We start from the raw sequence: 71,327 nt of genomic DNA on the forward strand, positions 1-71,327 counted from the left end.
TGGGAGGCTCCAAACTAACGGCACGAGCTGCTAACTCTTGAACTGAGGAGCTCCGCTGCCCAGTTGCGCTGTGAAAGAACAAGGGGAAATGAATTCAAACTAAAAAGGGGAGATTTAGACTGGATATAAGGAAAAAGTTATTTGCAATAAGGGTGGGGAGGCAGTGGCACAGAGTGTCCAGAGAAGTGGTGGTGCCCCATCCCTGCAGACACCCCAGGTCAGGCTGGATGAGGATCTGAGCACTGATGGAGCTGTGGGTGTCCCTACTCAGTGCAGGGAGTTGAACCAGATGGCCTTTCAGGGTCCCTTTCAGCTCAGACCATTCTATGGTTCTATGATTGCATTCTTGGCAGGGTTGTTTCAGATTTGGGAAACCTGTAAGAGTGGAGAGACGTTGCTTCAAAGGCGTGGTGTCAGAAGATGCCATTGTGGTTATTTTCCTGCTTTCCCTTTTGTGAATGGTTGGAAAGTGTAAGGGCAGACGTTGAACGCTGCAGAAGGAGCCACTGGAGGAAATATGAGTTGCATTTTTAAGGCTGGGAGCGCAGCTATGAGGACCAGACATCACATTATCTGGGTCAGATACACATGTTTTCTTCAACACAAATGCACTTTTAAAAATACAGTGATGTAAAGTTCTCAGGATGTAATTAAGGAAGTGCTTGCCCCTTCCCCAAGTGTTGTACCACGTATCTGTCCTGTTGAGAGGTGTTCACGTTTCATTTCATTCCTGAAGATAGGAGCCCGGCCTGGTTTTAGCACTGCCTATGGAAAGTTAAAATGCTTTGGTGGAATTGTCCAGGATCTGTTGTATTCAGTAATACAATTTGTTTTCCCTATCCTTGTTTTATTCATTTTGAATTAAAATTATCTGGAAAGAATGATTGAGAATATATTAATCACAGATTTAGACCTTGAACAGAGATTGGAGTTAGGATATTTTTCACTTTTAGTATATATTTTGCTTTCAGATGGGTTAACGTTTGTAATAGAAAAATCTGTTGTGTTTAATTACAATCTGATAATTGTAAATGAAACTGATGTAGATGATCTGATAAATAATAAGTGAAATTGGAAATTAGATAAATTTGAATTAATTAGCATCTAGTTTTAGAATGTGATTGTAAGGAAAAATGAACGAGAAGAGGATGCAGGACGTGCATCTGTAGGGGAAAGTGATAATTAAGAAAACAAAAATAACTTAATCAAGATTTTAAGGCAAACTTAGGTGACAGTATTCTATTTTTTCCCCCCACAGTGAGATATAAAACAGCTTTAAATATTTCTCTGTTGTAAATTTGGAGTGAAACTGAGGGTCATCAAAGCTGCGATGGGACTGCGAAACGTACTGAATAAGCATAGATGAATCATTAACTTACATCTACTAAGAAATAATAAATATATCTAATTGATTCTTCTCTGGAGTTCCATCTAGGCTTTATGGGGTGGTAGCGTAGGACTGGTTGGAAAGAGATGAGGCGAATGAACTGAAAGCCACCAAAAGCTGAAGGGAAAGCTTTCCCACCCACTGCAGAAAAGCAACCTCAAAACGGAGCACTGATTTGCCTCAGCTCAGTGTATCTGGTCCAACACATGCTGCAGTCGCAGAGCTGTTTGGTATGAGCTGTTGTGAGATGGTGCTGACGCTCTTCCATATGCGGGATTTTCTTTGGCTTGTTTGTGGGCACCTGGTGGTCTGTGAAGAGCTGGCTGTTTGTGTGGCTTCTGTTCCTCACTTCTCAGCCTAAAAATACATCAAATACTTTTTTCGTCTTCTTTTTCCATGCGGCAGAATTACCCTAAGTCTAACTCTGCATCTTAGAAGTATCAGAAGGACAGGATAGATGAGACAGAGTACCTGGCAGGAGCTGGTCTGTGCTGGGGAAATGTGTGGGAGTCCCATGTGAAGCAGCAGAAGGATTCCAGTTGCTTGAGCGATTAATACAAGTTCTGGGTGCACAGAAGACTGCTGTGCCCTGAGGGAATGTTACTGCCTGCATACCAGCATCCGTGCCAGTTTGGAAGTGCACGCGGCTGTTTTTTCAGTGGCTGTTTCCCACACACTGCTGTGGAATGAGCTGCTCTCTTTTGCCTTCAAACTTCTTTCTCGTTCCTCCTTGCTGGCTGGGTCCTGAGGTGCAGTGGGAAAGCTGTGTGAATTCACTTGTTGTCTCTGGTTGGATATTAGGGAAAGCTTGTTCTCTCAAAGAGTGGTCAGGCACCAGCACAGGCTGCCAGGAGGTTGGGGGGATCACCATCCCCAGAGGTGTTCCAGGACCACAGAGATGTGGCACTGAGAGACACCATTTAATGGGCAATATTGGGGTAGGTGGGCAGTGGGACTGGATGATCTCAGATGTCTTTTCCAAGCTTGATAATTCTATGATTCTATGATCCTTTGACTTTTGGCTCTCTGCTTTACATGTAGCATGCAGTGAATGCATGCTTTCCTCTTCATCTGTAGTGAGACAGTGCACTGCCACTGCAGTGGTTCATCACCTCACTGTCATTCTGTATGCAGTATATCAACCCCAAGCCAACTTTTAGGAAATGCCCAATGTGTTTTTAATAAGTGAAAAATACTCAACAATGAACTAGCTTTTTGGGTAATTAGGAGTTGGAGTCACCATAGATAATGCATTATTGAAATGGCCAGTTCTATAAATATGTTAATAAAATTCAGAAGTGCTGAAAATCAAACTAATGAAGAATAAAGGCCCAACTGTTCAATTGGCCTCAACACAGACCCTAAATCTGTGTGAACAAATGGTTATGAGTGAAATTAGCCCATTTGGCTATACAATCTGTGCATTCTGTACTTGCTTTTCTTTGCAATAAATGTGAACAAAAAGCATGATATTCTGTAGGCAAATCCAGGCCCTAATTCTGTAGCATATTTATTGATGTATAATGGATATTGGCACGGAGGCCAAACTTTAGACCAGTCTTTGAAACAGGTGAACTATAAAACAGTGATAAATCCGTCGGTTCTGGTTTCAGAAGGTCCCAGAAAGAGACTCAGCTTTCTCTGACAGCAGTAGGACTGGAAATACTTGAAAACCCAGGGCTAAGCACTCTCATTCCCAGTTTGATTTGGGAGTAACATTTTGTTCAACTGCAAACCTGTCATCTAAATTCAGTTTTGTAGGTGTGCAAAGATCCAAAGGATTCTTGAGTATTTCTCAGCTAGAAAACTGAGAAAAAGGAGGATTTTGTGGACCCACCCTGTCTGCTTCCCTCCTATTTGAAAATCAAGACAGAGATGGAAAAGGTGTGCTTTCGAATGTCAGAATGACAGATTTGATTTATGCTGAGTGCAAGGCTAAAAGAGTTGGCCGTTTTCTAACTAGAATTGTCATTTTCTGGTAGACAGTGCTGTGGTTGATTTGCTCCACATGAAAAGAATGTCATTAGTTTTATTTTTCAGCAGCAGAAAATACTCAAGGAGTTGACCCTAGTGGGTCAGGATTTTCTGTCAGTGATTCCCATGAGTCAATCCCCTAGCTGACTATTCTTGAGAACGATCTTTCTGCAACATGGGAAGTCTCAATTATTGTTTTCAGCACAAGCTGTACAGGCTGCTGTCTGGAGCAACTTGGAAGTAATAAACTGAGCTCAGATGTATGCATAATCCTACGCAAGCCTCTGGCCTTGGATGTATGCAAACTACTTGCTGTATTGTGATGCTCTAGGGACTGTTAAGTGAAGAAACATTTCTTTTTGTACAAAACCGGTGTGAGTGATAAATGCCAGAATGACAGTAAATATATGTGGATTCACATGTATATGGATGTCACATATTTGGGCTTTTGAATGTGCCATTTTCTATGGAAAGCAGACAACACAAAGTTGGGAATGAGTGTTGTTCTGCCAGAGGATAGAAAGGCACTACAGAGAGGGACCTGCATAGACTGGATCAATAGGCCAAGGCAAAATGTATGAGTTCCAAAAGGGCCAAGTATTGGGTCCTGCATTTTGGTCACAACAACCCCAGGCAACCCTCCAGGCTTGGGGAGGAGTGGCTGAAAGCTGCCTGACGGGAAGGGACCTTGGTGTGCTGACGGACAGTCGGCTGAATTCGAGCCAGCAGTGTGCCCAGGTGGCCAAGAAGGCCAATGGCATCCTGGCTTGTATCAGGAATGGTGTGGTAAGCAGGACCAGGGAAGTCATCCTGCCGTGTACTTGGCAATGGTGAGGCCCCACCTCGAGTGCTGGGTTTAGTTTTGGGCACCTCAGTACAGAAGAGACATTGAGGTGCTGGAGCAGGTCCAAAGAAGGGCAACAAGGCTGGGGAAGGGCTTGGAGAATATGGCTTGGAGGGCTATGAAGAGTGACTGAAGGAACTGGGGCTGTTAATCTGGAGAAGAGGAGGCTGAGGAGAGACCCTATTGCTGTCCTCAAATACCTGCAAGGTGATTGCAGTGAGATTGGGTTGGTCTCTTCCCACTGCTGACAAGTGACAGGACAAGGAGATATGGCCTCAAGTTGCACCTGGGGAGGTTTAGGTTGGATATCAGGACAAACTTCTTTACAGAAAGGGTTGTTAAGCACTGGAATAGGCTCCCCAGGGAGGTGGTTGAGTCCCCATCCCTGAATGTGTTTAAAATCTTGTTTGGATGTGGTACTCAGGGACGTGATTTAGCAGAGGGTTGTTTGAGTTGGGGTGGTAGGGTTAGATTGCGGTTGGACTCGATGATCTTTGAGGTCTTTTCCAACCTGAGCAATTCTAAGATGCTATTATACACCTTGGGCAATGATGTCTGCAATCCCAGCACTGCCACAGAATCAGAAGGCAAGGCAGAAATCAATGCAAGCTAAATAAACTTTTGCAAAGTACTGAGGACTCTTCCTTAGTTGAACCATAACTAACTGCAACACATTGAAAAAAAATGATCAGGTAATTACTAGAGAAAAATAATGTTGTTAGGCTGCCTGGGCCATCCACCAAGGGGCTGTCAATCATGGTTGTCATGAAAAAGCACAGCGTTTCGATGCTGTCTGTCACAGATGCTTGTAAAAGCCAAAGGACGTTAGGAATTGTTACGCCTGAATCCACCAAATGCAGAAATAACAAAAGCTCCTGAGTCTCATGCAGACTGATATTACAGTTTATGGAAAATTTCTTGCAGGAGTTTATCCCCCTATTCATCTGAAACCGTCATATAAAACATTGGTAACTTGGGCTTATTTTTTCAGCTAGCTGCTTTTTTCTCTGTTACTTTTTTTTTTTTTTTTTTAAGGCTTCTTGAATGTGTTAAAGCTGATAACAAAAAGTTACTTGTGTTGCACTCCTTTGCTGTAAAGCAGAAATGTCAGAGTTAGCAAATAGCAGAGAGCTGGTGCTGGAGCCCTTCGGTTTTCTGGGAGTTTCACACATTTCTGCACATCCAAAACTCTGCAGCAAATACCAGCTGGAGAATGTAAAAGGACTTGGGAAATCCTCAGCGTGGAGGTACTCACCCAGAGATGCTATGAGATGTGGTCTCTAGGAGCCTGAGAAAACAGAGAATCATAGAATTGTTTTGCATTGGAAGGGACCATGAAAGGCCGTCTGGTCCAACTCTCTGCACTGAGCAGGGACACCCACAGCTCCATCAGTGCTCACAGCCCATCCAGCCTGACCTTGGGTGTCTGCAGGGGCACCCAACCCATCTCAACCTGTTTATGAAACCTTGTGTCTGTTCACTTTTAACAGAATCCTTGAACACATTAACTTTCCTAATTTATACCAAAAGAAGGAATAGTTCAATTTTGTTTATTTATTTATTTGACCAAATTGAATTGTTTTATAGAGAAAAGGGTTTTTTGATTATATCTTTCTGTGACTTCCTGGAACACAACCTGTGTTTCAAAAAAGGGAATTTCCCCGTACTCTGCAGCCACCCCATGGTTTGGCTGGAGTGTTCTGGGTTGGTTTGGACAGGGTGGGATGCAGAGCCCTATGGTACATCACGCAATGTATAACTGAAGCTAGGCAGATGCTTGTGCCTGTACACTCAGTGTTTGCAACACTGTTTGAAAACCTGTTTGTTACTGAATAAATCATGGCCTTCTGCTTTGTTGAAAGGCTCCTATCCGGGAATCAATCTCATCCAGTTTTATCCCAGAAGACTGCAGTTTTTCTAGCAGATTTCTTGCTTCTCAGGGCCCTGCAGGAGCCTTAACATTGATAACCCTGGCATTATGCCCTGCTAAGCATTGAATTTTTACATGATTTCTTATTCATACCAAGAGCTCCACTTTACCAACACAACATCAGGAGCACATTTCCCAAGAGCTGACGCCTTCACTCCCTGCCAGCTCTGCTCTTTAAGGTGTCAGCAGCTATTGCTGCAGCGATGACCTCGGTGTTCTGTTGTGATGGGCATTTTATTAAGCACTGAGGAACCGAAGGAGGAGAAATAGGAGAAGTGCTGGGCAACCTGCTCTAAATGCTCCTGCTCAAGCAAGGAGAGCTCCTTTAGAATCCCTGAATCCTTTAGGTTGGAAAATACTTCTAAGATCATCTAGTCCAACCATCCGCCTACCACCAATATTGCCCATTAAATCATCTCCACAGTTCTGGAACTCCCCTCTGGGCAGCCTGTACCAATGCCTCACCACTCTTTCAGAGGAATGTTTCGTTCAACCCAACCTGATCCTCCTCTGATGCAACTTGAGGCCATTCCCTCCCATCCTTCTGACATTAACCATTCAGTTTACTCCCTGTTCCAAACAGTTTACATTGCAAAAGGAAAATAGGTTAACTTACCCGAGGTCATCTAGTGAGCTCAGAGCCAATCCAACTCTTTGGCATTTGGATGAGGTTTGAGATGGACCTGGAACTATGCTACCTCCCACGGTGATGTGCCCACCTACCACAGCGATAAGCATCCTCTCACCAGAGCAGAAGCACTACTGGAAACTAATTCAATGATTTCTTTAAAACAAATGTTAATAATTAAACTCAAGTAGTTAATGAGTTTTTTGAGGGGGAAAAAAAAAGATCAAATTATACTCTTCAAACAGAGTTAGAATTTTGACTAATTAGAAGAAATATGTTTTTCCGTGTCGGGCAGTTGCTGAAGTGACAGTTTGGAGATTGTTGTGACAGCATTTGCAGACAAAGAGGAGAGCTTTTTTAGCATCTCTGGTAGCACAGTAGTTTCATCTGAAGGCATAACTATGGTGCATTCTTTGTGAAGTTCAATAGGAAGAGAAAAACAGAAAGTTAGTATTCCATGAGGTTGGAATTTGTATTCCATGAAGTTGCTGTTTGCACATTTTTGTCCTAGCATGGGAGAGGAAAATGTGTTGGATCCAAAGAGCAGCATGGCGTCTCTCTCTTTTGCTGCTGGCCTGAGGACATGGCCAGAGCCATTTCCAATATGTAACTATTTTTGCTTCTGCTATGATCAACAACAAAATGAAAAAAACAATCTTAAGCTTCAGGATTATTGTTGCATTCAAATAGTATGAATCAAACCTTCTGTATATTTTTGGCCAGTCCTTTCCATTGAGGAATACATCAAAATTCTTCCTCCTCCCTCCAAAAAAAAACCCACAAAAACCCACAAACATTCCTGTGTTGGTGTAACACCTTTTTTGGCATAGAAAACGTTTCGTGGAACGATTTCCAACCAACTCCAGCAATAAGCACACTTTTCATTGCATCTTAGCAGTTGCAAGCAAAACAAGTAAACAGGATTGCCAGAATTTATCAGAGGTGTCGAGATAAAGCAGATTCATTTTCTTCAAGCATAAGCAAGACAGCCTTAATGGCCAAAGAGCATATGAGAGAATAAACAATCTCTGCTCGTCGTTAAGTGGATGCAGCAGAACGGAGCCCTTTCGTATTTGCAGAAGCCAGCAATTTACTTGTTCACGTTCCTGCTTTCTCCCTTTGTGCTGTGGAGGAAGCCTGGCAAGTACACCTTGGTGTCCATAAATACAGCCCAACAGCAGTGCATCCTGTTGGACGCGTTCTGAGTGGTTTAGCTCCTGTTTCAGGTGTACTCTGAGCTGCTGCATGTTTTGTCCAAATACTTTGCAGCATCGACCTTGCAGCTGAGGGCGCTCCTCCAGCTTGCAGGAACACATGGTGAGAGCATTCTCTGGTTGTATTTTCTATCTCTAACTGTATGCTGTGGACTATGGAGGTAACACAGTGCCTGTGCAGTGTTTGCATTGGAAGAAGCCCAGTGGTACTCTGGGACAGCCAGCAAAGAGAAGGAAAAGGTGCAAAATTCTGTTTTTTCCATGTAGGAAGACAACGCTTGCCTCCGAATTCTGCCCTTAGCCCTCTTCCAGGAGCACAGTACATAATAGCAATTTGCAGCAGAGGTTTGTGGTGGCTGGAAAATAACACCAGCAGAAAGGCTGAGGGGAAAGAACATACACACAAAAAGCCATAGGAGGACTTACTCAGTCTTCTGGTGAAGTGATTTGAGGGCCCTTTGTAGGGGATCCTGATGACATAGCTGTGACAGTTCCTGCCTGCTCAGCTCAGCACTAAGGCGGAAAAGCAAAGGATCTCCCTTCCAAACTGCTGGGATATAAGGAGTGCAAACAGATGAACTTTTTACTTTCCAGCCTGAGCTGTAAACTGGGGAAAAATCTGGCTTTTCAATGACCTTGGCAGGGCCTAGGCAGTGTTTTAGTAGTTCTACATCTCAGGAAGCAGAACAGAGCTCAGTATTTGTGGAAGCTGATAAAAGCATCAAAAAATCTCCTTAAAATAAGGGATGGTCCTGGCAAGGAGCAATTCCCTGGTGGTCTGAGGCATGTTGAAACTCAGAGGAAGAGACTGAAGTGCCCAGCTGCTGTTCCTCATAAATCAGGCCATAGCTCCTAAAAATTAGCACACCTGGGGACGTATGGCTTTGTTTTTGATAACTGTGTGAAGAGCACCAGTGCAACGATGCTCCGTGCTGTCTGCATCTATAAAGAGAACTTCTAAATAAGCAAGAAAAAAGGTAGGAATGTATTTTAATAAAGGCTTTTCTTTCCTTGTCTAGGCAAATTGTTTAGGAATATAGCTTCGCTTGTGGGTAAGTTGTGTGCATTTGGTGTTTCTAAGAGCCTCTGTATTCTGTCTGTATAAAAATATGGAAATGGTGCAGTCAAGTGCCCACTGCTGGGGAAAATGTGATCAGGTGGCATAGCTTGGTGGGCTGAAATGGTGCAGTCTTGTCTGCTTGTTTATCAGCCCTTCTGTGTTATGGCAGTGTGCCTTTTTCCTAGAATCATGGAATCGTTCAGGCTGAAAAGAGTTCTGAGATCCCCAAGCCCAACCTCACCCCACCATGCCCATCCCCACATCCCTCAGTGCCACATCCTCACAGTTCTGGAGCACCTCCAGGGATGGTGACCCCATCAACCCCTCGGCAGCCCTATGCCACTGCACTGCCACTCTTTCTGGGAAGTTTTTCCTTTTCTTGATGGAACAGTAAGGCAGACTAGGATGCGTGGGGTTGTTTTGGTGCCAATAGCTTCTTTCAGCCTTCTGTTTCACACGGAATGTGTTTGGTTTATGGTTATGTGGATTATTGCTCTTTGGTTTGTGCTAAGTTCCTGCAGTGCTCTGTAGATGATAAATAAAAGCTTTCTTGTGAAAATGGAATCTCTTGGCACTAGCAAGGAGGGCTCAGATCAGGATGGCTGTGTGATCCCCAACTGGTAGGTTGATGTGAGCTGGACAACGCGATTAACACTTCTTTTCCCACTCTGAGTAACTCACACTGTTCTTACTGGACTGACTGGACTTTGCTTTTATGGTGTAGGAGAAACAAATTAAAAAGAACTCACTTAATATCGAATAGCAGCAAGTGGGAGCAAGGTGCACTGTGTTTCAATGTTTGCCAGAACTATTTATGATAGGGAATATCTCCCTGGGATATTCTCCTGGGAATAATCTGAATGATTTATTCAACTTTGTAAATTTTTGCTTTTCACAGAATCCTAGAATTTTCTGGGTTGAAAAGGACCATAATGCTCATCAGTTCCAACCCCGTGCTATGTGCAGGGTCACCAACCAGCAGACCAGGCTGCCCAGAGCCACATCCAGCCTGGCCTTGAATGCCTGCAGGGATGGAGGCATTTCTCAAGTCTTGTTTTTTTTTGTTTTGTTTTGTTTTGTTTTGGCTATATTGTGGTAACAAGCAAACCACCAAAGTATCTCCAGTTCTCAGCCCTGTTCTCCCAGCTCTCCAACCCTGCCCTCCCATTCCCATTCCTCAGTGCTGCCACTGCCGCCTCGTGGCTCGTTGGCAGCTGGCTGAGGAGCCCTGTTCTGTAAGCACTCAAAGAAAGAGATTTTATTTCATTTGCCACATGAAGTAGCAGAAGCTGCTTTGTTCTCAGTGGGCTGCAGCAGCTTGCTGAGCAGGATCAAGGGGAGAAGCGCAGCACCTTGTTTCTGAATGAATCAGCCCGTCTGATTCAGAGCTGAGTCCTGCAGTGTTGTGGAGTTTCTGCACTGCAGCATTTGATATTTTTGGGAGACTAAAGCCCTTCAACACCCGGATGACTACAACGGTACTTTTATCTAGAAAGTACAAAGTATTATGTCTTTCAGTTCTCTAAATGAATTTAATGCTGCAGAGGCCTCAGATGTGAAGAATTTGCTTGGTGCTGTTATGCCTTATGAAACCTCAATGAAGTTACAATCTCTAGATTGTGGTGGTGATGGTTGTTGTTTTTTTTTCTGCTTTCTTTCTCAGATCTTGAACAACGTCTGTCCTCCCACACAGCTTTGCTAGGGAAGTGAAAACAAGATTACTTTTTCTTCCTTCCAGAATTCTTCCCTTCTGGGCTGTGTTGCCTTCAGGCTTTGTGGGGCTTGGGCCCCATATTTGGCGAAGTTATTGAACCTTAGTAAGGCTCCTATGGCATCCTCTAACTTTAGATGATCTCTTTGTCCTCAGATGACATGCACTGGTACAGCTTGTCCAGCAATGAAACAGCTTTAGCACAATGTGCCTTACCTTGTCCTTCTCACTGGCTCAAACTTTGTGTTCAACCTATTTTTTTGTTTATAGAAAGACAAACTACTGCAAGACTTCTCTGGCTGCTTCAGTTGTACTGAAGTGAGTTTCTCCAATGTTTTAGAAGTGTTTGGTTTCTAACATTTTTGCATCTCAGCAGCTCTCCCAGCTGTATGTATGCTCTGAGACAGCAGCTATGTGCAAAATCTTCTGTTTTGCTAAGGAACTGCAAACTGGTACTTCTGTGCAGTGTGTTTAATGGCTGCTGACTGCCTTTCAGTCTCAATGGTTTGTAACTGCAGCACGGTGCTCACACTTTGGTGAACGTCTTCCTTCTGTCTCCTTCCTTCCTGCTGCAGTGCTGCTGATAGGTTTTCCCAGGTGTGTTTAGGCTTGGTCTGGAATAATGTCCAGGGACCTCCTTGGTCTGTTTTTTGTTTTATTGTTGCTTTTTTTTTCCTAAAAGTTCTTGCATAGTGTTGCCCAGCAGCACATCACCAGCATCATGCTGTCTACTGGTGGTCTTGCCCAGAATGGCTTTCTCCAGCAGAAAACACAGTCCTGTTTTGTATCAGATTCTGCACTGAACGCCTTAGTTTTCTGACAGCTCAGCCTTGCACAACAAAGAGTGTGGGTAAGGTTTGGGTTTTAATGACGCTGAGAGGTCTGTTAATTTTGGAGCAGGGCATATCTGCCTAAGGAAATCTGGAAACAAGGAATCTGCGCACAAACTTTTCCTCCTGAAGGTCCAGATGTTCGCATAGCTCTGTGTTACAAGGATGGCAGATTGTGGAAGATCATTATGCAAGGATCTTGTATCAATAGGAATGCGTTAGTTTTACTTTTGAGAATTACTGAGCGAGACTGTTAAAGCGCCTGCAAGCAGAATTGTGCTTTCAAGTCCATGAACAACTACTGAATTCCTTCCCTTTTCTTTGTGCAGTCCCCATATTAATGCTCATAGAATCGTTTGAGTTGGAAGGAACCCTTAAAGACTATCTGATCTAACTCTCTGTGCTGAACATGGACACCTACAGTTCCATCAGTGATCAGAGTCCATCCAGCCTGACTTGGGTGTCTGCAGGGATGGGGCACCACCACCTCTGTAGACAAAGCTGTGCCACTGCCTCATCCATCCCTATTGTAAAATACTTATGAAAAACTAATGCCTGTGCCACATCCCAAGTCTGAAGGTAGCAGCTTCAGCCCCACAAACTGAGTGCTGTCACACAGCAGAATCAGTGGGATGGGATGTGCTCCTCTTGACCTCTGTGGACAAAGCTGGTTTCAGCCTCGCTCAGTATCCAGTGTTTCTAATTGCTATTTCTGCTGCTTTCATGTCATAAAACTGGCAACTGAGAATTGTGTTTGTTACCACATTGGCCTTAGAGTGCAAATCTTCCTTGAGGGTCAGATGTGTATGAGAGAAAGAAGATGTCAGTGTAATTTAAAAATTATACTGTGAAATTTTTAATTCATCTGCACATGGAAGTCCATTACTGCCTCTTAATTAATGCAACTAGCATAATTGCTTCGTTTTCAAGTGCTGCCATTTATCAAAATGTGTTTGCAGTTGTTTCACTGTTGGGTGTAAAGTAACCTGAAATATTAGGCGAGCTGGCCTGATGCTGCTTTTTCTGGAATAACCTTGCAATCTTTTATTGGTTGGTGGAGGTTTTATAAAATGAAAAGAAAGTGGTAATTGAACTGTCTGAACCAGAGAGGTGTTTGTCTTGTCAAAGCACCGACATACCCAGGCTCAGTCTGTGTTCATTCCACGAGCCAGAATGGTACAGTAGGGAAGCCTTACCCAGAGCTGGTATGTGCAGGAAAAATGGTCATATAATGAGATCAGAATCCAGATTTCTAGTTTCTGCTTTATAACGTCCTTTCACTCCTTGTGAGACTGAATAAAATTCCTGCAGAACTGGGGTCAGTGGCAGAATTCCCCTTCGCTGATAAGTGCAACAGCATCCAGCGTGAGTTTGTGGTGATACTGAAGCTGTTGGAGATGAGAAGTAAGGAGTGAGGACCTGCTCTGTTATTTCGGATGGAATGTGTTCCTCTTGTGCAGGGCTTGTTCTTACCAGAGCAGCCTGGCTCCTGCTGGAATTATTCCTTTTTCAGGTGTGCTTTACCCATAGGAATAAAAAAAAGAACATGTTTTTCCTCACTTTTGACAATTGACGGATTTTAAATTCCTTCACTCTGAGCTGTTCACGTGGATATTACCTTGCTGACAAAGGGAAAGAAATTTTGTAATCGCTTTCAAGAGAAAATGACTCCATTAGAGTTCAGCTACCTTTGTTCCAGCTATTAAGATGCAGACGCTACCTGATTCGTGGATGAATTGTTTTGATAGTTTCCATTATTTTTCTCCAGTCAAGTTGATTAAAATGCATTTGACCAGCTCCCTCTGATGCTCAGACTGTGTAGGGAGAGATTGGTCTCCCTGTATCAGCTGCTGAAATCCGGATGGCTGTCTTTGGTTTTCAGCATTATTCACTGGCCCAAATGCAGCAGTCATTCACAGTCTGGCTGGAAGACCTGCTGACGTGCCTGTCAAGTGTTACCCAGATAGGAGGTAAACATACAAAAAGTATTCCTTTAAAAAAGGAAATGGCTGCTTTGAATGATGTTTGAATGATGTCACTTGCTCTTTGCAGCATCAGAAACTTGACTGCTGTCTTTGCTGCAGTCCCAGCATGTATCGTGCACCATATTGATGAGAGTATTTGAACTGCACAAAGTCCTTCTTCATCTGCAGGTTCGTAAAGAGAATCAGATCTGTACAAATTGCACTGGGTTTCACAGACCTCCCCTACCTTTCACGTCACGCTGGAAGCTGAAGTGTTTTCCATTATGTTTTGTCTCTTTTCCCTTCATTTCTCCTGACTCATTTGTTGATGTCGTAAATGACAGCTTGTGTCACTGCGATTTGCTTCCATGGAAATGACTCCTGCACACATGCACGTGGCATCCAAGTCCCCTCTCTTCAGTTCTTACATAACTCGGGAGCAGTCACAGCTCTATCCCAATGTGCCCATCTGTCTATTCTCTCAGAGTTAATGAGCCTTTCCCTTCTCGCCTCAGGCATATTACACACCCTGACTCATTCATAGATGATGTCTATTAAAACAGTCAAATGCTTTAAAAATTAAATGATTACTCTAAATGAAGAGCCTGCTTCTGATCCCATTGAAGATGTTTCAACACCGTTGGTCTTTGTCTAGTACAAGTCAAGGGAGACTATACTGATGTCTATCCGACAGATAATTAGGCCTTCTTGTTTCATCGAAGATGTTTATGATTTGCTTTAATGTAAGAGCTCAGAATCTGTCCCTGTGAGCTGTAGCAGAAGGCAGATGTTGCCCATTATTAGGGAATAAGGCATCCAGAAGTGGTCAGCATAGGGGATTGTTGGCTGTTTGCTTTCAAAGGGGGAGAATGTATGGGAGAAAAACTTGATGTTAATTAATAGATTTCTTAAAAGGATGGAAGGGAATTAAAGTGAAAGATCTACAGTTCATAATGGAGCTCCTAAATAACTCTGAAGATAATTTAATGTGAGTTACAGTGAGTATGAGATAGAAGGACATTACCTGAAGTTATAGAACAGTAAAGCAAGTAGGAAAAAAGCTCAAACTTACACAGTTGTATTCAGAAATAGAACCTTTAAATGATATTAGAACATATTTTCCCTGGCACAATTTTGGGAAAAAACAGTCATAAGATTTTAATAGTCTATTTTTTTTTTTTTTTTTAGTTAAATTAACCTAACACTGATCAAACATCCTGATTTCTTTCCACTTTTTCTTCCTCCCCACTGAGAGGGAAGAACTTAGGATAAAAGAAATGGAGCAACTAGAAAAAAAACAAGCTATCAAGATTTTGTTAAAGCCCAGCTAGTAAGATTTAGTCAAAAAGCCACAACAAATAATAATTTAACAATAATTTTAAAAAATTGTTATACTGACTACGTTCGGTGCTGACAGTGGAAAGCAGGCTTACAGGATGACTGCATATGTGTATAAGGTTGCATCTGATCAGAGGGAGAAGAAGGGGAGAATGTAAAAGGAGTGAAACGTTGGGTTTGGATCTTGGCCTGTGGGAGCAGTGCTGCTGGGTGTATCTGTGGATCAGCATCCTTGGAGCAAGGCTGGGTGAGTGCTGATGGGAGGGAAGGGCTGTGGGGTCCTCAGGTGCCACCCCGTAGTGCTGCAGGTTGGGAAGGAGCAGGACGGAAGGTGGTGGGGTGCAGCAGAGCAGGATGTTTAACGGTGTAGGAGTGAGGAAGAGTGGATGAAAGCAAATTGGCACATAGAAAACCATGCAATCACTTAGGTGCTAAAGGCTATTGGGATGATTGATGTAAGCTGAAGAAGAAAATGTTCTTTAGTGCAAACACAGAACTTACTTAGAAAGGCACAGGAATACTTGGAATTCAGGAACGCTTTATGGGAGGCATGGCTGGGCTATTGCAGCACTGTTTGTGAAATCTCTTTATTATATAGCAAGACTTGTAGATATGACCACTCCTCAACAAAGCCCATGGAAAGCAATGCAGTGGGGACACAGAAGTGGTGGAGATGATCACTCTCAGTTTGGTGGAAGCACCCTGTGTTGTCCCATTGTGCTCTTAGTCTGACCAGGTTGTACAGGCTGAGACTTTTCCTTTTTTCATCCAAGCTTACTCTCTTGTTCTCTCCCACAGACAAGTGCAGCTCAACCATGCTTGCTTTGCCCAGCCTCTGAGCTCCTGGGTGTGTGCTGATGCTGATTTGCATGCTCATCACTGTAAAGCACAGCCATCCTTGTTACTGGCACAACTAGTAGCATCTCGTTGCTGTGGTGGTTTCATAGTGATGCCCAGGTAGGCTCTGCCATCCAGCCCCCAAGCCATCCAGCTTCTCCTGGCTGATGTTCCTGCCTTTCCCAGTGTGAGTGATACCTCCCAGCTTTGAATGACGAGTACATTTAATTCCCAAAGTAAACGTTTTATCGTGATCTCATTAAAATAAAAAAAAATTAAATGACTATCAAACCTTGCCAATCTCAACAAGCAACTCGTTCCCAATCCAGGGTTCGGTTTTTCGCCCTGATCCATTTTCATCTCTATGGTGGTTTCACTACCGTGCTGTTTGTCTTTTTTTCTGGAGGACACCTGGTAATTTCCCTGGTGAAACCATATCAAGTGGTGTAATGAAGTCCATGTAAATTAGATGTGCTTGTTTTTTCTTTCTAGAAAATGGGGTATTGGAGAGCAAGCAAACAAAATCCCAAGCCATCAAACCAGACCATTACAAAGTACATTTGGGAGACTCATATTGCATTTTATGGCACTTTGTGTATATATCTTCCTATATTCAATTGAAAAGAAAAAACCTGTTCTGAAATTTTGCACTCTTTTAAGTTCAGCTTTGGAGGTTTACAGTTTGGTGGTTCATTTTTGATCTTTAATTGAAGACATCACAGAGATGAGTTCTTCCTACTATTTCTGTCTGATGTTGTTCTTTGTCTTTTTTTTCATACCTGTCATTAAGAATCATCTTTTCTTCCTACTCTTATTTTTAGGGTTTCCCTTAGTTCTCATGTACCAAAATACCCATCTGTGGTATATCTAGACCAGAGAAGTGCTGTGCTAACAGTTGTGCCCTGTCAGGTCCATATGGATCAGTTCTACTGAAAAGAATAAATATTAGAAGAGGAGGAAAAAAGCTGCATTTTTGCATTTTCTTTTGTGCGTTCTTATGTGTTTGTTTTGTTTTCTTTTATAATTTATGAAGTTATTTAAATCATTTATCAGCCTTTGTCCTCCAACATTCCTAGGATCCAGTGGATTCCTTCTATTTTAAACAGCCATGTTAGAACCTGAAGACAAAAAGAAACACAGGTTCTCCAGTTTGTTAGGGACAATCTTTGTTATAAATATCTTCTGTTTTTCTTTGCTTTTTGCCTTGCTTATCTGATACTGTGATCTCTTGAAGTTCGGGAAGTGCTGACAGCAGAAAGGATGCTCGTATGTATTAATAGTGCTGCTTTAGGTAGGAGACCTCTACTAAACAATTACTGCTTAAAATAAATACCTCTCTGAGCTTTGAATTAGAAGGTTCTGCAGGCTCGTGTGCTTTCTGAGAGAATCAATGCCAGGAGAAGCAATTTTAGGTGAGGAGCAGCGACGTGTTGGTGATTTCAGCCGGCCCACATGGGGTCTGCATGCAACAGCAAATGGAAGGTTCTCCTTGGATCATGGATGGCACGTAGAGCAGGGTGTGCCCCAAGTCACTGCATATTAAATTCCTGTTTCTTTGTTAGTAGATGAGCAATGATACAAACCTGGCATGCTTTTCTGAAGGCACAAAGATTTGGGGTGGAAAGAACGCTACAAATGCAACATCAAACCAGTTCTTGCTTGTTGAAGAAGCTGACCTTATTAACAAATAGATGAGTCACCACCATTCTCCCAAAAATGGGCACACGTTTGACTTCATGGTGTGTGCTCATTCATGGCATGACTCATGGTTCTGCCCTTGCAAACGCTCATGTGCTTCCTCTCCAAATTGAACTGCTGCTCCCTATTACTATTGCAAAATATATACAGTAATGTAAAGCTGTTGGTTTCATTTTTATTGCATATGAGATGTCCTCAAAAACATGATTGGAGACCAAATCATTTCATAGTCCTCTAAAAATACATATATTTCCTTGTGTACCTTTAGGTGTGTGCTGCCATGAGTGCATACATACAGGTAATGATTGCCTCATGTATTCGGCACAGCCTGGGGTTGATCACTCAATGCCTATAGCAAGGGTTGGCCTTTCAGTGCTGACATGCAAGGCTTTCAGTCATCTATCAATAAAGGGGGAAGCAAAATGCAAATTTTAGCTCAAGTCTATGCACAGTAGAAGATAAACATAATGCTTGGTGATATACAGAGGAGATGGAGGGGTGTGCATCTGGTCTTTTTGCAATGGTGAATTTCAGCCAATGGGGACAAACTTCCTTTTTTTAAAGAGGAAAGATTACAACAATGGGGGGGAAAAAAAAAAGGAGGAAGAAAATTTAATAGGAAAAAAAAAAAAAAAAAAAAAAAGCAGTTTGGTATTATATCTCCTTATAGAAAATGTGAACAACTACTTTGTAGTCGTTCCATGAATATATGTATATGATGAGGCTCGGATTTATTCTGCTATGGTTTTTCTGCCAGTTTATCATCACAGGGAGTGATGGAGTATCTGCACCTCCTCCTGAGTTTCTCAGGTGCTCTTCCACCAAGGGAAAATAAAAAACAAGGCTGCTAGTCTGGCTGCTGGAGGGTAGATTAAGATGTCTGCTGTGTGCTTGTATTTCCTTGAAACGTCTTTAGAAGAAATGAAGGCCTTCCTGACTCAGTATGAGAGAAGTGGAGGAAATTAATGCTATTTGGTTTTGGACAGAATGGTAGTGATTCACTATTATGGCCTTAAAGAATGTAATTACTTGAACTTGTGTCTAAGAAAATCCATTTTCCTCTTGCTGTGAAAAAACATGAAATATGCTTTTTTCAGTTTGCAAGTAATTTAGTAGTGATTTTCTATGTTGGGATTAAAAACAGTGGCAAGATCTGTGTTTGAGGAGGTTTCCCTGAGGCTTTATTAAATGTTTTGTTTTATTTTATCCCCCGTGCCTACTGGGAAAAAATCCAAAATTTCTTGTATAACAGAAGAGATGCTATCGGATATTTCTTTGGAAGGAAAGTTCCTGCCCTTGTCAGGGGTTGGTGATGCAATCTCCAGTTCAAGAGCAGCTTTGGAAAGAAATTAAGTGCCTGAGGTTTGGCATAAGCACTTCTTTGGACTGTGCCTTCAGTTAATTTTCGAGCAGGTATCTGCAAAATAATCATTAGGTGTTGATTTTCTTTTCCCACTGGAAAGATTGTGAAAGCGTATTACTTGGGCACAAACACTGCTTTCAAAAGACAGGCAGATTCCCTGTCACTGCCAAGTGCCTGCAGTGAAACAAGGCTTTCTTCCATTGCCGCTTCTCAGGAAGCTCTTGAACTGTACTTTCCCCAGACTCCTACAGGTGATCAGAGGTTCTGAGCACAGAGGGACAGGTGAGGACACAGCGTTGTTGTGTGTATCTACACCATGAGATAGGGGTGTGTGGTGCTGGAGGGCCCTCGCACCCTGTTACGGAGTTGGGAACCTCGTGATGATACTGTCACAACCTGGCCACACAGGAGATTAACAGGGAAAAGAGGTTCATGTCTTATCCTTGGCTTGAGTAGGGATCAGTGTGGGTGTATCCTGAGATAGGGGCTGAAGACACAGCTAGGTTGGACAATTTTCCTTCAGAAGGACATCCCTGATCCAACTGTAGAATTATTCAGGCTGGAAGTGATCTCTCAGAGGTCCCTAGTTCAACTCCATGCTTAAGGCAAGACTAACTTCAAAGTTGGATCAGGTGCCTCTACAGTAACCCCCAGCTGCATGTCAGCTATCTCCAAGAATGGAGATGGTAAAACTTCCCTGTGACCCGGATTGTGGCTCTAACAACATTCACCATGATTTTTTTTTTCCTTTAATCTATTTTTTTTTCTTATGTGTTGCGCATAATTTTAGATCACCCAAGGAGGCTGTGGATGCCCCATCCCTGGAGGCATTCAAGGCCAGGCTGGATGTGGCTCTGGGCAGCCTGGTCTGCTGGTTGGTGACCCTGTACATAGCAGGGGGTTGGAACTGGATGAGCATTGTGGTCCTTTTCAACCTGGGCCATTCTATGATTCTGTGATTCTGTGATCTTCTCCAGCTACAGGCAGTGAATACATCTGTTCTCTGCCTTTTCCTTGGGCTGAAGCAATCCTGATGCTGAACCAAACCCACTGTTTCAGGTGCTTCTGCCTCTGACACACTGATGGTCTCTGTCGGACTGGCTGGGCTCTCATATACCATTTATAAATAGGTCTGCACAGAAATAGTTGTGCTCATTGTGATGCGACAAAAAGGAGAAAGATTAGCTGTAGATGCCTAAAAATAGAGTTCTGTTGCAATGAGAAATGGGAATGAATTTAGCACCAGTTTAAAAAGAATAAATAGGTAAAGGCGAGAGTGATAGGGAATATGGAATTAAAGGTGAAGAGCAAAGCCTTAGATCTCCTTCCGGAGCATAAACTGTGTATCCTGTGATATCATTTAAAGTTATTTGCCATTCTGTAAGTATCTTTGTGCAGCTGTAACCATTTACACCAGCTGACTCTCTGGCTCACATAACTGTGAACTATGTGCAACTGTTTTCCTGTCAGAAATGGCAGTACTCACAGTTCAGTGTGATCAGCTTCAGATTTATTTTTAACTTGATGGAGATCTAGGAGGAAGTTTTTCACACACAGGGTGGTGAGGCATTGGAACAGGTTGCCCAAGGAGGCTGTGGATGCCCCATCCCTGCAGGCATTCAAGGCCAGGCTGGATGTGGCTCTGGGCAGCCTGGGCTGCTGGTTGGCTACCTGCACAGAGCAGGGGGTTGGAACTGGATGAGCATTGTGGTCCTTTGCAACCCAGGCCAGTGTAGGATTCTATGATCTACCATCAACGCCAAGGTTGAACAAAAAAAAAAACGTTTGGCTTAAAAATATATTTCGAGCGTTAGCAGTTTGTGGACGTTGATCTCCCTACCAATGAAGCATGGATGAGGTTCAGAGAATTCTGTGGCACTGGTAGCTGTAGGACAAATGTCCTTTGAGGCACTGGACAACGCTTATTGTCCTGGTGAGGAGGGAGCTGCTGAAATTCATCACTTTGGATCATGAGGTACTCCCGTTTCTTTTACTACAATACTCTAATAATTAATACGAGAGGGCTGCTCCGAAAGTAATGCCTCTCGTTTTATGTTGTTAGCACACAGTGTCAGGGATAGATATTGATGGGCTGGCAGCAGAGGTGGAACCTTCCCACCAATATTACGTTACGTTTTTGTTGCTGTGTGACAGATGGCAGCAGAGGGGCGGTCTGGCAAAATAGCAACAGACATGGCAGCGCAGATGAAGCAAAGGGGTGGAATTAAATTCCTCCATAATCAAAAAATTATGCCTTTTGATGTTCATCAGCGCTTGCAGAATGTTTATAAAGCCCAGTTGGTGGATGTGGGTGCTTTGTTTCAGCAGTGATGATGGTGGGGCATCTTGTTGGTGCAGATTTTTACAAGCTGCATGAAAACGCACAGCTCATGGTGATGGCAGTGTTGAAAAATAGTGCTTTATAGTTGAGAATGTGCTCTATCAAGCTGTGATATTATGCTCTTTATATCTGTTGTTGTTTCTATGGAAAAAAAATGAGGAGGCATTACTTTTGGAGCAATCTGCATATTATTCTTCTCTCAGAGTCTCTGTGAGACTGCTGGCTCTTTTTTTCTTAAGGCTAAATGGCCATTCTTGATTTCTTACCCAATTTTAAGCTCCGAGTCCCAGAGAGTTGGAGCAGAAAGGATTTATGGGAGCTCGGCAGCTCCGTGGTCTGGCTGGGGGCTGCCGAATGCCTCGAGTTGCTCAGCAGGCAGCTGATTTTCTGTAGCAAAAAGAAAAACAAAAAATTGTTCTGAGTGTTGAAGGGTAAAATAGTTAAAGATGAATGCATTTAATTCAAAGGAAAAAAAAAAAAAAAGTTTTCTTTCCAAGAAAGTTGTATTTTCTTTTCTGTTTTTCCTTTTAGCAATAGAGCAATAGCAGTACATGCTCTCCAAGGTGTGTGAACCCCCCCACTGCCCTACCAGTAGAGACTTACGAACTGCCATAGCTTTGGTTTCCCTTTGACTTCTCATTCTGGAGTATCTGGAAGTGTTGGTGTACCCAACTCCTGCTTTAAATAATGCATGTGGGTTTGATAGAAGGGAAACAAGAGCTGTTTTCTAGCTTTGGTTTATCCTAAAATGGACTTGAAGACAGAAAGGAAAAGCCCTGCCCAAATTACTTGCTTCTCACCTCCGCCAAAGATGAGGAATTCAGCTTTGGCCAATGTTTAAATTATCATCTTAAGGGCTGTCACTGGTGGATTGAATCAAAATTGATGATTGATTACAAAATTTAGCATACATGCTATCAAGTTAGCTAGCGGAAAAATGTGTGGTAGGCACAGATTTTATTTTAAAATTATGGAAATATTCCTTAAACATACCCAGAATTCATGAATAAAATGTGAATTATTTTTCTGGTACAGTAATGTGCCTAGAAGGCTGTGGCTGATGGAATTAGTCATAAAAATGTAACTTGTGCAGACTGTGATGCTGTGAAAAAGAAAGCTAATGACTTCCAGTCAGAATCCATGTAAAAAAAATAAAATTAAATGTACTAATGGAGCAATAAGGTTATTAATTCTGAAGGTGGAGCTCTGTCTTCAGCATTGGTGTTGTCAGACTCTCACGTATCATTATTCAAAACGAATATAGGCAAAATCCTTCCTCTATTGATTTAAGGATGCTTTTCTTTCTCTAAATGATAATTTATTTTTACCGTTGTAGTCTTGGATAAAACCTGTGCCTCTTCTGAATGCTCTCATTATCCTGATCGCTCTGGTTGTTCTGGCTACTAGAGAGCCTGATATTGTTCCGGGATGAATAGCAGCAATTCTACAGCCAGTAAAACTGGAGCAAGGTCAATATCTTCCATCCACATCAGCCATGGCTTGGGGGCTGTAGGGTAAGGCAGAGCTCCTGCTAGTTCACTGCTTCTTTTCCATACTTCTTTTTCTACATGTGTATACAGTTATTCATGGGATTGCACTTTGGATCTTCCGAGTGCACACGGGAAAATGTTTTCTTTCTCAGGTGTCTTCCTGTTTTCCCTCTCTTTTGCTTGCTCTCTATTGGCACATGAATGGGAATGGTTCTCTTTGAGTCACTCTGAATAGTAGACAGGTGAGTGGGCCAACTTTTAAAGTAAGTTCTAATTCCCGTTAATAGAAAGGACCAACTTTGCATTCTGAGATCCATTTCTATCCTCACAGTCCTAGCTCTGAACGTTTCATTTCTGAATGCCGTAGCATAATTCTACTCTTCCATGTAGAACACGTGCATGTCAGGAGCGTGAGGATGAGGATCACTGGGAAATGTGTTCATTGTTAGAACAGTGATTTCTTAGCATGCACCAGGCCTGCAGAACTAACTTTGTGCAGAAACCATTTCCTCGAGTTCAGACATGATCTTTCTTCTTGCCCTGCCCAAACCATTCGTGTGACATGATGGCCCAAGAGCCAGAGAGCCGAAGAGAGAGCATTTCTGGATACCAATGGGGGTTCCCATTGGGGCTGTGCTGCACAGTACAGCTCAGATGCTACAATGCTGCTCTGTGCCCCCAAATCACTGTGCCAAAGTGAAGGAAGAGTTTTTTGTTCACAGCTTTGCAGCGATGGCTGTGTTCTGAAAAAGATACACCCAAGTCTTTGGAAACTTTCTATAGGTTTGTTTTAGACTGGAGATGTTGGAAAAATAAATGGCCCAACGATTACTTGCTAATTCATCCTCATGTGCAGCTGTGAAATTATTTTCTGTGCACATAGTGCAAAAACTTCTTCCTAAATATGAGGTTTAGAGACCCTTGGGGAGTAATTAACTATAATGCAGAAGCAAATCTGGGTTCATTGTATACACTGCTCATTTAAGAAACGTTTTTCTGCATGAAGCCCATTAGTAAGTTTCCAAAACCTCCATAAATGTTAAACATTTTATTATAGGACTCTGAACACTTCTTATTTTACGTAAAATCTCATGTAATCCCATACGTTGCATTTAGCTTTTGATCCCTGAATGGCAAATTGCTGTGTAACACAATGTAATCAAGGAAAGGGCTAAAATCTGCCTTTGTGTATTTGTTTAGTAATGACAGAGTCTCTTTTCTTGTGGGTTATACAAAAAGTTCAGGGGGATATTCCATGCTATTTGATTTATTCTACCTCGTGGCCTTCTTCTATGCAGTGCACGTTTCCTTCTTGTGCTAACTGCTCTCCTTCTGTGCTTTGGGTCCTACTCTGTACACCACCAAGTCTTCCCCGTTGTTGGGATCTTGGATTCTGACGTGCTGGAAATGCACTGCTGTTTTCATCTGTTGAATGCTATTGGCAGCCAAAACAATCGTGTTTCTGAGGATGTGATTTAGCCAAGGCTGGGAACACACCCTCTTTACGTTATCTTTTTGTTTGGAGAGGTTGGCAGTGTAACCCTGTATGCTGTCACCTGATGTATATTGGATTTTCTGTACCGTTTGTTTCCAAATAAGACAAAGTATGATCTTCATTACTATGGGAGAGTTCATCTCTAACATCTGAGTGTTCTACAACAACTATGTGCTTTTTCCTCAAAATATGCAAAATATATCCAACCACTCCCAGCTTAAGATGGTTTACCCTGTGCTGTACAGTCTGGGTTGGTTGAAATTTCATGCAATTACTATTTTACACAGTGGCAGAGTATCTGTGAAGTGGCTATCAACCGCAACATATTTTGTTTTTCGCATTTGCCTTTGCAGATTTCACAAAACATTTAATTAGTGATAATCAGCTTTTAACCAGCCAGAGCACACTGATGTGATTCTCTCCTTCTCTCCCCCATGATTATAGGCATAGTCTGTACCTACAAGATAAATTACGTGCAGTCTGGAGAACGTCCTAGCCAGCAGGAAGAGAGAATAAGAATGTCACTTGCATGAGGATTTAAAAAAAAAAAAAGGTGCTGTATGCCCTGTGATTTCGGCTAAGAATGCAATTTTTCTTTCCTTTTCAGAATGGTGGACCTGGGATTCAGCTGGAGATTGCAAAGCCTGCTGCCCCTCAAGGCTGTTGGTCAGCCTTCCGCAGCTCCCAGGGGATCCAGAGGAGCTCCGTGCTGACTTCTGTAAGGTCTGATTCACCATGGGAGATCAAATGATTTCCTGGCTCAGGTTTTGTGAAGTTCGACGTCTGCTTTGGACCCATAATTTGGAAAAGGGATCGCCTCTGCGGCACGGTTAAGAGACAGATAAAGCAGTCCCAGATGATGAGCACTTTAAGTAGCACTGGAATATTGCTCAGCTTGACAACAGTGTCTGTTACGCTGGATTTTAGCTTGCATGGTGGTCTGATGGCTTGGTCTTTAAGCACCAATTTGACTCTGAATCAGAGTTTACCTACATCCGATCCTCTCAATGCCTCTGAGAAGGGTGAAGTCTCTCGGATGTCAGTGAGAGAGAAGAACTGGCCAGCCCTCTTGATCTTGGTCATCATCCTGCTTACCATCGGGGGCAACATACTGGTAATTATGGCTGTGTCCTTGGAGAAGAAGTTGCAGAACGCCACAAACTTCTTCCTGATGTCCTTGGCGGTGGCAGACATGCTGGTGGGTATCCTGGTCATGCCCGTGTCGCTCATTGCAGTGCTGTATGGTAAGTGGCTTCCCTCCTTATTGGCAATCTCTTCTTGTTTCCTTGCTGCCAGGAATGACACATGCACAGCGTCGGTGTTGGTTTTTATTGCTGAGAATGCCCTGAAAAGCTGCAGCACTGAGTCCCTTTTTTATCTTCTCGGTGGAACTGCCCCCAGATTGGCTGGGAAACCAGAGCTTTGGGAAAAGCAGGGCAGTGTGGCTGGAGCTGAGGCAGCTCTAAGTGAGGTCAGTCGGTCCTTGAGCTTGAACCCCACTGACACAAATGGGATTTGAGCACTTAGAGTTTTGCACACAGCAGTTTGGGGCACTCAGAAGAAAGTTCTTGGCATTTGTTCAGCTTGCCCTGTGCCTTTCAGGGAATCATTTTGCTTATCTGTGCCTCAGTTTCCCTATTTCTAACCCAAGAGCAACTTCCTCTGTTTAAACCACTGTGAGACCTGCACGTGTCGGTGTGAGCACTCATTACTGCTTCCCTCCCACACTGGGGTCAATGCATTTGTCCTGCTCTGTGGGAAAGTAGTGATAGGAGCCATGGTTAGCACTTCAGAGGAGTGAAATGCCCACCACATCCAACTCTTTTATCTGTTTGAGACTTCGAACCGATTTCTCAGCGCAGTGTTAGGACTCTCCATCACTGGGTATCACAAAGGGATTTGTGTTTGCTTCTCCATCTCTGATCACCACATTTGTACACGTATAAACATAATGGGTGTGCTTTTAATATGTAGTGTTTTATCTTTTTTCATGTCTGTTTTGAGACTTTCTTTGAAAACTATTTTAATATTGATATTTGTTGGAAGCAAATAATGCTGTTTACTTACTGATTTGATTAGAAATTGGTTAACTGTCCTGTAAAGTAAAACGCAGAGATATTTATGTGACTTCTTCACTTGCTCAAATGATTAAATCAGCCAGAAGTTCATTTTGAAAACGCATTGATCAAGGATACATAATTCCAAAGCGTATATAACCTGTCTACAGAGAGTTTAATCAATATGTGATTTAGATACCGACCTATCCATTGAGTTCTCATGCATAAAACCTTTTATTTTGGGCTATCATAATAGTTCCATCTCTAAATCTTCTGCAAATTACAGTGCAGGTTATTTTATTTTTAGCACTTTGCTGTGGTTCTCCAGAACTTGACAGGGAGAATATAAACACAGAATTATTTGACTGACCTGCTCTTGCATAAATTCTGAGTTACCCAGTGACTCTAAAAGGTGAATTTATGGCAGCGATCCTCAACATATATACTTTCTGAGACTTTGGAAACTAATGGAAATGGATTTTCTGTTGTTCCTAGAAATTATTTCTTAAGGTCATTTAAAGGTGTAAAGTACACTGCATATTTAAAGGCAAGTAAATATCATTGATTTGAAGAGGAACCGCAGTGATTCCTTTTTCTTCTAGCAGAACACTAATATTAGACCTTTAGGAAAATCCTTCCTTCTCCAGCAGCCTGCAAGCACTTTAGGCACCACCATGGTCAGGAGAACACTGAAATTTATCTTTTTTTTCTAAGTGCTACAAATCAAGAGAAGTTTTAAAAAATGCTTTAATAGGTTTTGCATTGTTTGCTGTGGTGGTATAGTTATATCCAACACCAGCAGTGATTAAGGGGAGGGAATATTCACACTTCACCTGAGAGTATCTGGGGTTCACGGCCAAAGACATGGCTTGGAGATGTAGCTGAGAATGAGGGGTCATTTTTATCCTGAACCATAACAAAAAATCCAGTAGATGCTCTCTCTCCACAAATGCTTCCCTTTTCTGTGTGTGCATTTGGTTTTGTTGTGTTGGTTTGTGGTTGTTTTTTTTGGTTGTTGTTGTTTGTTTTGGGTTTTTTTTTGTTCTTTTTTTTTCATTTGTTTGTTTTAAGAAGGAAAAACCAAGTTGCCAATTAATTCCAGAACTGAAGTACAAAGGAAGTAATGGCAGGAGGCATTATGCTGGGTTCTTCACCTTTTAGACAGTGCTCTGATGTATGTATCAATTAGTCTTTCTTGAATTCTTGTACTAATAGTTGAGTTGCTTTTGACAACTTAGTACATTTTCCACGGCATGTAATTCCTAAAGAATTAATGAGCTAATTAATGAGCACGCATCAGAGAGAGTAAATGAAAAATTAAAGCTGTGCTTAATCTCAGTGGAGAAACTTTGGATGTAACTAAAGATACGGGCATGACCCAGGAGGGCATCAGCTGTTCTGTACATAATGGGGCTTCTGACAAGGTACTGAGATTTTTTCCTTAGGGTGATTTGGGGAAAAGCAATGGTAGATTTGCACTGTATCTAGTGGCTATGGGCAAGAGAAAGCCCATAAAATAGTTTTTGCTTGTATTCCTTTATTGGGATGATTAAATCATTAAGGTTGGAAAGGACTGCTAAGATCATCTAGTCCAACCATCCACTAAAGACCATCAGTCTTAGACATCAGCTCTTCCAAGCAGAAAGTCTAGAAGGTACTGAACCTTTCTTTGCCCTAATGACTCCAGACCAATGGGTTAACAGCTGTCATTGAGTTGCCAGTGTGTCCAACTAGTGGCCAGCACATCTCCTGGTCTTCACATGTCCAGGCTTCAGGCTTCTGCCTGAGATTCAAACAGCAGCATGAAGCTGGTGGCCCAACACAGCTTCCAGCAAGGCTGCTATTAGAAGCAGCTTCCATTAGCACCAAGTGCTGGAGCAGCTTTACATCCAGATTATTGTTATTACTGCTAATTATCATCATTGTTATGCAGTGACAGAGATGTGCTGAGTGCTTGCAGCAGCCTCCTGTAGAGGAAGGGTGGGGGGGAGCAGGAGGAGCTGTCAGTCCAACAGCTGCCTCTGCCATCTCCTTTCACCCGATCCAGCTCTGCCTTTCTGCAGCGGTGCTCCCCACAAACAGCAAGCAGCTTGCAGGGAGAGCTGATGAAGGAAGGCAAGGACAAGGCGTTGCTGAGTAAGTTACTGCTCAAGTGAGAATCAAGTTTGGAGAGCTGAAACCAGCATATGAGCTGAGGGCTGCAAATGATGGCATCTGGCAGGAGGAGGGAGTGATGCTACGTGTCCTTCCTCAGCAGCAATCGAATTTGGTCATTTGTATTAGCATCAGTCTGTTCCCAAACCATTTCCAGAAGGAGCCTTTATCTTTTAATCATTATATTGAGGGCTGGCCTTGCTCCATTCACATAGATTTCTTCTTCATTTCATTTCTGATCTCATCAAAGATTATCCATGCCTTATTTTTACCTTTTTATCCCGTTCTTAGTTTTTCTTAAAACTTTTGTTTTGGATGTTGCACAATGAAGACTGGAAGCCTGGCTGGTGGGGAAAGTGCCATCATCTGAGCAAGGTGCAGCACTTGGAAATAGAGACCACAATGCTCTAAAGTATTTTTGTAGTCTTCTTGCTGCCTTTTTAATGCTTTTATTAATTTGACTGATTCTAGTCATTTGTTATTCCTTCCCATTACTTTGACATTTTTATATTTATATTTTGGCTGAAAACCTCAAGACTTTTAAATTCTTTTGTAATGAGAGATGTGAAATCAAATCTGATTCTTGCAAATATGGGCTGGATCCGTTCAGTTGGGGTATTTTTTGTTTGTTTAACTGATGAATTGGAAACATTGGGTGGACCAGGAACGAAGAGGAAATGATAATAAAGCATTACTTTGGGTTTACTGGACTTGTGAATTAAATCTCAGCTGAAAGTTGGGGAGAGCAAATATTGCTACTGAATGCACCCAGCTCCCTGGGGAGGTCTTGTATCATTTCTAAGCAACATCTGCAGGATATATCTTTCTTCTAGGAGAGAAAATTATAACAGCTTTCAATGTCTGACCTGCTCTCAGTGGTTTGGGCAGATGGTAATGTCCTTTAGTGGCAACTGAGCTGTTTTTATGTGTGTGCTGCAGCTTCGCAGGCAGATTTAGAAAGCCTGTCACTTTTAATATAATAGGAAGCAGCCCCATAAAAATTCAGATTTTAGTAAAACCTTGGCTTGCGTTGTAAATTTTTCCTAAATAATTTTGTGGGACCCACTCTAAATCTTTGGTGTGGAAGCTCTTTTCTCTCCCTTGGGATGAATCTGTCCCTTCCTCAGCTGAACTGTGAGCACGCAGAGCAACAGCAGCTGCTAAATTTGCAATGAGAAGCAGTATTATCATGGCAAGTGGGCTGTGACTGACACAGAGATATTTCAGAATAAGAGGAGGGAGCGGAGCTGGCAGAGCTTGCTGTAAGCACATCCCAAGCACTGGTCTGAATGGCTCCCTCAGAAATCCTGTGCCCCACAAGGAAGGTGGGAACAAAGCCTCTTGGTCAGTTCTTTGGCCCTGTACTGAATGAGACTTGTGATGGATCCGGGCTGCTCCTTGTGTCTGAATTCCTGCTGTGTTTGTCTGGAAGGAAGATTTGAGTCTTTCCCCAAACCCCCAACCAGGCTGTGCTCTGCTGAGTGCAACATGTAGGGGCCAAAGCCACAATGAGTTCTGTGGGACAACGATGCCAAGGAGCAGCCAACCATCACTATCACCCAGCCCCCGTGATATCCTGACGTCCATCTTGCCTGAGCTGCCATCTGTTTCCCAAGGTAGGACAAGTGAACTAGGTGTTAATAACCAACGTAACAAATGCACAAGTGTCCCTCCTCTGCTCTCAGCAAAGCTTCATTAACTCCAGTTGCAGGAATGAAGGTTACATGGCACAAGGTGTGCTTGCATGCTCTTTCTGTTTGAAAACACGTGCTGTTACTCGTTACGTGCTCTGGAAGCGAATGCTTCCATCTGCAAAGCTGCTTCTCCTCTTCCTGCTCTGCTGTAGCCCATGGAAATCTTGTCTCCATTGTGCTGTGTACCCAAATGTCTTTGCCATCCACCTGCCAAACCCAGTACTCAGGAGTCCAGTCAGCTCCGCACATGCACAACTCCCCATGATGACATATCATGGCAGCTAGAGATGCTTCAAATCCTTCTGTGTAAATATAGTTTTTAAACTAAAATATGGTGTGTTTCCGAAACTGAGAACTCTGCAGAAGTGTATTCATTTCTACAGCATTCCTCCCATGGAAAGCTCGAAGAGGATCAGGATTACCCTCATTGCTGGTGGACTATTTGTGTAGTACGAGGGAGTTAGTGTCCCCATTCTGCGTGCTCTGCAGTGACCTGTTGTGCTAATCGTAATGGATTGGTAGTTGGGCTTGATCTTAGAGGTCTTTTCCGACCTTAATGATTCTATGAAATATCAAAAATGTAGCCACTACCGTAATCACCAGGGCCTTTCAACTGTATTTCAGCCCCATAAATGCTGCTGAGAAACTTGCATGGGAAGTGGCCAAAGCTGTGGGACCAGAAGCAGATCTCTGTGCTCGGCTGTCAATCAATGCCAGCTTTATGAGAGCTTGAATTTCTCTTCTCTCCCCTGCTATGCATACAGCCCGGCGGTTTTGTGTCAGGTCCTTATTACTAATTTAAGCTCACCTATAATCCACATTGTGGAGCAGCGGTTTGTGGGGCTCTGAAGACCAATTTCTGCTGTCAGATACAGGGGCAGAATGATCACCAGTAAATTTTTTACTGCTCGCCTCTTTCATATTATTTCCCTTCTCTGTGCTGCCTGTGTATCGCTCAGCGTTGGCTTCATCCTTCTTCTTTGTGTAGGCAGCAATATTTATTATTATCCTTCCCGTGCTCGTTTCCATTGACAAGAGGATCCTGCCCACATGCCAGCTTTAGGAGAAAACACCAGAGAATAATATTTTCTTCCTATTTGTAAACATGCTCTTTTGCTTCTCCTCACCTCTTGCTGCTAAGCAGCGGGCTGTGTTCTCTGCTGTGGGTTAATGGAGCCTTCGGCCCCCAATCTGCTGCTGTGCATGAACTCAGCACAAGGGAAAACAGCACCAAACCACCCACAGCTGCTGTTTGTGTTGGGTTGGGTTGAGAGGCCTGATCACACAAAGGGTTACATGGCTGCTTTGAGGCAGATGTATGCAATCCGTGCTTGCACCACCCAATAACCTCAAGGCATTGCTGAGCTCATCCTGGACCTGATTTCCCTAGGCTCTGAGGGATGCTGCACACTCATTTGCCCTGAGGGTTTGGCAGGCTCTTTGGAGGATGGTAGCTCCTGCAGGAGGGCCTGAACAAAGCTGGTTGTGTTCATCTGGTAAATGCTGCAAGGAAGCATGAATTCATGTATCTTAGATTAAAGGTGAGCTGTCAAGTAGAAATCAGAAGAGCTGTTCCTCCCCTTTCCCTTCCCTTTATCCCTCTTTTCCCCTCTAAATGTAGAAAAGTGAAACAGGAATGCTGAAGAACACCATGGATCTTGTTCTCTAAATGTTATTTTACTGCCTCCTTTATTGTGATCAGCGACAGCAGCCTGCAGGTTGGTGACACTGTGTGATTTTCCCCATGCTTATGGGTGGATCTGGGGAATGGCTTCTTGCAGAATGCACCAGATCCTGAACACAATAAGGTCAGGGGAAATATTGGCAGCTTGTTCAGACAGGCTGGAGCTTTTGCCAGAGTTACTCTCTGCTTCCTCAGTCCTCTTTACACTCCTCCTGCCCGGTGACAGCTGTACCTCTTGGCACAACTACAGCAGCATCCTTCATGTAGAAGGCTCCCAGAGGTTTTGCTGGTCTCCTCTGAGTATAAGAAAATCTCTACCACTACAATGCACATAAAGCATGGGTGACTCTCCCATTAAAAGTTTGTGATGTATGTAGGTAAAGAGCAATGAGCTGGCACTTGTGGCAGTAAAACAGCCTAACACACTCAGTGCCCTGGAATGTTTCTCAGACTGCAGGTCCTGATCATAGAATCATGGAATAGCTCAGGTTGGAAAAGACCTTCATGACCACCAAGTCCAACCACAACCTAACCATACTGCCCTATCAATTCACTGCCAAATCATGTTCCAGAGCACCACAGCCGAATGGTTTTTAAACGCATTCAGGGGTGGTGACTCAACCACCTCCCTGGGGAGCCTATTCGTAAAGGAACAGAATAGGAAGGAATGTTTCCAGTTTCAGTGGACATTCACTTTCTTTTGCATTCGGGAAGGTGCTTCCTTGGCAGTCCAAGTGTAGACAATGGAGTCCAGCTTCAGCCTCTCCCCAGATTCCTAAAATGAATGGAAAAGGTAAACCTACTCTCAATGATCTCGATGGAGCAATTCCTACTTGCACCAGTTGAATTTATGGCCTTACAGTTTTCTATTCTACCCACAACACATAAGCTGTATCCAACCAGGGAGCTATTAGTTATATTTTAGACTCTATATTTGACAGGCAGGTCTTGTCTGCCCAGTGAAGTTTTAGAGTTGCCCATCCAAAAGAAAACCTGTGTGTTCAAGTGTGGCTCATTAGAATGTGTCTGAATATGCACCTTGAAGTTCTGTTATGTAACACAAGTAAGGATTTCGATCTAATTCTATTTTTAATTTCATCCTTTTGCTACAAAACGTTTGGAAAATGCAAAGGATTTTAAAAACAGCAGCACTCTAAGGGCTTGATAAGGTAAGTGGAGCCCCAAAACCCAGAGTGAGTATAGTTACATCTTTGTTTTACAGGAGAACTGATGGCAGTTTAAATACAGCAGCAGTTTTAACGCTGTCAGTGCAATCATCTCATGCCCAATTTGCTTCTAAATCAGTGAAGCTAAATGTGCTTTAAAATGCATGAATTTTTTGTTTACTTTTTATGACAGTAGCCTGTTAGCTCCAGTAGTAGCTCAGTAAGTGCGTTGCCTCATTGTAATTAACTTTTACGAGTTGAAGAGAAATATAAAGTTACATGTTTTGTAGCAAACCAGAAATTGATAGAAGACGGTGAGAGAAAGCAGAATCGTTATATAGGAGCAGAAAGACCCTGTGACAATAAACAGCTCCGGAGATGAATTTGCTGCTTTGTAAAGGTGCCAGGCAGTTTGCCAGGCTCACCAGTCAAACCAAGACAGCTGACGTGTTTCCCATGGGCAGATGGAGCCTCATCTGGGAGGGAGAGAGCAGCACTGCTCTTGGGTGAGGCACGGCCACCCCTGGGTGTGTTGAAGCACACGTCTCAAAATGAAGGGAAATGATTTAATGAGAATTCCAGGCGTTTTGCAAAGGCTGAGTTCATTTTATCGTACGGCACCACATCTGTCTGTATATCTTAACCTGAGATAACTTCTTGCAAAGACTTTCTTGGCAACGAAAGCTCACCCCAATCCTGGTGGCCCTTTGCAAACCTCAGCTGCAGCTCAGGCCTCCCTCGTTTTCCAAATCTGTTGGCCATCTGGAGAGCAGCTTAGTTAATGTGTTCCCTGCCTCTCTAACTGCACGGCAAAGCGTGCAGCTCCAGCAGCAGCTGCTCAGCAAGGAAGGGAGCTGCCTGCGGACTGACATTTGCTTCTATTGATTTCTGCAAACAGAGGGATTCCAAGAGAGAATAAATTCCATAGAATAGCAAGGAGAAATAGATAGTCACTTTTCCTGACTTTTTTCCAAACATTAAGTTAATTTAGAGATGTGGGAAATGCAACGTCCTGCATTTACGTACAGTGAATATGTGAGCTGGCATTTAAAACACAGGGATGACCACGCTAGGCTGGCTGGTGCATCTCAGTGGTTTCACCAGGAATACCCCACATCAGTTAGTACAACCACTCCTATTTTCTGTTGCCATAAAGGCCCTTGTTTCCCCCAGCAGCACTTTCACACACTAAATATTGTGGACGTTTTATCTCATGCTGAGCTCTTGCTCCCTCCTCTCACTAACCCCAGCAGAACGATACTGGGCTGAGGAGCAAGTTAGCTGTGTGCCTTGCACTTGCCAACAAGCAGTTACATTTCCAGGAATGGTCCTACTTGCCCTCTGTTGTGAAGATTAACATATGGCTCATTTTCCTGTGCTGGCTGCAGATATTGGAGAGCTTTAGGGGCAAGGCTGAACCACTCCAGGCTTGGTCAACTGCATTTTTGTACTCGGTCCTGACTTGACGGGTGACTGATAGAACTGTTTCATCCTTGTTCTGTGTGGGAATTACACCCTGCATTCACTGGGGAAGACTGTTGTTGCATGTAGATATGTGCTTCCTGCCACCATGTTGTTGTTTTGGGGTACATCCTATGATATTTGTTGCTTCCACGGTGCTGTGTTACAGGCAGGGGTTTGTGAAAGTTGGTATGGTTTCTTTTCAGCATGTGGTGTCCTTAATGCTCTTTGTGTGGTAGATGTAGTAGTATGAAAATTTCTTGCCTTATGGCTCCACCTGAGTGATGGTGATATGCCAAGACCCCAGTGAAACGTTGTCAGTGGAAGTGTATGAAATGGATCAACAAATCTTTTGAGCTTAAAAGCATGGAAAAATCACTGCCATTGTTCAGGAGGCTACATATATAGATGGTATAGACCTCTGCTGTACAAAGGAAAGGAATCATGAGAAAAGCAAGGCGAAACCTCTGAACAGCACTTAGATCTGCTGTAAGATAAATATACCCATCTCATACGTTTTTTGAATTATGAACTTTTCCAGGATAGCATGAATTAACTCAGAATTAACTCAATTTTTTCTACTTCCTTTTGCATCTGTCTGCTGAATTGATATCGTTAAATTCATCAGAGCAAATGATTTTTTTTATGTCTCTAATTCATGTGGCATATCCCTGGAAGTTCTGACTCTACAGTTCCCTAATAATCATTAAAATAAGCACAGATACCCTTGTAGGGTAGTTCACCTCCCTGAGACATAGTAGTAACAGTAGCATTAAGTTCCCACTTCTTGTTTTATCAGCACATGCTGGGAAAGAGGCTCTGATGTGATTCATCTGCTTGCGCAGTAATTAAATGGAAATTACATTGATGGAAAAAGGGCCACATGCCAATTTCTCTGCCTTGCACTAATTTGCACACAGCCTTATTGACGCAATACAATCCTTTTCTGAATGGGCAACTCACAAGAGAGACAAAATATAATCCTCTCTTTCTTTTCTGCCAAATTGTCATTAAAGATGCTAATGAGATGAGGGGAATTTGTGCATGAACTTGTCATGGAGCCTAGGCTGTGATTAGCAATATGTGCTGTATCAACACTTTGGATTCATGTATTAGTTTCAAACATATAGTCCACTTCTTCCAGTCTCTTCTGTGTTTTCACTTTTTAATAATCCTATCATGGAATCATAGAATGGCTTAGGTTGGAAGGAACCTCAAAGATCATCCAGCTCCATACCCCCTGGCTGGCTGTTCCCCACCAGTCCATGGCCTCGAGCACCTTCAGAGATGGGGCACCCACAGCTCTGGGCAGCAGAGCAGGGCCTCACCACTTCTCTGTGAAAAATTTCCCCAACATTTAACCTTCATCTCCCATCTTTTAGTTGAAACAAGGGGAATGGCTTTAATCACCCTTCTAGTCATGTAAAAGGCGCAGTATTTTGTGGGCAAGACAGAATTGTTGGTAGAATTCGTCTGATTCTCAGTTGTTTCTTGGGTGGTTTGATTTCTGTTCCTGTTGACGTGCTGGCTGCAGGCTCTCTTGTCTGACTGTGTTGGAGATATCGGAATAGACCAGTTGTTACCCTGACCAATTCATTTCCACCTTCTGATGACGTATACTCTTTTGTGATGTGTTTATTTTAGGTAAGTTTTAGGTGTTTTTGTTTGTTTTTATAGAAGTCTACTTGCACCCACAATCAGACGCGACAGCTGTAGGAAAAGGTCTTGGTGTTGCTGAGATATGGAAATTGTATGACAGGCTTTTACCATACCTATTTGGCACCCACTGGGATGCAGAAAACAGTAAATGCATATCTGACAACTATTAATATTGATGACTGGTTTTAAGAGGCAGCGGAGCTGTGTCCTCGTGTTTGTTCTGAAAGGTGACTGCTTCTCTTTCTACTGTGTAAATGTTGAGTTTGTTAGGTAAAATTCTGAACCTTTTGTTTATCCCTTTTGATCAACTTGTCAAAAATGAGTGCAAAGAGAGATTGCTTATCAACACAGCAGCAGATGAAAGTTGTGAGTATGCTTTTACTGTTAAAATCTAAATAGCGGCCTTCATCCCAGCTGCACAAATATGGAACAGGGTTATTTTTTGTGCATAACATGGCAAGTTGATGTTGAAAAGCACAAACATGAGAAAAACAGCTTCCAAGATGAAGCTTTTTAAATAAACCCATTCCACCTTACTTTATCTTCTTTCCATATAGATTCTTTTTCAAGTGTTTCCTAGACCACACTGTGTTAAATATCTTGGAAGTAACTATTCTACTAGGGTACCCATATCACTCTCTTACATCTGCTGAATCTATGGCAACACTTCATTACGTTTTGCTAGATTATTATGTTAACATGTTATTTTATTATCATAGTTATCACTGGCTTTGATTTGTAATCAACTGCAAGTACATTGTAATAACAGTATAACGATGATAATAGAATAATGTCGCACTTGATTGCAAAGCAAAAACAAGTCTATAAAGAAAAAAAAACACCCAATCATACAACTTCACTAAATATCATTTCTTTAGTTTCCTTTTCTACCTCATGAGACCACTATAATTTTCTGGCTAATAGCATTGTTTCTAATATATCAGTACGCCCACACCTCATTTACCCATATTAAATTAAACTTCAACTTCATGTAATAGAACTTACAATGGGCCTTACAATTTCTGCAAATCCCAAAAATGAAGGAGTTCAGTTGTTCCCAAATGGTGGTCATATGTTAAGTTTCGCCTTGTTTCTGATGTTGCCTGTGTGCAGTGTGTTCTAACATGCTGAGATGTTGTTATGTGAAACAGGATCACGTCCTGCAGTACTGCTGTCTTTAATCCTTCTCAGGATTGCAAGCAATGTGCCTACGTTGAGTCTTAGGGAGGGACGTGAAGTCAGGATTAATTGATCATAGAATCATGGAGCCGTTTGAGTTGGAAGGGACCCTGAAAGGCCATCTGGTCCAACTCCCTGCACTGAGCAGGGACACCCACAGCTCCATCAGTGCTCAGAGCCCATCCAGCCTGACCTTGGGTATCTGCAGGGATGGGGTATCATCAGCTCTCTAGACAACCTGTGCCACTGCCGCCCCACCCTTATTGCAAATAACTTTTTCCTTCTATCCAATCTAAATCTCCCCTTACGTAGAAATTATTTACAGTAATAGTAATCTTTAGCATTCTATTTTGTGGTTGCAAGTTGGGCTGTCAAACCCAACGACTGGGTAGTTGCTTGGACTGAAGGGCTGACTCCAGCTTGTGCCGTGTCAGAAATCCTACAGGAGTGGCAGAAGTTCAGTCTGTTGTCAATATCCTGCTCCTGGGCTGAGGAGAGAATCAGTCTGCAGGCTTGTGAATATGAGAAAGGAAGAAACATTGCAACACGCCAACATGAAGCCTGCAAGCTGTCTTCTCTCCGAGATTTAACGTAAGGATGTCTTCAATGTGGTTCTGTTTGTAGCTCAATGCAGGCAGGCTCGATTAGATGAGAGCTTTTAAGTTGGAACTTTCTTGTGCTTACGGAAGTGGAGCAGATCACACCAGGGGGTCTCCTCTTGCACGTCTGTGTCCTGCAGGTGTCTGGGCTGTCTAGGAAAGCTGCTGTGCTGCTGGCAGAGAAATGTGCTTTCCAGCAAGCACCACGTTGCTAATATTGCTTCCAGACCTTGTCCTGCTGTGGAAAATGATTTTCCAGGCCTGTAAAAGGAGCCTTCAGTGTTCCTGTGTGCTCACAAAATGGAGAAGCACCAAATTGCTGGTGTCACTGAGCTCTCTGGGTTATACACTTCCAAATCTGGATGTGTAGTTTCTTCAGGCTACTTCAGCCTGCACTTTCAAGGGAGGTGCCTTCATTCCCTCCTATGGTTACAGAGCTCGAGCATCCTGCATGGGCAGCTATCAACAAGCTGTGTCCAAGTTAAACTGCTCCTCTGCTCTGCCATGGTGATGGTTCTGGGACTGGAATAAGTGAGTAGTACAAAAATCATTGGGCTAGCAAATTATTTCAGCATGAAAGCCACCAAAGATGTTCTATCACTATTCAGGTTCCTACAGCAGAAGTTCTGAAGGGGTGAACTCCAAACTGGTACTTCTCCCACAGTGAAAGGTACATCTGTTCTCATTCAGAAGCAGCCAAGGTGTGGTAGTCAAAAAGGCATTTAGTGATCAGAGGACAGCAGGTGGCACTCATGGATTTGGAGCAGAACTTTTGGGTTTCCTAGAAAACCCTAGAAATAGTATTGTGCAGTTGTTTCTTTGGAGCATTCCCAAAGCTGCCATTTCTGTCTGTGCAAGAGTAAAGAATCAGACATGGCAATGGGCTTGGAGGAAATTAAAAAGGGAATGCATTTTGCAAGTCCTCCTGAGATTTTATTTATTTATTTATTTATTGGTGGGGAATCAACCACTACTCTAAGAAGCCCAACAGTAAAGAAATGTTTCCTACTGACTGGTCTGAACTTCCCCTGATGCAGCTCTGTGCCATTCCTGATCGTCCTGTCATTGGTTCCCAGGTAAACACAGCACCTTCCTCTGCACTTCCCTCTTCAGGGAGAAGAATCAGACATGGCAATGGGCTTGGAGGAAGTTAAAAAGGGAATGCATTTTGCAAGTCCTCCTGAGATATTTGGAATTGGAAACAGACATCTCTGAGCATGACCAAAATACAGCTTATCTCTTTTGCTTGAAGTGATTTCTTGGCTTTGTCAGTTTTACTGAGCACACTTTACCAAAGACTGCTCGTGCTGGCTTTTAACCTCATCAGGCAAGAAGAATGTGACTCACACTGGCAAGCAGCTCAGCCAGATAATTAACCCACTGTTCCTAATAGCTGTCTTGTGGTTGAGGAAGGTGTGCTGCACAGTAAGAAGCAGAGCTGATTCACTGGACAGCTTTGATGTTCCTAAATCCGTCAAAGCACTTAAGCGCATGCTGAACATTGCATTGGGACTGGAGTGCTGTTAGCATGCCACCACACTCAGCATAGCCAAAGTGGTGGCCGTGTCCTGTTCCCATTCTGTAAGCAAACAGGAGGCAAAGCCAGTGGCTGCTTTTGAAATTACACATCTCTCTTTGGCCTCATGTTATGCTCTGTTCCTTGAGATGTGTTTCTTTTCTTCCTTATAAGTAACTCAGTATTGAGGATACGGGGAAAAATACTGACCATAATGCAAGGTGTGCCAGATTGAGAAAATACCTGAAAACACCTTATCTGGATAAATTTGTGTCCTTTCACCAGCACCAGAGCTAGTCCAGGTTCCCAAAGTGGGACAGTCTCAACTTATTTTGGGGGGAAGCATTTCATTTCAGAAAGAGTGATGAGGCACTGGCACGAGTGGAATCACCATCCATGGAGGCGTTCAAGAACAGCAGAGATGTGCCACCGATGAACCTGGTTAGAGGGCATGGTGGGGAAGGTTGGGGTTGGACTTGGTGATCTTAGTGGTCTTTTACAACCTTAATGATTCTATGACTTGGATGTGGGCTGGAGCACAGACACAAGTAAATTCCTTTGTGTAATGTGGCACCATAGCAAAATATCATCTTCTAGGTGCAGATGTTCAAGCGGTGGTCACAAACGTTGTGTCACCCTCCTTCTCTTTCTTGGTCAATTCTTTTACCTTCCACCCCCTTAGTGATCATATTATCCGAGAGCCCACCCTCTGCTGAGCATCTGCTGGGACACTTGGGGGCTCACAGTATTGGAATATAGAGCCTGCTCAGAATATCTGTGACTGCAGCTGGAGTTTCTCTGTGTGGACACTGTGTCCTTGTGTTTGGCTCTGACCAAATACATGTTTGTTAAGGGACTTAAATAGCTTTCTCCAGATAAACACAAACTAAAAGCTTAAGCTCTGATGTAACCCAACATCCAATAGTTCAATATGTCAGAGAAACATCCAATTCCACTCTGTTGGAGATGAAATCAGAAGTATTGGCACTGCTGCCCTTGAGATCAGCTATTCGTACAGCCAGGAATCTGGGTTGCATGAGTGTGGTCTGTTCTGTGGACGTGGTGATAATCTCTGAGAACTGTATGGGTTGAGCAGGACGTTCTGTACTTCTCAGGAACGTGGAGGTTTTCGACACGGCTGGTTGTGTGACTCTCAAGATGATACGAACGTCTCTCAATCATTTCTCTACATAAATTTGAGGGAAATAAATTAGCAAAAAGGAGATATGTAGCTTTACACTTGCTGATATGCTATTTTGGTCTAAGGAATACTTCACTTCCTAGATAAGAGAGAGAAGACTAAAATCATTTAAATTCTTTAGTCCCTTGGGAATAATGCAATGCAATAAAATTAAAGCCCTAGCTTTCTATTTTTGTGAAGCCTGTGGCTTCCATGAAACTTTGTAGTGAATACTGGAAAGTCTGCTTGCATAAAATGCTTCAGTAGCAACAAGTTAGTGGTGACTATGGGATAAAGCAACCTTCAGCATACAATCGTTAAGGTTGGAAGAGACCACTAAGGTCATCAAGCCAATCATCAACCCATCTCCACCATATACCGCATCACTTGGCCATAGGGCAAAGGTTGTTTTTTTCCACAGCCCACAGTAGTGTATTTCCCTGCAGTGGGTAAGAGAATCTTGAAAAGATGCAGAATCTACCAGAAAGTGTCATCTTTTGGCCATGCCTTCCGGGCTGCTCCTCTCAGATACACCAAGGTAGCCTCAATGAACACATTATAAAGAGCCCATGTTTTGTTGCCATTTTAACAGCTGGGAGTGATGCACGGTGCTGGGATTGAGTTTAGTTCAAACATAATGACTTCTTTCCATTTTTAATTCACTTACTTTGAGGCTACCAGTAGTTAAAATGAGGCAGTACATGCCAGAACCCCAATGTAAGAAATAATTCTGTGATTTTTAAGTTTTGATGAAGCCACCAAACAGGGTTAAGAGGGGGTGTATCTGAACTGATAAGCATCTTTAGTTCTTATTCTGCACCTCTTGGTTTTGTGTTTTTCTCAATGTGTGCTTTATATACGTTTATGTATATATATGTAATGCAAATAGATCTATACGTGAACTATATGTACATACTTATATAAAATGTAATCAGGAGCCTTACTCTTCTTCTTCTGTGATTTTGAAGGGTATTTTCCCCTTTGTATCTGTCACAACAGTTACAGAGCGCTAGCCTAACACAATAAATTTCTTCTGAAACCTTTTCCAAACTCCTGTTTATGGCTGGAAAAGAAATGACTGCTGCAGCTCGCTGTGTTTGCCATGAACAATTTTTGAAGTGACAGTGATGAATTTTACATAACTCTTTGCTTTTTTGTGATGTAAGCAGGTGTTTTGTCACCCAGCATCATACCAGCTCTGCCCTGAGCATTGCATTGCATATTCCCTGGAGGTATCCTGGGGCAGATTGTGCTATAAAGCAGTCAGTATGTACAAACAGTAGCAACTTTTCTAAATGTAAATAGAGTGGGCAAGACCATTTGTAGCGTGGGGTGTGTTTGTGTGTGTTTGCCAAATGGTATCTACTCCAGCTGAGCACAGAGAGCTGTGGAAAGCTCATGAGATCGTTTTGGAGCCTTTGGGGAGGAGGAAGAAGGGGCTCTTGTATCAGCTTCAGTCTATTCTGCAATCCCACAGCCATTTCATCCACAGGTTCAAATGCTTTTTTCCAGTTCAGCTGTTCTCCTACAGCCTGGATTAATTGTTTTACCACTGCACGTATTTAATGTTGCTCTCATGTGCTGTGTTTTGGATTGTTCAGCTCCCCTCCTGCTCCTAATTTTGACTCTCGTGCACAATGACCACGACAACGATGTTATGCAACGCTTTTAACCCATATATATAAAACCTCTGTCAAAAGCAATTAAATTTAATTGCTGCCATCTTTCTTGATGGAAAGCACAAAAAAAAAAAATTAAGGGCACTCTCATCTGACGGCAAATTATCTGCAGACAGAGATGGTCTACAACTTTGCCAAAATGCTTTTGATTTTCTGTACTGCCAATGTTTAGTGCCATCTCAGCTGTTCGTTGACACACGGGAACTGCATTTTGCTTGTTCAGCTCATTGAAGTGTGGGAGGTAAATAAAAAAACCCACACCATGGGTTTTTACCATGACTCCTGCTTCAGTATGAATCTTTTGACCCATGTTTCCCATGAGATGAGGAACCTTGGCCACTTGGGTTCCGTGAGATGCTCTTCAGCACTGGAAGCTGAAAATAGGATATGTAGGATGGGATAATAGGTTTCCACGCATTGGTTTTTTATCCTAATCAGAGCCAGAACCTCTGATCTAGAAATAATATCACTGCAATAGACTTCTATATACTTTTCTCTATGAATTTGTCCAGTGGAAACTTCTAGCATCCATAAAATGTCTGGAGGCAGAAAAATCTGCAGTTGGTTCATGCAGTAGGTGAAGAAATATCTCCCTTTGTTCTGGCCTGCTAATTTCCTTCCATCAGGTTTACCAGCCAATGCATTTAATGTTAGACTGATTTCAATGGCAAAGATTAATTCAAAGCACAAAACTTTTCTTCCAAAGAATTCGGGTGTTGCTATCCAGGTGCTTAGCACCGTTTCATTCTTTCCAGAGGCAAATTTAGACTGAGATGCATGCTTTCAATTGGAGATGCATTTACTAAAGCTTAGAAGAGCTGTGGTCCAAGAATTCATTGCACTCAGTGCTCTGCAATTCTAATTATATGGTAATTTCTATCATTTGTGTATGAAATTCTGTGAAATGAGAGAAAATAGAACTAATTAGAGAAATGTTACCTTCTGTAGATAGAGCCGTTTCGAGGATAAGATTGTTTTAAATGTACAACATTGCTTTTTTCAGTCTTTGCATCTTAACTCAGTCACAGGATACTTTCCCTATGTTTTGTAGGTTTATTTCAACAGAAATAGCATCAACTTTTTTTTTCCCTTGGCTCAGATCGCTGGCTTCATGCGCTGTGTAGGTGTTTTTCAAACACACACACCGTGCTTGGAAGCAACTGTGTTCTGAGATAGGATATTATGTCCTGCCCTTCACATCAAGGTGTAATCATGCATGACAAGCTGCCATTCTACACATTTCCAGACATTTTATTATCGCAGATCATTTTAAGAAACTTCCTGGGAAGGTAAAACATCTCCTCACTTATCTGCCTTTTCAGCCAGAAGCGCAACGGAGTGGCTTGGGATGCAGACTGAAAGGGTCAGCCATTAGGAAGGCTCTCAGATCACCTTTGTCTTTACACACATCCTGACAGCTTATCTGGGTGCTAACTCTGGGCACCACTGCTCTCATCTGTTTGCAGCTATGTGTGAGAAAGGACTTTGCTCCAGGGCAGGTGGTGGTTCATGCTGTGCCAGAGCTGACAGCAGAGCACCTCAGCTCTCCCCATGAGTATAAACACGGCTGCTTTTATTCCTCTAAATTCTTTGGGTATAGTGCCATTGCTCAGTCTGCAGCAACAGCAGAAGTAGTTCCAGTGGGAATCAGCTCTGGGAAGTGTTCAGCTAGCTGAAAGGAAGGAACAGAGGCTATTCATCATCCAGCAGCGATGGAAAAGTGGTTGCTGTAGAAACCTTTTCCAGATCTGGTAACTGTCAGGAATCAGAAGGTGCCTGCTGCCGTGGCAGAGCTCCCACACACAGGGCAGCTTGCAGCCTGCTGGGGACATCTGAGGTGTTCTGGCTGCCTGCCTGGAGGGGAGACCCAGCCATCCCATTGGCATCCCTCTGGGCAGAGAGTGCTGCACAGCCACGGTCGCCCCAGATGTGTTTCCCAGTACTGCTCCATCCATCACAGCACATTCCCCAGTGCTTTTCTTCAACTCAGATGCAAAAGCAGCAAGGGGACTGAATGGATTTTAGATTGGGCGGGCAGCAAAAGCTGTGCAAGAGCACCTGTACCACCTGCAGGGGATGAGGCTTGCTCTCCCCTGGAGCATTCATTGAAGTGTGCAGCAGTGCGAGCCTCCTGCTGCTGACAGGGAGCAGAACTGGAATTCAAAGGACATCATTGATAAAACAGCAAATCAGACGTGTATTTACCTAAAGTTCTGAAAATTGCAGATTAATGGCAATGATGTCCTAAGCTCATTGCAACAGAGAGCAGGAGGCTTGGAGTGCGATCATAGCTTCATGAAGTCACAATTTAACCAAGCTCAATGGGTGTTTAGAGCAGAGGTGCTTTTTGAAGTGGAGAGGCTCCATCTGCACAGCACTTAGTTTCCTTTGGTAAGGATCTCTTAAATGCTTGCTGCTTTCATATCCATCCAGTGTCAGTTTCCTATCCATCCAACGTCAGTCCCTCTGGCAGTCATGGTGCAGAATTGCTGGAAGAGCAAGCGTATCTCCCCAGGCCTGAGCTCTTCTGCTGTGGGTTTTGTGAGTTACTCAGAAGTTCTGTGGATTTCCCAGTGCTAAATGAGCTCTTGTGTTTGAGCTGTTCTGCTCTGCTCCCTGAGAAGTGTTCATTGGCTCCATCAGGACAATTCTTAATCATTTCCTCTGCTTCCATTCATCTTATGTTTTTGCATGTAAGGTAATACGGGTCTTTCTTTGTCTGAGTCATTTGTTTCAAAATGTGCTTTCTGAGCCTGATATTTCCCTCTTTCCATTTGGGGTTGATAACATGAAGTAGCAATTTTCTTACTGTAACAGTGGTTCTGTAGTGTGACGTCGCTGGTCCTTGGGGTAGACTTCAAGATTGCTTTAGATATCTGTGCTCTGAATGAAGATACAAGAATATCTCATTATGCAACTATTATGAAATCTCTCATGTTTCCAGCTGCTGTAGATACTGTTGATTTATTTTGCTATGTGTGCTAGAAGCCCAGTGCTTGGCAAGGACGCACCACTGATCTCACGCAATCCATTCTGGGCATTAGCGCACAGGAGTATCATCCAAAAATCAATTTTCTCTGAGCTTTAATTGAAATTCCGGTGCCTCCTGAGGATCTCTCTGGGTCACTTTTATTCTCAAGCCGTGCTTCAGCCCTGAGTAAACTAATTCACAAACACAGGCTCCCAAATCAGCTGTGTGCCAGCTGCTGTCAGACGTGGCTGTCAGTGCTCTCTATTGGTCTGCTTGTTCCTCCAAACAGTACCGCTCAGTTCTACCCCCAAAGCAATTTTTTAGCTTTAGCCACTCAATCCCAGCTGCTACGTGAGGTGGCAAGTATTGCTCTGTTTTTAAGGGAAACCAGCTGGGGAGAATGTTTAAGAGAAGTAGCAAATGTTGGCTGGTGGTTGGACTGTCAGTAGGAGAGCTGTTGGCTACCTGTCTCCTGGGAAGACAGAAATTAAGGAGTAGAATCGATCTGATTAAAGCTCGTATCACCCAGCACTATGTAATCCATTGAAAAACTGTGATTAACCAATGATAATTAAATGGAGTATTGGTAGAACGTGTGGGGAAAAGTGCAAAAGGGGACAGCAATGGGAATGGTCACCTGGAGGCGTTGCCCAATTAATGTCTCTTCATGTTTAACTACTGCCACAATGAGTCTTCGAAAACAGCTGTGTGAAACTGGCTGTGGGTTTGTGGAGCTGGCAGGATACCCCCAGTGGGGTTTCCTTGTCTGCTCCTTGTGCACATACCTCTTTCTGGTACGGTAGAGTGAAAATACCCAAAAGCTCTCGGAAATGATGGCCTAGCTTCCCAAATTATTTCCTTTTCTTTTTTTCCTTTCATTTCTTTTCTCTCTATGTTTCAGATTATGCTTGGCCTTTGCCTAAACAGTTGTGCCCTATATGGATTTCCCTAGATGTGCTCTTTTCAACTGCATCTATAATGCATCTCTGTGCCATCTCTCTTGATCGGTATGTAGCAATACGCAATCCCATTGAGCACAGCCGCTTCAATTCCCGCACCAAGGCTATTATGAAAATTGCTGCAGTTTGGACCATATCCATAGGTAAGCAATGCGGCTCACGATCTTAACTGTGTCTTAATGAATAACAGTCGTCCTCCGATTTTCCTTTAGGATTTTTAAGGGGGTACTCAAATTAATTTACCTGGCCTGCATGACTGAATATAACAGATGATGACTGGGAAATAGAAATCTTTCGTTGTGGTTGGTGGGTGCCAAAAGTGGTCGTTTTCCAGAATCCCACCACTTCCCATGCAGAAGCATTGCTGCTGTGTGCATATCAATATGCCAATAACAAGGGTAATGCAGACGAAAGGAACTGTAATACTGCAGTGTAAACAAAGCAGAAAATAGCATTAGCAAAGAATCTGAACATAAAACCCGGCCAACACAAATGAGGTCTGCGCTGCTGTTGCCGCAGTTAAACTTCTTGCAGTTTAAGTAAGGCAGTGTGGACCTGAAGGCAGCTAACTGCCAGGTATTTATTGCCTCTGGTGCAGGCTTTATAGCCTGTATTACATTCCACTGCATCCAGATTGTTGCTGGGGCTGAGCTAGAGAGTTGGAAGTCGTAGTGAATGAGGAGCAGGCATAAAAGATGACAATTTTGTGTTACCTTGATAAGAAAAAAAAAGAAGTGGTAAATAAAGCAGCAGTAAAATAGATAAGAAAAGGAAAAATGATAGCAAGATGATGGTAGTATTTTTTATTATGCGAAGAAAAACATTTGGGGTAGAATTATTTTCATGCGGTCTAGAAAAGAGACATTTGGGGCAAGGTGAGAAAGGTTGGATGACCTCTTCCTTCTGTTGCATTGCCTTTTTTTTTTTTTTTTTTTTTTTTTTTTGCTTGAATAAAAAGCAGCCTGACAAGTATTTAATGTTTACCTTTCCTTTCGTAAAGCAGTTGTCAGTTCCTGAGTGGTATTTCGAGGAAAACAATGCTTCAGGTGCTTGAACTTCTCCTGGTTTTTGCTTTCCAGTTGTAGTGTGATCCTTGATGTCTGGGTGCTGCAGGGCCTGCTTCTGAAGAAGCTTGTCAAGGAAAATGCTGACGGAAACAAGGAAAAAAAGAGAGGAAATACGCCTTCTCTCTTCATGAGTGTAACAGGAACATGTTGGGAACACATTTTCATGTGGTACAGGCCTGCTGTATGTGTAACGTAACCCGCAGCAAAATTGCATTGGATTTAATAAATTCATTCTGGGATAGGAAAGAAAGGTGCTGAATTCAGTGCATGAGCGTTTGCATGCAGACAGCCTCCCCTGCAGGACCCTCAGGCAAAGCCAGCTCTGAGCTCATGCAGCATTTTGCACTGGAGCTCCAAGAGAGCAGCCAGCAGCCAGCAGGGCCCTTCATCTGTCAGCAGCATCAAGCAGCACATTGCAGAAGCCCACGGATGGGACCATTCTGCTCCCACTACTGGAGCAAACTTGCACATTTTTGCCTGCATGCTGCAGATGTATCCTTGGATAAGCTTGCTGCTGAACGTGGGCGCCTGCACAAGGCATTTTGAGGGCTGAGCTGTGGTTTGGATGGTGGGTCCAAATGAAATCAGATGAAGAATACTTCATGTGTAGCTCACTGAGTAAGCAGACTGGCACACAGCTCTGGGGCCTGAGCAAATAGATGGAAAGCAGGTGTAGGGCTGCTTCTTCCTGGAGTTACTGAGGGTGGGGATGGCTCAGGATGATGGAAATCAGGAGCACTGCAGGCTCTACTGTTCTCTGAGCGCAAAAGTACTGAACTGGGAAAGGTAAGGTGATTTTGTTCTGTTGCGGTGTTGAATTGCTTCACTGCTGCCTAGATGTCTTGTGTGGTGTTGAGCACTCTGCATTCACAATAGGGTGTGAAAAGAGCTTGGAAAGGAGCTGGAAGGGCACTTTTCTTTCGACGCATGGCTTCTGAGCCATCAGTGAGACACTGGGTGCTGATTTAATCCCCAGCATCCAGAGGCTTTTAGGAAGAAGCTGTGAGCGATCTCTCAGCAGATGTCTGCATTGTCTGGATTCTGGTGATGTTTTGCTCATCCCTTTTGCTGTAGATACAGCTGATCCATGGAAGTCTTTCCTTGCATGCCTTTTTGTGAAGATGGAGTCAGAATCAATAATTCTGTTCAGGATGTGGAGCAGCAGGGCGCTGAAATGCTGCTGGTTTTCTGTCCTCCCCAATTCATGTGATAGCATTTATCTATCTACTCAGACTTTCTCAATGAGGTTGTATTAGCAGGGAAAGAAAAGCACTCTTGGTATGTCTCTAGCTTATTTAGCATAACTATTTTAACTTCATAAACCAATGCAGAATTGTGACAGACAAAGGAATCAACTGAACATGAAATGAAAGAGAAGAACCTGCCTCAGGTTTGTTACACACCAGTTCCACCCCACCTGTCACTTGTTAAGACCTTATGAAAACTCACACCACTCTCAGGAGGATGAAGTGGGTTGAGCAAATTCACCCCCCTTCAGTGTCAGTATCACAAAATAATCTGTGCATCACGGCAGGAAATCAAGTAACAGTTCCTAAATAGAACAAAGTTCGGACCAGTCAGTTTGTATTTCCCAAATTCTGCTTCAGTTGGACCAAAGAAGCTTTTAAATATATCCCAAGTAAAGAATCCTGAATTCTGTTCCCCGATCAGAGTGTAAAATCAGAAGGCAAAAGCATGGCATCTCTCTGAATAGAGGAGTTCTGCATTCCATTTTCCTGAAATATTAATGCTGGCAGCAAAATATATGATAGAGGTTCTTTGATCACTGAGCTATGAATTTGGCAGGTTGCACAAGCCGAAACTCATGGCTGGATTTTGAAGCAGAGGAACACGAGAGGTCCTCCCGTCTGTTGGCAATTGCTTTGCAAATGGATCTGTTCCAATGTCCTCTTTGTTCTGCATCTAAAGTGCGTCACAGTCAGCTGCCCTGTGTCTGAGCAAACAGAACCAAAGCCACATTCTGTGTCTGGGTGGAGAAAAGTGGGTGCTGTGGAGTGCTGGGCTGAGTGCCTTGTGAACAGGGCTTTCATGACAGTGCTCTGCAGAAGCTGCAAATAGAAATGTAGGCAACGGAAATGGCCACACAATTGAAAGTGAAAATAAACTATGGCGATGAGCTTGCTGGCAGAATTGGGATGTTTCCTGGCTTCGGGCTTTGCACTGTTGCAGGTGGAAAGGTTTACACTAAAACGTGTACCTGACTCTCTTATCCTGCCCTGAGAAAGGTGACCTTGGGCCATTTTTCCTGTTAGATTAAAGGGAGAGAGAAGATCTCCATGCAGCATTTGGAAGGGGCAGTGAGGCAGCCAGACTACATGCACACATCATGATAGAGGGAAAAGCATTAAAGTACCATCAAAGATGCAGGCTGTGCAGCCTCCTTCATACATGTCATCCTAACAGTGTCCTTACGGGGCTTTCAGCTCTCAGCTGAGTCTCTCCCTGTCACACTTGATGGAACATTTTTAGAGTGGCATTGCTGGTATTAGAAGGAGTTGTATTTTTTTTACAGGCTAAAGACAGATATTGCATGGAAATGATGGCTGAGGCTGCTAGGAGCTGCCATTCAGCTGTTCTTGGGAATGAGATCGCGCACCCATGTGTTTGTTTGCAGACTTCAGGCCCCAGAGAGCAAACAAAGCTTTGGACAGATATCATGGAAGAGTTGGCCAAAACACCACTAATGGGGGAGTCAACCATTGGAGAGTCTAATGCACTCCTAGGATTTTGCTGAGACCTTTCTTACTAAGCAGGATTGTTCTATTTGTGGCCTATCCCTTGGTCATTACCTTGCTTTATGGCTTAGAATGCAGCACTAAGGCTTCTTCTGCCTTCGTTTCCCATCTGTTTAAATTGTCTACAAGGTTGTTTTCTCTGAAGCCATTCTTCTGCCTGAGCTGCTGTAGCTTGATTCCCAAGGGAGCATCAATCTCTCTGGCACATCAGCAGCAGTTATTGGGGTGATGAAGACCATAGCAGTTGAAAAGCTGAGTTTGTAGCAAGGGAACTGCCTTGGCATTTCTTTATGGACGCTGAACTTAGTTTGATTTTGACATCAAACCCCAGTGAAATATTTTACCATAGAGAGCAGCAGGTGGTGACAGTCTGTGTTTTGTGCAGAAGATGGATTGACCATCCTAGCAGATGCACTCCTGGGCAAAAGGGAGACACTGCTGTGTCCTACTTGAGGTTGCTGCTCCTGGGCATGAGGTCAGGAATTGCTGTGTGATTTTAGCGAAGCAAGAGAACTAACTTAGCAAAATAGAGGGGCAGGTGGGAAAGTCATTTATTTCTTTTGTCTTCTACTGTCATTTACTAGTTTTCCTTCTGGGCTTGGGTTGTTCAGCGCTCTTACAAGGTTTAAGTAAAGGTCAGCAGCTTGCTCAGGCACAGGCAGTAATTGCTTTCCTCTGTTTGCAGTTGTGCTCTTTGCAGGCAGGGAGATCCTTCGAAGTTCTGCCCTCTTTTATCTTTGCCTTTAAACCAACACAGGGCTGGCACCATTGTTCTGTTAGAACACTTTGATAAAATCAGGCCTAATCCATCCCTGAAGGTGCGTTGTTGCTGCATTAGCACATGAAATGCACTGCAATTAGTCTGCTGACATATGGGGAATATGGAATTTGTATGTTTTTGAATGCTTCAAAAGATGACATCCTTCAATTTGCTGCTGAAGAGCTTGCTTCCTGAAAACCAGTGCCTTTTCTTTCTTAATGCAAGTCAAGAGGCTGCTGTCTGCTGGGGTTTGTGCTGCTCACTGTCTGTTAGTTATTATTAGAGAAGCATGCAGGCATTTTGCAAGACACTTCAGTTAAGAAACCAAACAGAATTATTTTAGTGTTCTTTTTTTCTGAAAGTCTTTGGAGAGTCAGTTCTTTAATACTAATGCAGGGTTACAGCAGCTGCTAACATTCAGGTCAACCTACTAATAAGTATGAGGGCAAAGAAATGGACTTAAACAGGCAGCATTTATCATGGACAGCAGTGTTCTTGCCTTTGCAGCATAGGCAGCTGTTGTGACAGCCATAGGCTGTATGCCTGGCACACATCTCTTTCTCTCTGTTTCACCTGCAGTCCAGACCTGGGGCCCTCAGTACAAGAAAGATGCAGAGCTCTCGGAATGAGTCCAGAGGAGGGCCACTAAGATGATCAGAGAGCTGGAGCACCTCTCCTGTGAAAGAGGGAACTGGGCTTGTTTAGCTTGGAGCAGAGAAGGCTCTGGGCAGACCTCATTGTGGCCTTCCAGTACTTGAAGGGAGCGTATAAACAGGAGAGGGAATGGCTGTTTACGAGGGTGGATGGTGATGGGACAAGGGGAATGGTTTTAAACTGAGACAGGGAGGCTTTGGTTAGATCTTAGGAGGAAGTTTTTCACAGAGGATGATGAGGCACTGGAACAGGTTGCCCAAAGGAGGCTGTGGATGCCCCATCTCTGGAGGCATTCAAGGCCAGGCTGGATGTGGCTCTGGGCAGCCTGGTCTGCTGGTTGGTGACCCTGCACATAGCAGGGGGTTGGAATTGGATGAGCATTGTGCTCCTTTTCAACCTGGGTGATTCTGTGATATTCTATGATATCTTTTCATCGTGTACAAATGCCAAGAGGGTGATGGTGAGGGCCAAAGCCCACCTGCGTTAGCAGAGCCCTCACCATCATTCATAGCAGGCTTTGGATCCATTTCTGACACAGGAAGGGCTCCCAGCACCCCCAGGTATGAGCAGAAAAACATTTCTCCACTTTTGTTCAACACTGAGAATCCCACATGTGGAAAGGCAAAGTAAACAGCGGGCTCATGTTTCCTTTACTGAGATTGTTATCCCTGAAGGAAATCAAATCTCTTCTCATACAAGAATGTTGTGAAACAGAATGAGAATTATTTCCTTTCTTAGCGGAAAAAAGCCATGAAAAACTCCACCTTTCCAGTAATCTCCATCAGTCTCATAGGCTTTCATGAAAGAAAACAAGTTATTGAACACAAACACAGTATTGTTTTTCATTTACTCCTACATTTCATGACTGTCAGTTATACATTCAGATTTTTTACCTGGCTTTTTCTGGAACACGTTGAGGAAATGTTTTACAAAGCCATATTGGTAATCATTTGGGTTTTGTTTTATTAATTGTGAATCTGTGGAGAGCATCTGTTACTCTGTGTCTGCAGCATTGTCTTGGCCCTGTTTGATGAGCTACTCTGCTGGCTTGAGAACAGTTCTGATGATGACAAGAAGCAGCAATGGTAGAACTGCTGTAAGGATGGTGATTAGTGTGCCAGCTTGGTGCAAGGATGAGGTCTGGGGGACGTTCTGCAGCAGGGCTCAGAGCTGAGCAGTGGTTGGCTCAGCCCCTGTGCTGGAGGAGTGAGGTTGGCTGCCCTCTGAGCAGATGATCTCTGTTCTTAAACTGCGAACGGTGGCAGCTACAGCATTAGTACTGTGGGTGATTCGGTTCAAGAGGAGTATAATGCCTTCTCTGTGCTCGTTCCAACAGCTGAATTGAAACAAGGCAGGGACTCCTGCTTACCTTCGTTCAGATGCCACAGGGATGCTTACTGGTATACGCAGCACACGGTGATCGGGGTAAGCTATTAAAACCAAGGTCAGGCTGTGAGCTGTGGCTGCAAGGAGATTTGTGCATTTGGGATTGTGGCAGCTGTGATGTTGTAGGAACCCTCCCACAGAAGGAAACCTCTCTGGGGTATCTGAGACCTTCACAGCCCTTCACTTCTCTCTGCTGGGGGTGTAGAGTTGCTCCCATTGCCCAACAGACTCGGTTCCCCCTGGGGATAGATTGTGGGGTGAATCAGTGATAAGGCTCATATTAAAGAGTTCAATTTATGAAGCTATGATTAAAACATGTACCTGCTGTAACAAAATGAGCTGCAAAGGAGAAGTGTGAGGCATTTGAGATGAGATGAATGCTGCCTGTTCATCAGTAGTGCTGTAGGATAGCCGGCAGCTGAATGAATACAAGTTGGCAAGCTCCTTGGAGGGCATCTTTCCTCCTCCTGCTGTTTAATAATGGGATTTGCCTGGATAGGAGGAAGGAGCAAGCAAAGACCTGGTGATCACTCTTTTCTGTGCTTTCTCTATTTTAAATCCCACTTTGTTATGAAGGAGGTGGCAGGCATTTTCCCATTACCACTGCTACCTCCTTGTTCCCTGTGGTCAGTGCTGGGGAATCTCATGCTCACACAGAGATTTAGAATGCCATCAGCACTCCTGACTTGTATATATACTCATCATACCCCAGAACTAGATCATTCTTCCTGAACGTACTTTGTGTGTGGCCGTGAGGTGAAACCTCATCTCATTTCCTTTGATGAAAGCAATAACACTAAATTCCATGATGAATACTTCATGAATAAGCCTGTATTCCTTTCTGTGGTTTGTTTCAAGGGATATGTGTTTTACAAGACTCTAAAGTATAAAGCTACACATGTAAATACAATCCCAGCATAATGTCATTGATTTAAATCAGATTTTTTCTTTGTGCAAAGGCTGTTTGGTCCACCTCCCACCGTTTTTGGGATGTCTGGTATTTGATGGAGCCAAAGCATCAGAAAGAGGCATTTAACAATGAAGAGTCAGTGTCATGATTGGCTGAAGGTTATTTCAGTTACAGACTTGGTACAGGCAAGTTAAAAGATATGTTAGAGAGGAAGCAAGTACCTTGCTAAGGGTAAGCTGATAAGCAGTAGTGGGATTATCACTTGGGTTAAGGAGCGCATGCTGTAATCACAGGAGGCATTTATATTCATTACTTTTCGAGAAGAAATTCCTTCACTGACTTACTGGCAAATGGTAATTATATGGTAATGACAGATTGCAGATGTATTCTTCAGAATCTTGGAAAACACTTAGCTGGAATGGGAAAAATGCCCTGGTTAATATCTTTAGCATGTTACTCTCTCTCTCTTTAGAAATTCAGACTCTCAGAGGAATAGCTCTAAGACATGTGCTGCTCACAGCTATCCAAAAAAAGCCAGCCAGACACAGCAGTGACCTCAACATCAGTTATTGTTGGGGAGAAGGAAGAGCATGGCCAGCCCTACAGATATGTGTAGAAGGAGAGCCCGTGGCCAGGCAGGAGCTATGGGAGAAGCAATGGGGGAACAAGAGCCATTCTGCTGCTCCTTTCTGCTCATTCTGAGCCATGATGATCTAGCTAGATCTGGCCCACCGTGTCTCTTCTGACATGTACATAGGTAAAGAGATTCCAAAACATTTTGTTGTTGCTTCTGGCTATGTGTAGACAGATTTCCTTGGAAGGCTTCAAGTCTCTTCCGATGTGGGACTGAGATCCCACGTGCCAAAGAGTTCAGCAGCATGGACACAGCTGTCTGCAGAGACCCTCTGGGCAGGACTCCTGCTGCTGCTCCAGGTCTGCCTGATGTCCTGAAATCCAGGACAAACCAGCTGCGCCTTTGGTAGGAATTTGAAGTAGGGTTGCTTGTAGTGCTTATCAGTTTCATGCTGTTTGTGGATGAATGTCTGGGCAGGCAGGGCATGCAGGGATCACTCTCTGCTTGCACCGCAATAAGGACCCAGAAAGCTGGGAGCTTTTCTTTCAGATGTCCATGTTGCCGTGGTAAAAGTAGCCATTTTTCTATCAGGATTATTTTAATGTCTTAACCAAACGTGTTTCCAATTCTTCATTCTTTTGCCTTTTGATCATTTTCTTTTGTAATATTCACTAATATCTACTCTGTGCCCGTGATTTCAAAAGCCCCCAGAGCAGCGTCCGGCTGTGACACAGCAATGGGATGACTGTCATTTCTACACCAACGAAGACTAGAAAAAGTGCTTGACAGAGCAGTTGTGTTGGTTTTGCTGTGTTGCTGTGGAGCACAGCGAAGTTGTAATTGCTCCCAGTGAAGGGTGCTCACACCCTGGAGCTGCAGTCTGTGGAGTGTTGTTACATGAGGTTTTATCTTCCACGTGGAAGTAATAACTTCTCTTTCAGGCAGTCTTAGGCAGTGAGCTAAATGCATGCAGGATGTGCACCTTCTGTGCTCCCTCTTTGGAGCCCTGTCTGTCCTGTTGACCATGTCTTTTTCGTTCTTGTTCTTCTAGGGATATCTATGCCCATTCCAGTCATTGGTTTGCAGGATGACTCCAGAGTGTTCATCAATGGGACCTGCGTCCTCAATGATGAGAACTTTGTCCTCATTGGGTCTTTCATGGCGTTCTTCATCCCTCTCATCATCATGGTGATCACATATTGCCTGACCGTCCAGGTGCTGCAGAGACAGGCCACAGTGTTCATGTGTGGAGAGGTGCCCAAGCAGAGGAGAAGCAGCGTGAACTGCCTCAAGAAAGAAAACAACACAGAGCACATTTCGATGCTTCACAACCACGAAGGGGCATCGCATTTGAACTCTCCTGTGAGTAAGGAGGCAGTGCTTTTTCGGAAAGGAACTATGCAGTCCATCAACAATGAGCGAAGAGCCTCCAAGGTCCTGGGCATCGTTTTCTTTTTGTTTCTCATCATGTGGTGCCCATTCTTCATCACCAACGTCATGTCCGTCCTTTGCAAGGAAGCCTGCGATAAAGACCTCTTGAGCGAGCTCCTCGACGTGTTTGTTTGGGTGGGGTATGTTTGCTCAGGGGTTAATCCCCTCGTATACACACTCTTCAATAAAACCTACCGCAGGGCTTTCTCCAGTTATATCCGCTGCCAATACAAGACCAGCAAAAAATCAGCACTGCGACAGAATCAGTGCCTGAATGTTGCTTCGACAGCTTTATACGGGAAAGATCTGACTTTAACTAGTTATCGAAATGGCAATGAGCTCAACAGCATGGAACTAGATGAAGCTGAGGAGGGCCTTGAAATGCAACCGGGGACCTCAGAGCTCTCCATAAACAGCTGTAATGTTGTGAGCGAAAGAGTGAGCTGTGTGTAAAGGTGGCTCACGCACCTTCGACTACGGGCCATCTGTGGCCAAAACACATTGTATAAAAATGTAAGCGTTGGTCAATGGACGATGTAAATACTGCATTCTGAACAAAGATTTTTTTTAAGGAGAAAAAAAAAAAAAGAGATTTGTCTTTCCAGTCCAGTACTTAAAATCATATATATTAATATTCTGCAGTGAAGTTTAAGGTTCTATATTTACTGTTAATACTAGATCAGATCTAGTTACTTTGCATATGTCATGGACAAAATGTTTGAATTCTTCTTCCAGTGCATGAACAAAAATGCTGAATATTTATCTCAGGTGGCATTTGCTGGAGTCCAGAATGGCACGTTAATAGTTATATATCAAATACATGCTATTAGACTTGGTCAGTATAACTTTCTTTTTCAAGTTGACAGTAAATATATACTTTAAATCCTCACCCCTATTTGTGCCGTGTAAAGAGTGTACAGAAACCTGGCAGAGACAGCACGAGAGCTGTAGGCAGCTGTCCAGGTGTGTCGTGGTAAGAGTCGTGGCTCGCTTGCATCCTGGGGCAGCATTTCACTTCTAGGGACCATCCTGCTGCTTCCTCTCCATTCACCAGTTTGATCCTAGGTTGGGAATGTGTTTCTGGTGTGGTGTTGGGATCGCTTGCAAACTTGGAGGGGAAGCATGGGAAAGAGAGCCAACTTGTTATCTGCTTTAACCATTTTAAAAATGAAGGGTGTCAGATTTGTAAAATGCCCTCTCTTGTTCTTGTAGACTCCCATGTACTCCAGGATGGGGGAAGCAGTACTCAGAATGGCTGGCACTGCCTTCAAAGGACCATTTGGATGATCAGGTCATTGGTTGACCTGGAGAGGAGAGCTCTGGCTTTTGAGAGCTCACCTTCTCCATCCCCTCACTTCTTTAGTCGTTAGCTTGTTTTGCATTTATTTTTCCAGAGACAGGGATGTGCAGTGCTGGGGGTAAAAGAATGCATTGGATGTAGAGCAAAATGTGCCATGCTCTCGGCACAGGTCGGGAGGAGGCTGCGGGATGAGGGATGCTCTTCCCCAGAGGATGCTCAGAAGAGAGGCATAAATGAGGATCCCTTTTTTCCCCAGACTTGGGACGGGTGTGCAGAGCTGAACAGGGTGTGTGGCTGGAACAGTTTGCTATAGTTTAATAACAAACTATGATCAGAGACAGAAAGGAAGCAGACAAGGAATTACAACTTGGAACACGTCTCTATGGAAGATTAATCTGGATTATCTGTTCAGTTTGATTTACTCAATTTCACTCCCAAAGTAAATGATCCTATATCATGTTAAAGCCACTTATATCTTAATGAAAACATCCACATCATGTTTTAATGCAATTGAAGTAATCTGCTTTTAATTCACACCATAAGCAATTGGAATTAATTCCTCTCTGTGCTCCTGTGTAGACAAACCCTGAAAGGCACCAACACGTCCTTCTGGCACAGTGCCTGTGGGCGATGCCACTTGTGCAGTTTGCCTTGTGCAGGGTGCTGTGCGATGCCAGATCTAACCTGTAATGTTTTTACATCTTCATTAACTAACACACAAATGCTGCAGTCATCCATCTAACGTGGATGTATTTAGCACTGCTAACAGCCTCTGCCCATGAAATTCCTCAGAACAAGAAGCGTACATGAGGCAGGGATAAGTTGCATTTTACTGATGTGAACTGCTTGCACTCTAAGCTTGCTGTGCTCATCCCCTCCAGAACCCAAGTGAAGGAGAAACACAACATTCTGAAAGCACACTGATGCAGTGTAGCGCTATTGCTTTGCTGTACACAGCAATACCTGGCTGAGGCAGGTTGCATCTGCTGCTGGTTTGTGTCAAGCTTGATTCAGTGAAGCTGGTGGCTCTCTCTTGTCCTTCATTCCGTCCTGTGCAAAATCCGTAGTACTTCCATGCAGGCAGGCGAGGTATCTGAGCAAGGTGCATGGTGTGTGTGTGCTGGTCTGCTGATGATGGTGCTGGTTGAATGCTTGAGAATGCACCCTGCCTGTCCAGAAAGCCCACAGGAAAAGCACTGTCCAGAGACACAGACTTGTGCCTTCAATGACTGCCCTTTGTTCTGTGTCAGATGTGGATATCTCAAGTGGTACAGAAAAATCACAAAGATCGCATTGCTTTCAAAATTCTACTTTTATTTTTTTCCTTGGGTGAATTCACAGCTCATCTTTTACAGCCATATATTTGTCTGTGTGTATATATGTGCGTGTACATATATATATGCATGTATGGATAGAAGTCAACCAGACATGGAAAGCATTTAGCAATAAGTTGTATTTCAGTAGCTTCTAGCACTCGTGTGAGTAGCTCATTGGCCACAGCATCCTCCAACTTGTACCACACAAAGGTGTTCTCTTTGCATAGGAGCCTTCACGTCTTACCTCTGCCAGTTCTGTTGTATGGGCAAAAAGGGCACCCGCTCTGTTGGATGTAAATAACAAGACCTGAACTGAGAGTTTACAGAGTTTTTATAAATGTTTTTAAAATAATTCAGCACTGGGACTGTAAATATGTCGAGCGTTGCTACACAGCTGGACCCGTTCTGATGGATGTTCTTCTCCAGATAACCAGACAAGGGGACTGCCTTATAGCCTGTGTTATCTCCCTGCCAGGGGCTGATAACATTTTTGGGAATGATTAAACACTGTCTCTTACCCAACTTCCATTGGGTCATTCACATCAGGGTTTTGTGATGCTGCTATTAATTTATTAAAGAAAGATTGTTGGTTTAATCACTCTTTTTTTTTTCTCTTTTTTTTTTTTTTCATGGTCTATTGGAAAATAAATAAATGGACATGCCCTCTTTTTCTTTCCTATTTCACCAATTAAAACGTATCCTGATCAAAAATATATCTGACCAAAGTTAAAATAACAGCGAGAAATGGAGATAACGATCTTTGTTTCTCCTCCCCCTCTCAGATCATAGCCTGTGGTTGTTTCAGCCATAGCAATTAGTGCAGATAACCCAACGTTTCTACCATGCTAAACAAAATAATGCTGAAAAGCAGCTGTCTTCCCCCGCTTCTCCTTCCTTCCTCCAGGAACATCTTTTGAAAATGATGTTTTAAAAATTGCTTCAGTTTGAAGAGTTAACCACCATCACCTCGCTCTCATAGCAGCTTTGCTATGCTGAATTGTAGCCATTACCCACAATAGTGCCTCAGGATTACCCTCTGTGGGCCCTGGATCAGTGCTCACATCTCAGCTCAGGTACAGTGATGTCTTCTGTTTGTTCTGCCTTTTGTGTTCTTCAAAGAAGAAAAGCAAACCACAAGTAGCTCTGCGTAAGTATTATTTAGCTTTTAATGAGGAGTGTTTGGTGTTCTGGCAGGCAAATGATGGTAACTCGGTGTTCCAAATGTGGCATCCATCATGTAAGAAAGATGCAGATGTCTCTTGGGCAGGTTTCCTCCCTGTGTCACGGTATGCTGACATGAGAATTGCACCTGGCTTGGTCTCTATTTCTCTCCAGGCAAAGAAAATTGTCAGAAATTCTTCGTGGGAAGGAGCTCCCAGAGGCCACCGAGACTTTGGGCGTTGTAATGGAAGTGTATTGGTGAAGTTGGGGGTACAGGTGGATGGCTGCAGACACTCAAGGCCAGTCTGGATGGGCTCTGAGCACTGATGGAGCTGTGGGTGTCCCTGCTCAGTGCAGGGATTTGGACCAGATGGCCTTTAAGGGTCCCTTCCAGCTCCAACGATTCACTGATTCTAAGTTGCTGTAACAAAATATGCTTTCATTTCTTTGTGCCTATGAAGTTGCTATTGACTGTTTTGTCTCTCCCTCATTTTTCTTCGAGTCCCAGGCCTCCTGCTTTTGGCTTTTACCCACTCTCTGAGCTCATGCTCTGGAGCTGTCAGGAGCTGACAAATACCTACGAGGTGTGTCATTCCCTCTTGGCTGTGCAGGGATGCTGCAACCCCAGAACAACACAGAGATGGAATGTCCTCAGGTGAGAGATTTTAAGTCTATCCGAGACAGACAGTCAATGCAGCAAGGCATGTTTGCCCATTAAACAAGCACACCAGCAGATCTTTAAGCAACAGTTACCCAAAAACTTAAAGGCAGATTAGCATGTGAACGCAATTTTGCCAGCAGTTTGCTGGGGCAATGCCTGCAGTTTTACCACACCAGCATCACTTTAGTAGTGGGGGGACTGGAGAAATGAATCAAGCAGCATCCAGCAGGGATGTGTTACACCCAGTGTTCTGAGCTTTCCTGTGCTCCAATTGTAATTACCTCAACAACAAGTCAGATAAATTAATATTTAATTAAAATACAGCCAAAATATCAAATTTTAATAGGATGTAATTGTGGCATTTTGAGTTATTTCAATTGCTGAAGCATTAAAAGCAATCTGCAGGCTGGTGCCTGTTAGACCACTGCCTGGTTGCAATTGCTGAAAGTGAAGGCAGTTTTACCTTTGTGTGCACCACTGCTGTGAGTGTCTCCTCCTGCAGAAACAAGCAGCAGAATGGGATGGTGCTGTGCTGGGTGTAAACCAGAGCCACTGAAGATTTGAATCAAGCTCCTGTTTGCTGACTGGAGGCTGGAGCAGCCCCTTGGTGACTTTTCGGAGAGGAAGATTTGGGATGTGTCATTCAACTTGCCACAAAGCAGGTAATGCAGCAAACCATGGTCAACAAATGGTACTTCTCCATAGTCAGTTCTGTGCTCCTTGAGAGTAAATGAGTATGATTTCCTGTTGTATCGCAGTCAGTTGGCACTTCTGCTTTAAAAAGTTTGGACTGGAATTAGAACAGTGCTGCAGTGGCACAGGGCTGCCCAGGGAGTGGTGGGGTCACCATCCATGGAGGTGCTCCAGAGCTGTGGGGATGTGGCACTGAGGGACGTGGGGATGGGCACAGTGGGGTGGGGTTGGACTTGGGGGTCTTAAAGGTCTTTCCTAACCTGAATGATTCTATGATTCTGTGACTGTGTAACGCCTGAGTGTCCATCCTAGGGACAAGCATGGGGAGGGGACACAGGATGGGCACTGGGTAGAAGTAGCACTTCTACCAGTATGAGAGTACAGATCTTGGCTTGTTCCTCCTGGCAACCAAAGATGGGGGAAGAAAGCTCTACAGGAGGACATCAGGGAGTGCTTATTCTGACTAAGAAAGGAGAGGAGCTACTTGGGCTGAAGAACATTGGCATATAAAAAGGGCCAGAAATAAACTAGGAATTAGAAGCAGACTTCTAGCAACTGCAACATTCTGGGTCTGGAACAGCACTTTCCAAGGAGGGAGCAGGAACACCAACAAAGAAGCCCTACCGAGGGCTCAGCCCTTGCCTTCTGACAGGAATTTATGCTGCAGGGGTGCAGTAGGAGGGCACAGCTCAGTGCCTGCTCTCCCCAACCTGCCAGCTGGCACTGCTCAGCTCCAAACCAGCCATCTGCACCTCTCACCTCCTCGGTGATGCATCCCAAAGCATGGGAGGAACAAACATCTCAAAGCAAGAACACTCTTTTTATACCATGGCCCTTCCAAGTCCTGGAGGAGAGGCTGTGCCAAGGCAGTGCATTCTCCCCAGAGAGAGCATCATGAAATCAGGGGGTGGTGGAGGCAGTGTGTTCCCAGCCCTGAGCCCCGCTCCAAGTGTATGAAGCAATATTTCTTTTGCACATGCAGAAGCATCCAGAATTAACCAGTTTGGTTAGCTCAAGCCTGACTGCTCTCAGCCACATAAGTAGGCTTTATTTACCCACAGGAGCATTTTTCAGGATGCTGAGTTTTATTCGACCCAATCTTGGTCTCCTCTGGGGTGCTGCAGTGTTGAGGTAATGTCCCATTGGGTTGCCTTTGGCTAGTTTTGCTCAAGATGTGCTATTGAGCAGCTTGAGGGTTGGGACTCAGACAATGCAAGCTCTGTGTCTGACTTTTTCCAATGCTTTCCTCTGTTGCTGCATTTCCAGCTGCGCATCCAGGAGCTCCATGCTTTTGATCCAGCAAAATAGTGAGGTTGGCCTTTTAAGCTCTCTGTTGTTAAAAGAGGACTCAGCTGAACCTTGCAGGTTCAGAAAAGTGATGGTTTTCTCAGCGTGACGTTTCTAAACAAATTGGCAGCATGGACAAAAATTTCCTGGTGGCTCCCAGCCAAACTGATTGAAGAGTCTCAAGGGATGGGACATATTTCCAGATCAGCAGTTCAGAGCAGGAACAGCATCAGATAAAAGCATGGAGAGTCCTCTCCTGGGCTTTATGTGGGAGATGGGGACCTCTCAGTGGCACAGAGCTCTCTCCAGCCCAGCTAACAGCAGACAGACCTTGCAAAGGATGCTCAGGTGCAGCATCTTCAGTTTGCATTATATGTGTTTCAGTGCAAAGTTTCTTTCCAGCTGTGGGCAGATAAACAGCTCTGCAGTGCACTGAGCCATTCCTGGGTGCTGAGGGACTGCTGTGTTTTCAGATAGCCTTGAAAGTCTGATCTTTTCCCAAGAACATCATGTGTCTGGTGTTTGTGTTTTCTCTGCCACTGTGTTAGTTCCAGTGAAGAACACTCTGCTATCCTTTGTGTTTTGAAAGATATCTACATAAGTTAATTCTGTTACAGAACGAAGTTCTTCCCAGCATTGAAAAAAGAAAACAAAGCAAAAGATATTTATTCTTTTTTTTTTTTTTTTTTTTTCCCCTTAGTGAAAATGAATCATGCAGGTCACTGATGGCTTTAGAGAAGTGTTTTGGAGCCTTCATTCAAACAGAGCCATTGGAAAAGGGAACACAGAGACTGTGTTAAGGATTCCAGCTGTCAGCCGCTCAGTGCAGGGGAGTTGGATTAGATGGCCTTTAAGGATCCCTTCCAACTCAAATGATTCAGCCATGAGAAGCACACATCCTCCTGTGAAAATTTGGCTCTTACAGAGACACAGAGAGCTTGGCAGTGCTCTCAGATGTCCCTCAAACTGTACAGAGAGCTGCAAACCAACCACAGCCCATGGAATTCTTTACATTTACTGATGATTCTTGGACATCATAGAATTACAGAATTGCCTGGGTTGCACAGGAGCACAATGCTCATCATTTCCAACCCCTGCTGTGTGCAGGGTCGCCAACCAGCAGCCCAGGCTGCCCAGAGCCACATCCAGCCTGGCCTTGAATGCCTGCAGGGATGGGGCATCCACAGCCTCCTTGGGCAACCTGTTCCAGTGCATCACCACCCTCTGTGTGAAAAACTTGATGGGTCTCTTCCAACTGGGGATATTCCATATGTTACAGCATTTCTCTACTTAACAGCACAGAGAGCAAAATGCATCGTTTTCACAGTGAGAGCCACTGTTACCTCGATTTTCATGCAATAGGTGCTGAAATCTGGTGGAAGTGAAGCTGTCCCTCTCCTCTGCTATCAAGCAGGGATGCTGACACCCAGTGGCCATGGAGATGGTAGCGGCTGTATGAGCTGGGCAGGCTCAGCAGCAGTACCTCAGGGCGGTGGGATGCAACTTCTGCCTTTTCATGTCCTCTGTGGACATGAAGGAATGAGTAGCTCCTTACAGCCTTATTGGCAGGTTATAGTATTTGCATTTTGTATTCAGAAAAATGAAAACATATAAAGCTGGAAAATAAGCAAACAGAAGGTAGATTGGTTTTCAAATTCACAGAATCATAGAATGGCTTGGGTTGGAAGGGACCTCAAGAATCATCAAGCTCCAGTCCCCTTGCCGAGGCCAACATATCTAATGCTAGACCAGGCTGCCCACCTGTTACACAAGACCTCACTGAAGTCATACTGGAGAGCCAGGTGCTCAGCTGGGGACGTGGACTATTTGGTGATATCACAAGCACTGTGCTTGGGGCCCTGGCTGCCACCAGTGCGTGCCACAGCTGTGAGAGCTGTGCAGAAGTGTGGACACGCTGAGTCAGCCTCGTCCTGCTTGGCAGTGATAGTGCTGGTGGCTGATGGATGTTGCTCAGACATCGGTCTGGTACATTAGCTGGAAGGGAGGAGGACTGCAGCTGTTGCTTGGTAAGCCAGAATTGGTTTGTCAAACATGTGAGTCCTACCAGTGCATCCATTGCAGCAGTAAAAGTAGATGATGGAGTCTTTTTCATGTGTGCTTCAAGATATATAACTGTTAATGAGATGGAGGACAATACTTGCTGTGAGAAGTCGTGGCAGTTAGACACAAGTTGGATCTAGAGTTGGCACAGTTCTTGCAACAGCTGCTTCCAAGACGCTGCCCTCCTCGAGAGTCTAAATTACATAAAAAGAAAGCTGGGGAAAGGCTTATTCCTCATGATTCTTCCCTCACTGATACTTTCTGTAGGCTTCCTGTCCAAGAGGACATTTTGGGGATCCAAACAGTCCAAGACTGCAGCCATCTCTTTCTAAGATGGAGGAATTCCTTTGCAGAGGACCCAAACTTACTCTAAGAAGTACCCCATGTATCAGCAAAGAGATGACTGCTACTTCTATTTCTACTCTATCTGTTTTAAGGTATGGTTGGGTTTCTTTGGCCTGGATTTTCTTCCTTTTCCTCACTTTTAAGAGAAAGGGCTGGAGCAGGGGGTGACCTACTGGTGATGTGTTACCATCATAATCAGTGGGATTCTGCGCTCGCTGCTAACAACCTGGGCTAATGGCATGGACACATTTCAGGCTGTACTCTTATTTTCCTTTGTGGTTTCCTTTTGCTTGCAGAGAGACAGCTGTCCCTTCTGCCACTGTGAAGTGGCTCTCGGGAGTGAACAAGTCTGCCAAATGTGGATGGAAGGTTGCTGTTTCAGCAGGGACTGCAAGTTCAGGCACATGAGAATTGATGTGTTTGCCTAAAGATGTGCTCTCCAACTTAGTCCACAAAACCACTTTTCGTTGCTATAGGTGAGCTGAATGCAATTCTGCAGGCTAGATACATTTGCTGTGAAAATCTTAGTGGTTTCTGTTTCTAGTGGGGCTGGGAGGAGGTAGGGGAGAAGAATGCCTTAGGTATATCTTAGCCAGAGATGTTTGCATTAGGTGCCAAAGGCATTTTCTCCCCAGATGTAAAAAGACCGCATTGCTCAGACTCCTAAACCTGTGGAGCGGGCTGGTAGGAAAGAGCAGGCGCTGCTCTCCTGCCAGCATGGCTTGGATATGGTCTGTCAGGCCTTCTGTGTCCTGGATTTCTTCAAAGCAGTTTGTTCTGGCTGCTTGGAGTAGTGAAGGTTGGGGCAAGAAATGATGGTAAAGAGCTAAGGTTCTGCCCAATAGTTTCTGATGACTTAACCATGGCGTTTGAAGGCACTGTTTGTCCCAAATAATGGTAGCATCTTGCAGGTGCATTGGTTTAACCCACTGAACTGAGAGTGCCTGACTCCTCTACCTGAAGAATAAGAAACCAAAATATGCCGAGTGGTTACAGCTTATGTTGTAAATCTGCTCCCAGATGTTTCCTTTGGTGATAAATGACCTGGAGCGCTGCATCTCTTTGCAAACCTCATGTGCCTGTTTCCATGACCCTTCCTTTCTTTCTCTCTTCAGAAGAAGCACAGTGAGATTCCCTGCTTTTGGGAGAATCGGCCAGGAGGCTGCCAGAAAGCCCACTGCACTTTTCTTCACCTGAAGGAACGCAGTGGGAACGGACCGACCGTACCACCAAGCAACAGTGAGTTTCTGACGGCATGAAGCATGAAAGACCTAATTTTGAATATTACTTCTGAGTGGGTGCAGGGTGTCAAGTAACCGTTCATTGGGGAGTGCAGGGAAGAGTGATGATAAGTGAAATACTAGTCTGTGTTTTGGCTGTCAGAACAGTGGTGGGCTTTTTCTGGAGAGAGGTAAATGCATTGCAGGACTGTAGAAATGGCACAACATTTGAGCAGTGGAAAGGCAACTGTAAGAAGCAATGCTTGAAAATGCGAAGCTTGTGGTTGACTGTGCTGAAAGCTTCCTCCAGGGAGATGCTCTTCAATTATTTCTTGTTTTCTTTCTGCCAGAAGCTGATGCAAGTGGCCTCCCTGTGAACAGTCTTGCAGCCTTGCAGAAAGTCTGGGGAACCAGACAGAGGTTGAGAAGGCACCAGAGAGAGGTACAGGTACTAAACAGGCACCTGGGTTTGATACACTGTCTTTCTACTTAGATTTCCTGATTGCTCTTTCCTGGGACTGTTCTCTGCAGTTGACATCCCAACTTCCTCCCATGGCCTGGCTGGACAAAAACGTGAGAGATCTGAGGAGAGGAAGGGAAAAGCAAAGAAACTGCCTTGCAAGAAAAGACTTAAAGGTGAGCACAAGGAGCTTGTTGCAGCATCTCAGAAAAGTAATGGTGTTGCTTAGGATAGTTAGGTGTCAGAGTTTTCCTTGCCCTGGATTATTACTGAGTGCAGCCATTGGGTTTCCTTGTTCCTTTTTATAAGTTGTTGGTAGATAGAGATGACTGTGTGGAAAGCACTGCTGAGAATCCTGGACATGGCAATGTAATTCCACTGGTCAGATGTATTTGATTTAGTGGAAGGGCTGTGGGAATCATAAGAGAACGTGAATCTCTCTTGAGGCACAGCAAGACTGTATCAGCAGCCTCTTCCTTTTACTTTAGGTGGACACGAGGTGTCTGTGAGGCCTATGGACTGGAAAACCACCTTCCCCAGGATACAGAGATGGAAGCAAAAGGCAGCAGAGATGCATCTGTCTGTTGCTGAGGACGTGGATGAGCCCCCAGCCAGAAAACCACCTACAGTAAGAACACTGGCAAAAGCAGTAGTGGATATGGAAGGCTTACATTGCCCTTGAAGAAAAGATAGAGATTTCTAATATTCTACTGGTCTTCTGTTTCCTTTGAAGGCAGCAGACGTCCCACAGGGTATTGGAAGCCCACCCAGCCTGGCCTTGAGTGCCTCTAGGGATGGGGCATCCTCAACTTCTCTGGGAAAAGAAGTTACTTAGGAATTTTTTACCTGTGCTTCATACACACTGTCTTGTTTCTTCCTAGGCGATTCTTGCTTCTGTCCCACCTGAATACACCTTGGTCAGGGTTGAAGTCATTAAACTTTCAAGCAGCTGATGACCACAACTTGTTGTTCATCAGTGCCATTTTTCCACTAGACATAAGTTCTTCTGCATCAGGGGAAAAACGGGGTGTTTGAGATGTGTCATGGCATAATCCAACAAAGGAGGAGGTCATCTGAAATAATTCAAATTGCTTACTCAAAATCTCTGCTGAGTATGTAATGGGGAAAAGTAACTCAGTTAGTAAGCAGGTTTTTGCAGAGGATGACTTCTTGACATATTTACAGGCAAACTAATGAGGGTGGCAATGTGTTTCTGCTACAAAACCTGGCCCCTGTTTTCTAGTCTCAAAGTGCTCAATCTGTACAGATAAATTCCCACTATGAAAAATGTACCTGCTGGTATCTTGCACATTAAAGGCAGCCTCAGGTTAACTGAATCCTCATCCCTGTGTGAGTGTGAGGTGCAGGAGGGGTTAACTACAGATCTCAGAGCTGGTTTGCTGGAAGCGTATCTCCAGTTAGAAATGTCATGTACTGGTTGTTCTCTTCCTTGTTCTCCCAAGTCTGGAACTGCTTCCAGGAAGCCAAGAAGACTCTGTGGCACAGTCTGAGGACTTAAAACTCAACATCCCATTCCTCACGAGAAGCAGGTGAGGCACAGCAGCTGAGCTGCACAGAGCTGAGGGAAGCACTTGTCGCTGAAGATGATGACATTGAGATGTTACTGATGGAAATTGCAGGAGAAGAACTGGAAGAAGAAATGGATGTAGACTGAGAAGGATGCAGATGAGCTCCTTCTGGAACTGGGATAATTAGCAGTGTAATACCATAGTCTGATTTATGATGTATATTTTAAAACCATCAATGACAAAAAAAAAAAAATAATCAACCCTTAATTTTCTCTTGTTGGTTTTTAGATACAGACCTCAGTGAGAGGAGAGCAATGTTGCATGCCCAGTTACTGCTGTGACCTCAATAGCCACCTTCCCTGCTTTGTTTCCCAAAAGCTGTTGCTAGAATATGACAGATGCAAATGGATCCTGCATTTCCCTGCAGCACATGCAGGGTTGTGCTTTCACATGTTTGACAACTATTGACATCCACTGGGGAAAATATTCTGTAGGTTGCTCTTCATTCCCTGACAAACGGCTCTAAGACTTTATCAGTCGAAGACAGAAAGGAGTCCCTAAACTGGAGGTCATTTAAAGGAGCTCTCAGTGTGTGTTACCAAAGACATGCTTGGCCAAGCACAGGGGAACCCAGACACAGGAGGGAACAGGAGGAGCACAGTGTGTCAGGGGATGGATTTTGAAACGGACTTGCTATAAATGTTAATTATGGACCTTATCAAAGGAAGGACTGGGAAGGACCAAGCCCAGTGTCTGCAATCAAAAGGCTCCTGTCGAGCAACAGCATACAAGTACTATAAGAGAATGCACCCTTTGTTACTAGGCAGGTTTCTAGGCAGGCTTCCATCTAACTTATATATTTTCTAGTGACAGAAATAGCTCTGATCTTTTGGGGTTGAGTTTTAGTCGGGGAATACGGCATCCATTCCTCCTCCAATCTCTGCCTGTGTTTGTTCTCATTTGTTTCTCTCCTGTTCTAGCTGAGCTTTCATTCTGCAGAAGGCTCTTTGCTCTGCTGAGGTCTCTGCTGTGCCTGCTGCCACTAGCCACAGTAATGGAGCAGAGCAAACTGCATCAGCACACAGGATGGGATGCAGTAGCAGGAAGAAGTTCCAGGGGAGCATAAGCTGCAGACCCACGTGTGGATGGCCAAATGCTTGTGCATTGGCATTCCCATGGGATAAAGCAGGTGAAGTTCCATCTGCACCAGCCTCTTTTCTTGCCTCTCCTTCACACAGATGGCTTTCACAATGCATCAGTGTTGAAACAGTTTAAGGGCCTGGCAAGATGTCAGAGACCGACTGTGAGGTATTCCTATTAACAAGGAAACCTCAATGGGATTCTTTCCAACAGTTTTCTTCAGTGCTTTTAGTCGTTACAAAAGGAATAACTGTTGCTCTGAGGGCAGTTTGGAAAAAACAGAGTCTGGATAGCATCTATCTGGATGTGCCCAAGTCTCGTGGCTCCTGCAATTATCATGCAGACCTCAGAATGAGTGGGACTGAACATCTCTGCTCATCTTGGGCTCAGAGGTGGAAATCCAGGTGTGCTCCTGCTCTGCTATGATGTCCCATGGATACCCCAAATTTGACCTCAGGAGCAAGCTAAACAAAACGTCTGAGCTATGTGATGCAGCGCTGTTTCTCTTGTCCTATCAAATCCTGCCTGGAGACCAGACGTGGAAGGAAGGGGACTCTGCACAGGGCAATATGCAAAGAGCTGCTCCCTTCCATCACCCAGAGGTAGTGAAGGGTAGAGTTGCATCTTGCCTAAATACCAGCAGTTGAGAAGCTTCCTTTCTCTCCCAATCTGTCCATAGACCAGTTGGTTCTTTTTCTAGTGCCTTCCTTCCTTGATGCATCCCCAGATAACACTGGGTTGGTACCCACATAGCATTGGAAGCAGCTGATAGGGATTGAATAATTTTGCACTTGGATGTGTAAAGCAGCACTCACTGTGTTGTGGCTGGTTGGATTCCCTCATCTCTTTATAGGGCAGATTGATGCAAACTTGATTTTCCCTCTGAGCTTCCTCTGTTCACAAGAAATTCCCATCTTGAATAAACACTCCTGCAAGAGGTTGGGGTTTCTGGGTTGTTCAGATGAAATGAAACATAACTAAACATAGGGGTTTGAGCTCGTTCCCTTTTCCGATAAAAGGAAATAAAAATAAATAAAAAGTAGAAGCAGGCTTGGAGAGCAGCATCTTGGTTGGGGTTCTACCCAGCTGTAGCGCACGTCTTGGATTTACATTTTAATCATTCTCATGGGGGGCATCCTTAAATGTCAATCAGCAACTTTACCAGCTGAGTGCACAGTGCTGAGAGCCATCCAGGGTGCTCCATTGAATGGCAGGAGCTGTGCCCACTTCTTGGAGGAGTTCCCTTGCTGCCTGTGCAAAAATAACCTTCTACTTCTCGTAACCACATCCCTTCCAGTGGTTGGGAGTGCTGTAGCAAAAGTTTCTCCCACGCTCTCTCACCACTTCAGCTTTGCAGCAGCTGAGGCATAACAGTTAATGAAACGATTGCAATTAGCTCAGGCACAGCAGCGAAGGGAGGAAAGGAGTGGTGAGGAGATGCATGCAGGCCCTGGTACCCAGCGTTTGGGTACCAAGCTTCAGTCTATGCCCTGCTATACAGCTTCATGGAATCCTTAAAATAAATTACTAAACAAATAACGTGTTGCTCTGCGGATTCTATTTATCTTTATTCATCACAATTTCCACGCCTCCTTTTTCTCCTTTGCCTTGTTATTAGAAACAGTTTGCTCCAGTCAGTTTACAGCTCCTCCCCTGTTTTCCTGGGCCTGTTGAGGATTGGATTGTGACTGCCAGCCTCACACAGCACAGGGGAGACCCACGCTGGCCTAGAAAGCTCCAGGCTTCTTGGCTGTCCTTGGGATGATGTGAGAGCAGCCCATCAAACACAGCATCCATGGGTGCACTTAGCATCCCAGAAACGTGTGCAATGGTTTTCCTGCTGGGGATCTGCAATGGGAACAGAAGGTCACTGCCAGTACCAAGGAAGATGATGGCATCCCCATCACACATTGCCTCATCACAGTGCCAATGCAGGAAGCATTTGTTTGCCACAGGTTTATCACTAGCATCTACACTTTGGGGCAAAATAATGGCATTATTTCTTCTGCTTTACTCGTGTAACAAGTAACTGCTGCATTTAATAGCAGTCTGGCTACTTATGGCATGTTGGGAGGCAGAAATAGTCACACTTGTAAAGCTGTTTCCTCAACATAACATGTCTTGTTTAGTATCTGATTATAGCTCATCTTGTTGATACATGCTTGTCTCTTAGTATCTTGTATACTGTTTTATTTATACCCGTAGGCTGAGACCTAAGAGCACATTGCATGGACAGGCTGCTCTAGCACTTACCTTTTCTTGCATTGGCCAATCAATGTAAATATGAAGAGGCTACTTGACAACCCCAGGATGACTGGAATGAGGATAAATAGCTGCTTGACTTCTTTTCTGCTTACTGCAAAGAGAAATAATAACAAATAAGAAGTTCCTGTCTTGCAGAACAGGTTGCATTGCTTTTTAAAACCTTGGGCCCCATGCATTCAATCTTCTTACTTCTTACCCTAAGTGTATTAATTTTTTCACTACAGACAAAAACTGTTGGCTGTTGGTTCCCTACCAGAGAAGCACTCCTGTGTCCATTCACTCCAGAAGC

At 43.8% G+C, this 71,327-nt stretch overlaps 2 protein-coding genes across 3 annotated transcripts in view; one reads left to right on the plus strand and one right to left on the minus strand.

Annotated features, from left to right (window-relative positions):
- The first annotated feature begins 24,859 nt into the window (after positions 1-24,859).
- HTR2C (5-hydroxytryptamine receptor 2C) lies at positions 24,860-56,169 on the plus strand. Its single transcript, XM_042825283.1, has 3 exons — positions 24,860-25,348; positions 46,005-46,205; positions 55,221-56,169. The coding sequence occupies exons 1-3, from the start codon at positions 24,961-24,963 to the stop codon at positions 56,051-56,053; spliced, it is 1,422 nt and encodes a 473-aa protein (XP_042681217.1). The 5' UTR covers positions 24,860-24,960; the 3' UTR covers positions 56,054-56,169.
- A 14,147-nt stretch (positions 56,170-70,316) lies between these two features.
- The window catches only part of IL13RA2 (interleukin 13 receptor subunit alpha 2), a 15,788-nt gene continuing 14,777 nt past the window's right edge, over positions 70,317-71,327 (minus strand). For both annotated transcript variants that reach the window (XM_042825357.1, XM_042825355.1), the window contains exons 8-10: positions 71,292-71,327; positions 71,027-71,129; positions 70,317-70,621 (exon numbers count right to left, since the gene is read on the minus strand). The exon at positions 71,292-71,327 is cut by the window's right edge and continues 109 nt beyond it. In XM_042825357.1, the coding sequence (XP_042681291.1) occupies positions 70,579-70,621; positions 71,027-71,129; positions 71,292-71,327 (182 nt within the window). In that variant the 3' untranslated portion in view covers positions 70,317-70,578. The remainder of the gene's footprint in view (positions 70,622-71,026; positions 71,130-71,291) is intronic.

Source organism: Centrocercus urophasianus, unplaced genomic scaffold (genome assembly GCF_019232065.1).
Source record: "Centrocercus urophasianus isolate 14NV4802_14NV808 unplaced genomic scaffold, USGS_Curo_1.0 seq_24, whole genome shotgun sequence".
Classification (NCBI taxonomy): Eukaryota; Metazoa; Chordata; class Aves; order Galliformes; family Phasianidae; genus Centrocercus; species Centrocercus urophasianus.

Coding starts and splice junctions, on each gene's coding strand:
- HTR2C (XM_042825283.1), top strand. CDS start 24,961: ATGATGAGCACTTTAAGTAGCACTGGAATATTGCTCAGCTTGACAACA. Junction 25,349..46,004: donor GCTCATTGCAGTGCTGTATG/GTAAGTGGCTTC, acceptor TCTATGTTTCAG/ATTATGCTTGGCCTTTGCCT. Junction 46,206..55,220: donor AGTTTGGACCATATCCATAG/GTAAGCAATGCG, acceptor TTGTTCTTCTAG/GGATATCTATGCCCATTCCA.